Below are 72,089 nucleotides of genomic sequence, written 5' to 3' on the forward strand. Positions count from 1 at the left end.
GTTGAGGACCAAGTTTGCACACATTTTAGAAGCAATTTTGGTCCACTCCTCTTTGCAGATCATTTCTAAATCACTAAGGATACGAGGCTGTCTCTGTCCATTTTTCCGTTGATGCAGTGAAGTTGTCCTGTGCCCTTAGCAGAAAAACACTTTGGGGATCATAGGCAGAAATTTTTCTTCCTCCAATCACGGCGAGTTGAGTTAATGCCAAAGAGCTCAATTTTGGTCTCATCTGACCACAGCACCTTCTCCCAGTCACTCTCTGAATCATTCACGTGTTCATTGGCAAACTTCAGACGGGCCTGCACATGTGCCTTGTTGAGCAGGGGGACCTTGCGAGCACTGCAGGATTTTAATCCATTGCGTTGTAATGTGTTTCCAATGGTTTTCTTGGTGACTGTGGTCCCAGCTACTTTGAGGTCATTAACTAACTCCTCCCATGTAGTTCTAGGATGATTTCTCACCTTTCTCTGAATCATTGAGGCCCCACGAGGTGAAATCTTGCATGGAGCCCCAGACTGAGGTCGATTGATGGTCATTTTGTGCTCCTTCCATTTGCGAACAATTGCAGCAACAGTTGTCACCTTCTCTCCCAGCTTATTGCTAATGGTTTTGTATCCCATTCCAGCCTTGTGCAGGTCTACAGTTTTGTCTCTGACATCCTTGGACAGCTCTTTGATCTTCCCATGTTGGAGAGTTTGGAGTCTGCCTGATTGATTGATACTGTGAACAGGTGTCTTTTATACAGGTGACTAGTTAAGACAGGTGTCATTGATGAGGGGGACTAATTGAGTAGGCGTGTCTAACCACTCTGTGGGAGCCAGAACTCTTAATGGTTGGTAGGGGTTCAAATACTTATTTTACTCAATGAAATGCAAATCAGTTTCTATCTTTTATTTAAAGTTCTTTTTTCAATTTTCCTTTTGATGTGCTATCTGTCACTGTTAAAATAAACCTACCATTAAAATGATACTGTTCTGAGACTTTTCATTTCTTCGTCATTGGACAAACTTAAAAAAACCAGCGAGGGGTCAAATAATTATTTTCTTCCACTGTAATTGTTTTGGGTGATTATTATATCATATAACAGCTTGAATCATGTAATATAAGCAATATATACAGCAAAGACTGTAAATACAATCATCTAAATCTTTTTTGACCTGTTAATGCAACACACGTAAAATACACACTTCGCCGACACTCTAGAATCTGCGCATTTCACACAGTGAAATGACAAAAATATGCCATGATACAGACAGATTTTTGAAAACTAACTGATAATCTGTTTGTTTGTTTGGTTTGGTGGAGCTGGGTATTTGTACAACTCTACTCCAATTGCATCACATTGTGCATGATAATATATTTGATCATAAAAGTTAGCGTTTTTGTATGATAATTTTACCCTCTGTACAGTCAATAATTAAAAAAAATCCCACAATGTACAATCTTACCCCGTCATTCTATGTTATTTCATTAGCACAACAGGGTACAGATCTCTGTTTTCACCTGGCTGTGTAGACATATTTGGATTTTGATAATTTTTATTTCATGGGGAATGATATCCCTCCTCATCCCAATTCATCTTGAGTACTGGTGGGTGCCTAAATCAGGGAGTGAGGAGCCAGTGCTTGTGATGCCTCAGGGACATGGGGTCAGCTGACACCAATTAGGTTTAATGGATCAAGGCTTCATAAAACCCGAAACGCAGCACGCAGTCATTGCTGCTGCATTAACGTGGACATTGCGTTACCTGTCTTTGTTTATGTTTTTGGCCTCGTGCCTCACTGTCATTCAGGTGCTATCACTTAAGTTAAAAGGAACGGACCATTTGAAAAAGACAGGACTAAGCAAATCCCTGATAACAATTACACTGATAAGCACATATAGCAGAAGTTCAGGCTTCCCTCAGTTATGGAGCAGAATCACAGACCTTGATGCAGGTTAGTTCTGCCTTAATTGATCGCATTATTTGATTGAAACCCCACGTGTGACTTTTCTTTTATTTGCACCCTGCTCCCTGAGAGAGTTTGGCAGGACATCAGATCCTGGGATGACTCTGTGCTGCTCCAGGCTTTCTCCTTTTAGCCAGCATGTCTCCAACTGTGTTGTGCTGTGTAACCCTATCCTGTTTGATGTGCATTAGCATTTTCTGTTGTCACAGGAATGGTTGATATGCTCTTTCTGTTTCATTTTTCTGTGTACCTTCATGAACCCTGCACAACGAGACTTTTATATTAGGTAGCACTGCGATTAACTATACAAGCCTCATCATACCTGCTACTTCTGTAAAATATTAATTCAGGACTGGTGAAATAAACAAACAGCACACTAAACATGGGGTGTAATGCAAGGATTCGACTTGCTCCATTCACATGTAAGAAGAATGTGTTTAATTTAGATTCAATTTAGATCAATTTGATAAAATCATTTGTTACTTAAAAAAATCAAGCTGAACTAACATAATACATATGGCTTGAGATAATGCAAAGGACAGACTAAATCAAATGAATCATGTTGAACCAATGTTCACTATTCAATAAATCCAATGATTTATTTTTTCCTGTGTAGATGTCTACATGTAAAAGGGAAGTATATTTTCTTCAAGATACAGATAACTACACAGTGACTCTTTCTTGTCAGAACACAATAATTAATGATGCTTTTTATAAAAGAATTGGAGAAGTTCAATGATTGGCAGCTATCACACATGTTACTTCCTCATTCTGCATGATTAAACCTAAACCTGTCAATAAGTCACATGAGCAAAAACCACTAAATACTAGGTTACTTCCTTGTTTGGTCTATTTATTTATATAAATCCTGAGGAAGCCTTTGTGAACCAGCTAGTAGTGAACCGGCCCCACTCTTAGTGTGTAGCGCCAGTTTCAAAATGAACCCATTTATTGGACAAGCAGAGCACAGGGTGCCTTTGCCAGCATGCGAGCAAGTGCTTGGGCAGAAGCAGCAGGTGCAGCGTGTCACAGCCCTGTCATTGTCGAATGACATTGGCAGAGGCTTCTAGGCTTCTGGCGGGTGTCTGTTTATGTGTTTATTTAGGAGGAGGAGGAGGGTGCGCTTTCTTGGCTGTTTTGCTCCGAGGATTGCTGTACACTGGAACTCCCGAGAGAACTCTCTGCACTTTCTCTTGGCAAAGCACAGTGGGAAAGGATGAAAGCTTGTTCTCAAGAGGTTGCTGGCAAGAATTTCTCTCACTTGCCGAATGTGGTGGCGTCAGTAAGTGCTACATCATCATACTCAAAAAAGAATACAAGCTGGTGACCAATTTAAGGAAGAACACGAAAATGCATGGGAGGGTCTTGCTTGATGTGGTTTTGAAGAGCAAGATCTCTGCAAATCAGCATTATGAGTAAATTATATGCCATGGCCTCCAGTCTCCTTGGAGATTCTGATGCTTGACCTGAAATCTAGTACAGACTAGATTATTTTAAGGCGATGTGATAATGTGGTGAAAGACCACTCAGGACCATGGCCAGACAGAACCTAGGGCATCTTTTGAAAGAATAATGCCCTTCACTGACCTCATAACATCTGTCAATGGTGCACTGAAGCTAGGTTTTATATAATTGAAATCATTTTACAATCATATTTGACAAAATACTGTATTTCTGTGGTCCAAACTCCACATGCTATAAAACTGTCAGACTATATTATTTGTCAAACTGTATTATTTTTATGATTCATGAATAGTCCCCTAGAAGAACTTCTGCTTAGCTGCAGCAACCTTTTGGTAAAATGTCGGCTTCTGCTTTAAAGAGAAATACTGTTAAATTAATAATCATAAGGCTTGGTCTTGGTTTTGTACAGACATTAAAAGCTTTACTTTATAAGATCTGTTATCAAACAGTGAGCTCATGAATTGGATGATGATCACAAGCTGCTTTCCAGATTGCCTTGACGCCAAAGCTGGAGATAGAAACGATATGTATACACGATTTTGCTTAAGTGAAGATGTGCTGCGTGTCCCCGCTGGGATGTGCTGGGAGCGCATTTACATAAATCCTGCTCTCATTCCAGTTAAATAGCAAATCTAGAACCATGGAGAGCAGCCGCTCTTTAATCCCTTTGGAGTACGCGGAGAAATAAAGGCAGTGCCATTCATGTGCATACGCACGCACACTTGGTAACCATAAAAGCAACTTCATAGCACCGTAAAGAGTGGCGGTGAAAGGAAACGGGCCTCGGAACATGATTCAGCCTCCCGACTCCCCATCTGCGTGATTATGCTTCAAAACATTCCCATTTCGAATGGACGTGCTACAATGAGCCCAAGAGACGCTTTGTTGGCCCAAGAACCGGCCCTGAAATGGTCCTCTTCCCGTCGCCATGACAACCTGTAAGACCGCGAGGCAAACCAGAACCCACCCATTCCCAAAAATGCTTTCTTCTCGTGGCCAACAGACCTCATCTCCTCTATGGTGACTCAGTAACAACAGGCTGGTCGGCGAACAATAAACACACTTCATTCCCCTCGAGACCAGAGACTAGTTTTCCCATTAAATCCCCCCTTCTCTTTTCTTCTGATCCCACTCACTGCACCGTCGGATTCACAGAAGGACGGGAATTCCAGTAGCGTGCACTCTACTATCATTCTATCTGACTAATCGGAATTATCTGCAGCAATGCTGGCATTCAGAGGCATAAGTGGATAATGTCTGGGCTGTACTGATATCACACTATGGACATCTGGATGGGACCAACGTTTTCCACACGGGTACGTGACGTAACTGTAGCCCACACTTTTTGCCAAGATGGTTGCTTTGCAGGATTTACTCACTACAGTGGTCTACTACTGCGACACCCCCGAGGCGCATGTTCCCAGCATCTCCAGGACCTGTCATCCAGCCTTCCACGTTTCAGTCAAGCTGCATCTGACACACACATTTCAAAGCATCTTCTCTCTCCTCCTGGCTGCCTAAAATGCAAAAATACATTCAGCCGCGAGCCTGACGCGTCCCCTCTAGCCTCCACGGAGATGGACATGTTGTGGAACACGGTCTCCGTAATATCTTGCTTTTTTTCCTCTCCTGGTGTTCTTCCACACAGAGCTGTTGAGAAGGCCAAGAACAAAAGTCCAGAAAAAAAAAACGGGAGTCTGTCTGCTCACCGACGGTTAATGGCATCTTGAAGGAATGTACGCGTCTTGAAGGAGCGTGAGCAGCTGCAGCTGGTCTCTTTTTCTTTTAATTGACTGCTCCTCTGAACAGACATCTGCAGGAGGTTTTATTCAAACCCAAAGGAGCCCCAGTTGTTTCACATGCTCAACAGATTTTCATCACTCATGTGCTGCATCGCAGCTTTTTAACCGTCTGACCTATCATCTCAGGTCACCTGATGGTAGGCGGAACATGACTTGACCTTTTACTCGGAGTCCTCCGATGTCTGCAGTGCGCTCTACCACAGAGCAGTGGCAGAAAATCAATTTGAATCAATTTGATAAGTAATAACAAGCTAAGAAGCCGCACGGACAATATGGCTCACAGACATCTTTAATTTTTCATCCTTCGGCTGACACCAGAGACAGGAAGTGGGGCTGCTTTTTAAGCCTGTCCTTCCAGGTAAAACCAATTTGGGATTTGCAGACCTGAGGCCAAGAATTCGTCCTCTCCGTATTATACACACTGTACTATACTCTATACTATTTCTCAATACTATTCTATTGATTGAGCACCGACCATCAAGTCTTTAATCTCTCTAAAAATGTACAAATTGTGGCGGAATGCGGTGCACTTTCATGTCCTGTGCCAACATAAACTAAAAATTCCGGACTGTGGCTCCCCGGTAGTGGAAGTGCTGAGAAATGTACCTGCCTAAATTTTGAACACCCGGTCCGTGCATAAGAGCGGCACGATCTGACGAGTTTAGATTGTGATTGATCTTGAAGATGTGCACCATCTGCTTTTCAAGTGAATCGAAAAGGTCATGATCTTTCATATGCTTCTACCAATACTTTAATCTTCAAATACAACTTTGATGACCAGAAATAACGAGAATCCATGTTAAGTTCACAAAGGAACAGAATGATTTCCTGATGTAACTGGCCAATTTATTTCACAGGCTCTGGACATATTGCGCATTGGAACAATGGAACAATTTCCAAAGCTCCATTGCTCTGAATTTGATGTCATCTGTCCAACATGTTTTCTAAGGTTTGGCCCAATGTAAAATTATTGATGGTAGACATGGGCCAAGCATTGCAAACTGTGGATTACTTAAACAGGCAAATTTATATCAAATTAAACCACATCTATTGTGATATTATTATTTTTTTTTATTATTATTTCTAGATTCCTGTAGCCTGGTTTAAGGTCTTTCCAAACTGCCTTATTAACTATGGAAGAAATTGCTGTTTTTTTTACAACATCACAATGACTTCCTGACTTACATGCATATAAAACATGTTAAAATAAATAGCCATGCAAGCTCTATACTGCATATGTCAGCAATCTTATCAACATAGGAAGGCAATAGATATGTTTGTCATGGTGGACTAATTCCTTTCTTCCTTATTATTGCTTGACTTTTCTCGAATAAATTCAGCTGAATCTATCGTAAGTGGACTTGCCGGATCTGAATATGCTTAAACGAGAGGATTATCATAAATGTGTTAGTACACCGCTTTAATCTTTTTCCTCATTAGACTAGGCTATCACAAGCCTCAACAAGCCTGAAAACGTTCTCAGCCCGAGCCCAAACGCCCGGAGTTCTCTCACTCCCGGTGTTGACAGACAGCTTGTGATAAGAGCGTGCACACTCAGAGCAGCTGTTCAAATCTGCTACTTTCTGCTTTCTCTGTGGACACATCATTTCTTCCTTCCCGAGATAAGCCTGTGTCTTGTTGGGAAACCCTCGGGAGCTCATGTGGGGAGCGGAGCGTCATGTGACTTTCCCAGCTTGGGTTTACATGCAAGAGAAGCGGAGCATTTAAAAAAAAAAAAATTCATAGGTTGAAACTTCTCTTCGTCAACAACTGGCAAAAGAACTGCAGTGAGGACTCAGAAGGCTTAATGTCTGAAGGATCTGAACCGAATTCACTGACCGCTGGTCAAACTGACTGCCGTGTTTGTTTCTAGGCTTGGCTCATTCATTTTCTCATTTCACACTCCTTTGCGGCTCAGGTGAAACTGTTTGTTTTAGATGCCGTTTTTTTTGGTTCGGAGAACCTCTTTGCTTAGTCGCTTAATTAAAAATTAACTGATAACATTAAGGAATGTGGGAACTATATTCAAACACAAGAAGGGTAAAAGACAATCCAATAAATATTAGAAAGAATCACTGGCTAGTTATCTATGTCTTGAAGAACTTCCCTTTTTGTTGATGCATAATTATTTCTGTCACCCAGAACATGATCTTAATTTAATTTTAATTAACAGTTTTTATGCTGCAGTTCCCTTTGCTCTTAGTTATGATCCATGGACAATTTAGATAGATCGTTTGTTTAGAGATTCTCCCTCAGGTATCTATAGAAATTACATCCACATAAGAGTCATTGGTGGGAAATTTCTATTCCAAACAATGAGCCGTTCAGATATAAAACTTTAAATGATGAACAATTATGGGGTATCTGGGGTTTTAACAGCTATTGATTCTCTTTAGAGGAATGCCGTAATTGCGAAAAGCATGTAAAAGCTTTGTGAAAAATGAGTGAGAAGTTTCCATTTTGCTCCGCTTGCTTGGCCTACACCATGAGAGAGGGGTCAGTGCGTGGTCCTACTAACCTGTATTGTGATCAAGAAGCTGAGCGAGGACTGTCATGTCTACCAAGTTGCCTCTGAGCACAACAAATCAGATCACTTTCTCCTCATGTATAATTGAGTGCCAGAGGTAGGTGCCTCGAGGACAGCAGTGAATTAGCTTGAGGTATTTTTAGCTCCCTAAAAATAAATGCTTTCAGTCGATTTTGAAGCAGGGAGGAAATGACTCTAGCAGAAGAAGCTAAGGCAACCTTGTATATATTTGGAAAGTAAAGGGTACTGGCAAGGTGAATAAGACTGGGGGAGGTTCATTTTTATTCTGACATGCACATCACACTTTTTAAAAATATATTTAATGTCTGTAGCTATTCTTCTATGGCTAAATGCATGGTGGAAAAATTCTGTGATATTCTGTGGTTGTCTACTCGCACAGAAGACATTCGGTATGTAGAGAACAGAACCTGGTTCCATCTGGTTTGGTTTCATTTGCCCTAGCCATGACATTAACCTTTAGATTATGACATTTATTGTACGCTTTTCTCTGGCAGCATGAGAATTCACATTCCATTCGCAGACAGATGTGTACCAGAGTCTGCAATTGTTCGGTACTTACCACCAATTCACCCCGACCAGTAATGAAACGTGGTGAATCATCAGTAGTTGTAGGTGTACAGTGCGCGGCCGGATCAAAATTGTTCATGGTGTCCCTAAAGAAAATCTGGTTTCATTCCAGTGTCCATCTGACACAACAAGATTTGGCCTGCTCCTGTGAGATTGGTCCTCAGAAACCCATTCAGGACATGGGCTGTACCACACATCCATCTTCATCTCATGCGCTTTCCCATAAATAAAATTGTGTTTTTCGCAGAGTTCCTGCACAGGCACTGTACCCGTCTCGCCTCCCGCATTGAAAATTAGCGTAAGAGCAGTAATCCCGGTGACCCAGCCGCAAATGAGGGAGACACATTTCGGCGTTATCAGCTAAATGAATCCATCATCTGCCTTTCGCTGTCTGGCTGTCGACAGTCGACTCTGCTCGGGCCTAATTACACCTTTTATTAGCAATTAGAGGGAGGCCAGGCTGATCGACCACACGCTGTGGCTGCGGGTAAAGCGAGGAGCCAGGCGCTTATTCATCCGGCATGTTTACCACCCTTCAGGTGGAGTAGAATAAGGATGTACATTACCACCGGGGAGCAAGACGCGACGTTGGAAATATGACACATATTTCAGTTATTAAATCAAGTTTATGACCTGATAGCACGGGGTTAAAAGTGGTTTATAGATGCCTAGGCACTGGATGCATGCTAAGCATAAGGCTCGTCTGCTAGGATCCAATGGACTCCTCAGGATGATGTTTTTATGGACAGAAATGGGTGGATCCCATAGCAATGACTACTTCCTCGTTTTGGTCGATTACCAATCGTTAAAGATTGTGTCCTGAGTGACAGAAATAATCATCCACAGACAGATAACTACTACAGATAGCCGCTAAGATATATTTAAAACTTCAATAAAACTTTGACCTTACACAAGCAAACAAGACTGAGCGCCAATTTCAAAATAACGCCCTTAGAGCATCATTAAGTAATCTAAGGATTAGAATACATCCTGTTAGATTTAGAGATCTAACTGGCACACAGAATACTAACAGCGATTATTTTAGTCTTGCTAGTAATTCACATAACCGCTGGGTATACTGATGAAATGCGGACAACGCAGAGGTGATCACCAGACCCAGAGCTGATTTCCACTGTCTAATGGAAAGCTGGCACCATCGCTGCTCTTTCTGCCAGGCAGCATTTCATCCTGACGTGACTCATCTGTTTTACTTTTCTCATGCCTTCCAATTCCATCAGCGCAGTCGTTTTACATGCCGCTGACAGACACCTCATCCTGCATCATTTTATTATCAGCCCTCACACTTGACTAATGTGCCCCACACCCGTCTTTGTCCTAGATTTAAATGTGAAGCTGCTCACAGGGCATTTTTTACGCAGTTTGAGCTGGCAGAGGTCTGTTTGAATAATGAAAAAAATGAGGACAAAACAGCCAAGAGCCATCAGCTGTTCCGAGGGATGAAATATGACTTCATTTACTTGAAGGCCTTTCTCTAGAGAGTGATTTGCTAAAAATGACTGGTGACACTGATACAGTCCACTCAATGACATCCATTCAGTTCCTGGACTGATGAAAAATGCATCAGCCTACATTCACATGCATTGTACTGTGGTCTTGATCCTGTCACTAGCTCAGTCTTGTATCTCGTTCAATTAAAATAAAATGTAAATGTAAATGTAAAATTAATTTAATTCTGAACATCACTTCTGTGGCACATGACATGCAACAAAATGTTACCAGAACATAAACATTTCTCTCACTCACTCACTTTCGATAATCTGCTCAGGGTCGTGGCTGCTGGAGGCCATCCTGGGACACTGGGTCCAGGACGGACAGTCACACACCATTCGTTCTCACACTCAGAGTCACCAATCCACCAAGTGAATGATGGGAGGAAACTGGAGAACCCAGAGAAATACTTCGCTAATACGGGGAGAACATGACACGATTTTTTTTTCATAATAATTTCTTTCTGTTTCAGTACAAGATCCTCTCTTCACCTGTACCTGGAAGCCTAAAATGAAGGACTCTCCAGTCTGCTTGTTCAGAGATTTCTGCAAATCCCTTTGCTCTCCTTGGTATATACAATCCACCCTCCTGTTTGGACAGGTCGCCTTTTCTGTGTGCTTATGCTGCCGGGTTGTAAGTATGCTGTCTACCTTCCTGTTATTACACGTATAAAATGTGTGTAATGACTCTGTAGTACTGAAATGTGAATATTTACCAGCATACAGCTTTTCATCATGTTTGCATTTAGGATTTTTAAATCATAAAAGCACATTAGCGTCACTTCATTCTACATTAGTGACATTTGAGAAAGGGGTGGGGTTACAATCCTTACAGTGGACATTTTTGTAACTCATTCAGATCTGCCTGGACTGTTAATATGTATGTTACTGCTTTACCTTTACCTCAATACTGCCTTTATTGAGAAAGATTCAGATGAGGAATCCAGAAATTGTCTTGTCTATATTACACAATTTGGGAATTAATTTTTTTGTTCACATCATACAAGCACTAAATGACACACTTAAGTCCATTTGGAAGAATCCCCACATCAGATTTTACTGTGCATTCATCGCCGGTTACATCAAACAATCTCTCACCCTAGAGGGATGCAGAGACACCAATCTCTGTACTGTTGTGTCTAAGATCTGACTTAATGTGGGAAAGAGTGTCCCTTTTTATTTATTCATCTATTTACGCCGCCGTGTTTTCATTTATTTGCGCTCCGAGGCAGACAGGCGAATATTGATTTGGCGCGCTCCCCGGGGGTGCAGATCCATCACTGAGCAATGGCTTTCCTCAGAGCTCTCTGTGGCCTGGGGAGCCTCTCTGTGTGGCCTGTCTGGGCAAACTGCCTGGGCTTCATTTTTCCTTTTCTAGACCGCTTTTTTTTCTGCATTCTCTTCTGACCAGAGAAACCCATTTTTTTCATGTAAGGCCATGACAGCTCCCAGAATTTACACTCGCAGGACAAGTTATTATTAAAATGGACACAATATTACTTAGATCATCCAGAATGAGGCTGTAGCATGCGTGAGGGATGTCAATCGTTGGACTCCTTCCATATTAAACTGTTTATAAAAACATCATCTTCTGGATGACAGAATTAATTTCACATCAGCCATTTCAAATCTTTTGCAAGACACAGATAAATACCAAACAGTTCTTTCTTATTTCAAGACCAGTTTTGTGGTTGGTGAGGATCCCTGACCAAGCATGCTAAATCTCTCCTTGTGTCGAGTTACAGCCATTAAAAATGTGGGACGGGAATCTCACTGTGGAAGAGACTAGCTGGCTAAAGAATACAGAAACATGCAAAAAAAGAAGAAGAATAAGGCGTGTTGTTATCCATTTTCATTATTCTGGGGGTCCAACAAACCAGTTGTACAGCGGGGGTTCAGCACCCAAAAGCAACCATTGCACAGCAGAAAGCAACCTCTGATGCAAGGATAAAAATTACTGCTAACTCTGCAGGGTTGGTGTTCATTGGGCCATTGAGAGGAGGAGAAAATTGTGTTTGTGTGCATTAAAGCCCTGTAATGGCAACTGCAGACAAGGACAAAAATGACAACCTCTGATCCATTTCTCACAGTGATGTATGCTCAGAGGCTTAACTGAGATGTAAATAATTCACAGCACTTGGGCTGCCAATGCTCCGTAGCCAGCTCGCCAACCCAAAGAGGCGGCTTGATAGAGTGTACTGTACAGCCAGACTGATTGCTCGGCCCACATGCATAATTAAGGGGCTGAGGGAGGGATCGGGGGGGGAATGTGTTTTAATGACATATGTGATCAGATCAGGAAATTTTTGTTCTGCCTGATGAGTGCTTGTGCATTCATCAACATGAATATTTGTTACCAAGATGGTCGCGCAGCCAGTTGAACATGATTTATAAATCACTGTGACATTCTGGAGTTTAAATTATTTTAAATGTATTAACACTATTTCTTATAATGATGCTGCACACGTCATCAGCTTAAGCTTCAAAACCATGAAATGCTTCTGTTTGAGTAAATGAGTAATGAACTGCACAGAGTAATAAATCAAATAAATCAAATACAGTATTATAGCTGTGCACTACACTAATCTGCCAGGGAGGCTGAGGCTCTGCCAAGACTGTGCATTTCCCAGCAGCATTTCCATGCCCAAATAATTGTCATGGTTCCCAAAACATTATTTCTTGTACAGCAAATGACCCGCAGATGCCAATTGCACAGCAGTGGACTTTCTGAATGCCCAGCAGTGTTCTTAAAGCTGATCAAATATTATTAAATGCATTAATTCATAGGGGACATCAGATTTATATTGTCAAACATTAAGGACTTAAAATTAACATAAAAGTTCATTCCAATTTTTCTTATTTTGACAAAGATGTCACATTTGGATTTTTGTTGTATATATTGTTATATATTAACACGTTAACACATTTGTTGGCTGGTCAAACTGAACACAGGTTCAAAGTGCTCTGTTATTTTGCTATAACATAAAATACTAATTAGACATATTTCTGAGGCAGTTCTTTAAAAACTCTTCCTCCTAAAAAGGTTTCTGAACCTTATATGATATTATTAAAGTAGCATTGTAAAATGTGGCCAATTTATTAAGAATAAACAAGTGTTTAAAATGTATGTTTTGCTCTCCCTTGTGCCATGCAGGCACACTGACATTTTAACAACCATGTAATGGGAACATTTGTTCACTCAGTGTCACACGACTGCTTTAAAGCTGCATTCATAGAACACAATGTTTGTACCTCTGCCTGCACGAGTTTTCATCTGTTACAGAGAATAATTTTTAACAGTATCCCTGGTTTAATAATGTACACAGAGCCCAGGAAATCTGTACCATAGGCATAACCCCATTTCTAAACTGTAGTGTAATTTAGTGGCTTAGGAGCCACCATTTAAAAACACAGATTTGTTACAGTAATTCATACTTATAAGTATAGAGCTGCAGATGTCCGGAAGCTCTTAAATAAAGGATGTGGAGCAGAAGCTTGATTTGGCAGTAAGTAATGTGAGCTCGCCCTTAATGGAAACCTCCTGGTCTGTCTCATTCCCCACCATCTCATCCTCTTTTGCCCTTTTGCACTCCATTTACAAGCTCTGGTCCCTTGGTGGTTTGCCTCGGCAGTGAGGTGCACGACGGTCACATGGCGGCCGGGTCAACCTCCCCGCTGACGCCGATAGCCGCAAACATAACTGCTCCCCCTGACCGCTGCGTCTTTGTTGTGTGTCAGTCACCGAGCCTCAGGCCTTGGGACACAGATGGTGTGACTGTGACGATCTGAGGGAAGAAAAAGTGTCGGCGAGAGAGGGAGAGATGAAAAATAAACTGTGCCAGGAGATCACTGGAAAAACAGAGTCATCGTTCCAGATAAAACTACACACATTTGTGACAAACCCATGGCAAATCTGAAGCTTTTGTTAAATCAGACAGAACAGCATATTATTTACAGTACTTACTGTATTAAATATTCCACATGCAAATAGCACACTTGAAATGAACTCTAGACCTTTTATTTGCTCCTAAATTGAATAATGAGGGAATAACATCTACCTGGCCATGGAACAGCAAAGCAGCCAATTGTTCCATTACTTTTGGTCCCCTAAAAAGTGGCAGGCACATTTACAAACTTCTGTAATTCCTACACTTCTTCAACCGACTTGGATGTAATTTGAAGCTGAAAGTCTGCAGTTAAAGCACATTTCGTTTCATTTCAAATCCATTGCGGTGGTGTGGTGGCTGTAATTTAAATTTGCCGCTAAAATAAATGCATTTCAGAAGCACCGTGTCATTTGATACCAAATCAAGGCTAATGGCAATGTACGGCACTGAATGATGAACCATCTGATGAGGCGAAATGAAATCTTTGCAGTGTGCAGACAGGCTCCCCCGCCCCCTGCTGTTGCGTAACACTGCTTTACATAACTTTGTTTTCCTGAATGTGCGAATGGTGTAAGAGGAAATCATTCCAGGCTGTTAAATGATGGCCTGGCCTGGCATCAGTGATAAAAACAGGGCCTTGAGCTGCTCAATTATCCCGCTGCTGTCTAGCTGCTTTTAATTATATGCCCCCAGTAAAAATACTCCACGCGCACTCAATTGACAGAGTCAAGCTCATTGCATGGAAATCAAAGCTACACTTTGTAAACCATTCAGCAGGTATATACAGGGTGCTTCTTCACCTTCAACATGATGAGCTGCTGATTAGATGATCAGCTCAACCAAATCTCATCAAACAAGAAAAGTTTGAGGGCTGGGGAAGCAGTTCCCAACTTTTTTTCCCCGGAGCCCTCCCCGCCTTTGTCCAAGATGAGCTAGGTCCCCCCAACCCCCAATTCCTTCCCACATACACACATTAAAACAATAAAATGATTAATTACAAACTTCTGTAATTACAACTCTGTATTACACTGCAGGGTATATAGAGTCTATATTAGAGCTGTAATCATCCCTAATAAATTAGTCCCGACCCGGCCCAGGTCCGACTCGACCAGACTCGACTGTTATGCTGTCTGCTGCATTTAAATAAATGACAGGCACACAGTCGGTGTTTTCACTGCGCCATTACCATAAAGCCATGTCTCTCACAGTAATTAAAATGCCTTACCTGACGACGGTGGCCGAGGATTGCAAATGAAACTAACATTTAATTAAAAAAAGGGGTCGGTAAGGGAGAGACTCAAGACATGTCAGCAGGGACATGCACATACCCCAAAGGATCCACCATGAACTGTGTGTGCAGTTTGCCCGAGTGGCCGGAGCCACCACCATGCCTGATGATGTCTGGAGGTTGACCTCCCTGTGTCAGGTTGGACCATCAGGAGGGCAGGAGCCCTGTGGTTGCCACCTCCACCGGCGTTTCTGCCCGGGCTACTTGGACTGCAGCAGAACAACACTGCTGCACTGATTTGTAGTGCAAATGTGTGAGTGTATCAGTCCAGAGGGTGTCTGATGAGTATCTGATGGCCTGTGGGATGATGCTGTAGGCGAGCCTACAGTGGGGGCCCGAATGCTTTGGTACCTTTTTCCATGTGAGGGGTGTGTAGAGTCCTCCACAATGCTGGGGGCTTTCTGGATGCAGTGTGTTTGGTAAATGTTCATTATGCAGGGAAGTGAGATCTTCTCAGTTGTCCTCACTATCCGCTGTGGGGTCTTGCGGTCCGATGCAGTGCAGTTTTCAAACCAGACAGTGATGCAGCTGGTCAGAATGCTGTCAATAGTCCCTCTATAGAAGGTGGTGAGGATGGGCTTTCCTCAGCCTCCACAGGAAGTACATTACAGAATTTATCAGACACCCTTATAGAAATGCTGGCCTTTACTGCTGGTGTTACGGGTGTTAGAGGTTCTCCTCTAGATGAACACAGAAGAACTTTGTGTTCTTGACAATCTCCACACAAGAACCTTTGACGTTCAGTGGAGAGTGGTCCTTCCATTGTCTTCTGAAGTCAACAATCAGAAACAAATTGTTGCCCTTACACCAGTCTGGGTAGGGTGGTAGGAGCCTAGTGGGTAACACACTCGTCAATGAACTACCATTGTGTCCCTGAGCAAGACACTTAAGCCTAAGTTGCTCCAGGGGGACTGTCCCTGTAACAACTGATTGTAAGTCGCCCTGGATAAGGGCATCTGATCAATGCTGTATATATAAATGTAAGTCCGTCAGACGTTGCGCCTACATTTACATTTACATTTACGGCATTTATCAGACGCTCTTATCCAGAGCGACTTACAATCAGTAGTTACAGGAACAGTCCCCCTGGAGCAACTTAGGGTTAAGTGTCTTGCTCAGGGACACAATGGTAGTAAGTGGGATTTGAACCTGTGACTCTGTAGTCTTCTGGTTCATAGGCAAGTGTGTTACCCACTAGGCTACTACCATCCCGCCTCCTCTCTGTATGCTGATTCATCGTTGTTGCTCATGGGCCCACCAGAGTCGTGTCATCAGTGAACTTGTGGTTGTGGTTGGAGCTGTGCATCGCTGCACAGTCGTGGGTCAGCAGGATGGACTGAGCATACAGCCCTGAGGAGCTCCAAGGCTCAGTGTGGTGGTGCAGGAGATGCTGTTCCCGATCTGGACAGACTGAGGTCTCTCAGTCCGGAAGTTCAAGATCCAGTTGCAGAAGGAGGTGTTCAGGAGCAGCAGGCTCAACTTCTCGACCAGATGCTGAGGCATGATGGTGTTGAATGCAGAACCGAAGTGTATGAGCAGCATTCATCCTTATTGTCCAAGTGGGTGAGGGTCAGATTTGGACTCTACCCCTTTGTGTTTCAGTTTCTGACAAAATAGTCACACACCTTTGGCTTTGTTTGTGTTTCTTTTCTGTTCTGTTTTGGCCCTCGAGTTATCTAATTTTGAGTTCAGTAAATATTTGACCTTTTACAAGGTAAAAGGTGCACCACCTTCTCCAGCCGACCTCGGGACATGGGAGGAGATGTTTAATAAAGCATGAAAGAGTAAAGAATCGCTTTGGTAAGGGAGTAGCACCATAATATTAAGGGACAGTGAAGCAGGTACCACTGTTAATTTTGTCATTTTCTGTGTGCTTGTATTGATTCACCTCAGTTCACTACTGCTTAGTGTTGTGGTGTGCAAATAATGCAACACGTTTATAACTTAAGAAGGTCAATTCTTAAAAAAACATGGAAAAAAAAAGGTGAGTCTGGAAACGATTTGAAAACTGCTTTGCAGACTGGTCGCCACCGAAAAACTGAAGCCAGATTGCACACAATCTGGTGCCGATTTAACCAACTGGCTGGCGCACAGACATTTCAGTAGTGCATTTGGGGGGGGGGAAAACACACGACCATGCAGCATCAACAATCCAAGCCTCTGTAACAGATTGCGGCGTGGCGTTTAAATAAATAAGGTTAAAAATAACTGTCCCGACACATTTCATAGCCTCCCTGCAGACATCCCGGCGATAGACAAGACACAGCTGTGAGCCGTCTATCTGGTTCAGTGTCAAGCCCGGCCTGTGATTGACAGTGCCTGAGGGCCCGCTCCCCTCGGCTAACACATTATGATAATAATCATAATTGCAGTTAATAACAACCTTCAAGGGGAGGTTGTCGCTGTAAGATAAGTGGATGAATGTACCTTGACACCTCGGGAGAGGGTCTCTCGGCAGGATCGGCAGGATTCTGGAGAGCGGCGCCAGCTGCCCCTTCACGCCCAGTGGAAACACTGACAGCGTCCTCATGCAGGGTAATCGCTGGTTGGAAATTTCGGACCTCTGCTCATCTCCATTTCAGATGCTCATGGTGAGTGTGTTTGTGAATTTTATTTATTTATTTATTTATTTTCTTTTTACTTCCCACTGCTGATACAAGCACCACAAGGGAACAGACTCCCGACCCTCGTAAATATGTTCTATTCCATTTTCAGCTGCGAGCGTTGCCTCTATTATTCATAAAAGTGCCTATTTTCTGGAATAAATCCGAGTGGAAATTGAGGGGAGCCCCCTGGAAGAAGGCAATTGCTGCTAAGCAGTGGGGTCTTAAGCCTTTATCCAGTTCTTGCTAACTGCTTTTCTCTTCCTAACAAAATAAAATACTTCTCTTGTCTGCATTGTAACTCTGTCCGAGGCTGTGAAATATTGCTCTCTTCAGACCCACTGCCCTGAACTGAAAATAGGTCGTGTTTGTGTTATGACTGGTAAAATGGGCCCTTTTGGTCCTGAGGGTCTCCTCCTAATGTGGCCCCTCTTTATGCTGCCCACCTCAGGCGCAGTTAAAGCCCAGCAGGAGCTATTTGCACAGCAACAGCTGATGCGTCCATCCAGATATTTTTACCGCACCGTGAAGAAGTTTATTAATTGCACCCTCGGCACATCTCTTCTTTTCCATTTTCTGAAGCGCATACCTGGGCGAGGAATTCATGAAAGCATCAAAATCTGGAGTGTTGGAGTGCTGACAAATACATATGTCATTCCATTTACATTTACATTAACATTTACGGCATTTGACAGACGCCCTTATCCAGAGCGACTTACAACGTGCTTTCAAGTTACCATCAATGACGTGAAGTGGGGTCCGTAGTAGTCTAGTGGGCAACACACTTGCCTATGAACCAGAAGACTACAGGTTCAAACCCCACTTACTACCATTGTGTCCCTGAGCAAGACACTTAACCCTAAATTGCTCCTGGGGGGACACTGGTGAGCAGTGGGATTGAAGCCCTGATGAGAAAAACCAACAAGGGTCATTGTGCAAGCCTTAACTGAACAGGATTATGGAGAAAGATTCATAAATGGGCCTACCTAGCTGTCAGTTCACATGAATTAATATTAAATCACAGGCATTGTGATCTGTAGAGCCCACATTTCGTTTTATTGTGTGATTTTATTATTTTGATTGTACATTTTTATGAGTGATACGCTGAATGTTCTAGATATTACATCCAAGTGAACCCTTCTCTAGGCAAACATTTCCAGACGACCCTTTTTTGCGCCTGTTGACTTGTAATCCCTACCCGAGGCCTGTGATAAGAAACAAAGAACATTTTGGGAAGGATGTGGCACATATGGTGACACCAAAAATGAACATGCTGCACATATTTTTTGAGGCGCTATCCCGCCCTGCTCCAAAATTCTATCTTTTATTTAATTACAATGATTGTCTTTGACTTGCGTATTCTGTTATGATGTGTTTGCATATGTAAACATCATATCTTCATTTTAGAAACCTGAATGAGCCATTTTACTGTTTTTTTAAAAACATGGTTATTAGATTTTATAGTGACATTTTTAATGGTAACAATGTTGGTAATTACAACATTAAGTGAAGTGCATCCTGAACCGTTCGTTATAGAAGATAACTGGGTTACTGGTGGACAAGCACAAGCACAGTATCAACACAGTAAACAGACACTTACAGATCACAGCAGGTTCAGTCCCACTGGAGTGTGAGGCTTAATAGGTTGCTGGTATTAGATGTTTGTAAGTGTGAGATTCATCCTTCTGCCTATGCTAAGGTTTTGCATTCCCTCTGCAGATTGTCAGGTCAGTGGCAACACAATACATACAAGAATAAGATCTGAGACTCTGCACTGTAGAAGAGTGTACAGAATACAGGTCTATAAATATATGAACATACTCCAGCATGCATTTTGAATTGATTAAATGAGATTATAAATTACATTTTAAGTGTGTGGTGTGTCAGCTTTTCAGAAGTCTCATGGATGACAGACTGGACTGGGGTGATTGGTTCAGTAAAGGGTTGTGACAGGAATAGAGGGACTGCAACCCCATCCCAATCCGGCTTTAGAAGTGGCCACTTCACCCGGACCGCTCGGCAGCCACATATGACGAAAAATTGCCCCTCCATCACGATTTAATCCTCCAGGTCCTGTCAGGTAGTGACTGCCGTATAACCTTCTGATGCGTTTGCGTGTCACATGGTTCATCATCACGCTCACATTTGTAGCTACACATTGGGGTCAAGATCCTAATGCTTCTCTTTCAGATAGACCAACAGCACCACATCACCTTTTATCCAGCTTTCTGTCAATATCTATGTTCCAGCTCACCCACTCATATCATCAGGGAAAAAAAAGATAACCAAAGCCTTGCTCCATATCCCTGCATGGTTGAACACTCCACTTCAGACTCTCCACACCCGCAGCACATAGATAGTGGCACAACCTGTCATCTGCCATCAGATCCTCTCCAATCTCTCTCTACATTCTACAAAAAGCCCACCTCTTATCGCCTAGAAGCAATTTCATCTACTCTGAGTGGCCAGAACAGTAGCACTTGGCTGATGTCTAATTGTGCGCTTGTTATTTCCTGTGTAATTGATGAGTGCCACGGCTGCCACACCAGCTCCAGCCCACAGAGGGCAATCCCCGCACTCCACGCGACCAACCCAGAAGCAGACAGAGCCCAGGTCAACAAGGAACATAAAGACGTAGCGGCCATGTTGGACTCTGCGAACTCATTGTAGCCAGTCTCTTTGTTGTAAGCATTTATGTCTTGCCTGATTCTGCCCTGATGACCGATTGTTTCATGACTACCCTCTTTGGATTACCCTTCACTGAACCGGACCTGCACAATGCCTACCACCTTGTGCGCACCCAGGGTGGGGATGAGTGGAAGACGGGCTTTATCACACCGACAGGCCCCTACAAATACAGACCAGAAAACTCACATCACCCATGTCTGCACAGTGCTGCAGCGCCTGCTAGAGAACAGACTGTACATGAAGTTGGAGAATAAGCTGGAGCACATTCCATGTCACGCACACCAGCCTCAGTCCCCCGGGGGTCATGATGGACCCTGCACAAAACCATGGCTGTCACCGACTGGCCCATCCCCTCATCCAGTGCCAACTTCAGCAATTCCTGGGGTTTGCCAACTTCTACAGAAGATTCATCATGGGCTACAGCTAGGTGGCACAGCCCCTCACTTTGCTGATCTTGTGTAAACCGATACTGCTTGTCTAGAGTGCCCAAGCAAAACAGGTGTTTGACGAGCTCAAGCAGTGCTTCACCACAGCACCCATCCTCACACACCCAGATCCCCAACAGCCTTTATTAGTAGAGGTCGATGTCTTGGACTGGGAAGTGCCTTGGAGGAGTAGTGTAATTTGTTGGAGGGCCTCTTAAATCTGCACTTGATTCAATTACACCATATTCTAACAACCAGGCACCTGTAACACAAAGTCACGACAGCACAATCAGGAAGAATACAGTCCAACACTGGACCCCATCATCCATGAGTCCTACGTTCTGGCTCCCATCCAGTGGACCCTCCTGCAGGAATTAGTCTCCGGTCACACCCAGGAACCCCCTTCCCCAACATGCCACCCAACCACACCTGGCCACAGTCCTGCTGCCCCGCATCCTCCAATGGGGCCATTACGACTGTCTAGCCAGACACCCAAGACGACATCACACCCAGGTGCTGATCAAGCACATCTTCTATAGGCCAGACCTGCCTGCTGATGTCATAGATTTTATGGCAGCCTGCCCTGTCTGTGCTGCACACAAACCAGAGACACAGTGTCCACAAGGTCTTCTCCTGCCGCTCCTTCAGCGCCACAGTCCATGGTGCCACATCATGGATTTTGGAACCAGCCTGCCACCATTACCAAGGTCCTGGTGCACAGACCGTTTTTCAAAGGTCGCAGGTGTGTCGCCCTGCCAAGACTCACCACAGCAGTCAAAACCGCTTCCATTGTCATCCGCGAAGTGGTGCGCCACAATAAACTTTTTTCATGTTGCCATTATGAGGTGTTTTGTATAGAATGAATTTAATCCGTTTTGGAATAAGGCTGTAACATAACAAAATGTGGGAAAAGTGAGGCGCTGTGAATACTTTCTGGATGCACTTTAACCTAGTGGGTAACACACGCGCCAATGAACCCAAAGACCCAGGTTCAAATCCCACGTACTACCATTGTGTCCCTGAGCAAGACACTTAAGTTGCTCCAGGGGAGGACTGTCCCTTAACTACTGATTGTGAGTCGCTCTGGATAAGGGCATCTGATAAATGCTGCAAATGTAAGATAAATCTTTAACCAAAGCTCTGCTCTTTGAATGTTGGTTTGCAATGACACTGATCCTCCTTACTCATTTTCATGACTTAAAAAATCATCCAAAGGCTTGTGGTCTGTGCACAAGACAGCAATAACATCAACGATTTGTACAAAACACACTAATAAAATCTACATTTAAAAAGAAAAATAAATCACACTGTTGACTAGTGCTTTGCTTCCATTTGACACTTCAGACAGTAATCTTGCAGCTCTGTTGCCTGGGCGCTTAAGATACTCGAGTAACAATAAAGAAGCATTGTGAGAGAGTGGAGTGAGGCCGAGGCCTTCTGTCTGCTCAATATTTTCCGTTGAATAGCACAGTAAACATAAAGCATTTCGCTCTTCCTGCAAGCGCCGGTTATGAATGCGCTGGTTGCTCACGCAGCCTGGTTAAATTAGAGCCTGTCAGTTCAGCCCGGCGCAGTATTATAATTTTCATAAACCTGCAATAAAGCATGCCCATGTTGCTTATGCTCCCAGCCCGGGGGCCCAGATATGGCAAGCAGGTCAAATCAGCGTGAAAAAGCTCCGGTGGGAGTGGACTGTTGTGTGGCTGATCTCATGTCAGTGCGCAAATTACTGAAAACGTCCATGGCCGGTTTGCTTTAATCCCGGCCATCGCAATCTACCAAGAGCAGCACAAATTAGTCCAGGTTCGTGTACAAGCAGGACTGATGACACTTGCATCACTGAAGGGGGCACTCTTACAAGACATGGTTGAATGTATTCAGTTCAGTATTATATACTGTGCATTAGGTAGTCTGTTCTATTTTTGGCATTATAAAAAAGGCTGGTGTTGTTTTAATCAAGGAAAAACGAATGCTGTTTCCCTGCATAGCTTCCCCTGTGGAGCTGCCCTATGCACCCACAAATGCAAATCTTGAAGGTAAATAACACAGGTGGCTTTTTTTTTTTGGTTAAACAAGAGTCATATCTGTCTGTAAACACCAATATAAATGTTGCCTTCTCAGTATATTCCAGGCCATTTGCAGCCTCATTTAGAATTGTATTCGGCGCTTAAAAAAAGGCCCATGGCACATGTCCACAAGAGGGCTGTGTGAAATTCTTTCTGCCCCCCGTCACAAGTTCAGCCCCTGCTGGAGGGGCCATGTAAGGGGAGGCCAGCGCCACAATGGGGGCATTCAGGCCTGCCGGTGAGAATAGCCCGACACATGTTGCTAGCCCCCCCCCCCCTCCTCCTTCACAGAAGCACCACGATGGGTTATCGCTAAAAAAAAAAAAAGGTTCATCAGAGCAGGGACCTGCTTAACTGGGATCCTTAAACTCCGACTTCGAGAGGCCTCCCAGTATAGCAGTCATGCACAGTGGGCCCACTGTTCATGCCCAGACAGCCGTGACAGCGCGGAGCGGAGCGGTTGGGAAAGGGTTTCGACGAGACCTCAGTGTTTTCAACAAATTCCTAAATTACGGAGAAAAGCGCTTCAGGCCAAAAGTAAGTGGAACTGATTTAAGAGAAGTGCTACTTTCTCACATGTGACGCTGAGGCATGTGTTTCATCCAAGCCAGATAAATTGAACTTGTCAGAAAGTTTTGACACGTTCCCAAAAAGGCCTAATATCCACACAAACTCTAAAATAAGTGTAACTGGGCTCTCCACTGGCCAATATAAGAGCACATGTTATTGAGCAAATGGGCACACACCCCCGAAAAAGCCTAATTAGTCAAAATTAAAATATCGCCATAAAAGCACACCCCAGGCTATTTGATGGCCTTCTAAAAACACCAGGGGAAATTAAATTCAAACGCATCTTCAGTCATCTTCATTAGCAATGCCTCCGAACCCTATTTATTCTTGCACTATGCCATTATTACATCATTACTCTACAAGCCATTGTGTTTTATAATTGCCTGTAATATGCTTGTCACCACATAAATATTAAAGGCCGGCTCTGCAAAAGAGCAGCTTGAATGCCGATCGTGGCAAAAATGATATTCTGCGTTAATTCCGAATTAAATGCAGGCTAAAAAGGCTCTCCCAGAAGATCAACGGGGTGGGCCTATGTGGGTCAATCCGAAAGGGCGCTGTGGAACTTTTACATAACGCTGCACAGATCAAAAGGGCAGAGTGCGGGCAAGGCGCTCCCACAACCCACACCTCTCCAAGGGACTAAAGCTCACTGAACAGAACCGAGGGCCCAATTAGAACCTTTCCTGGCATGCTTTTTGGCAAATGCACACTGGGCACGGCCTTTGCACATTAATGCTAATTGCCAGCAATTCATGTTTTCATATTCATATCAGCTGAGCGGCGACCTGAATTTAGAAGCGATGCAATTGTTTTTGTTCTGGGGTGTCAGATAGATAAATTTGCTTATCTTTTTCTTTTTCTTTTTTCTTGTGTTAAAAATGATACGTACGGAGATTCAGATCAGCCACAGTTCAAGTAGGGAGCCGTAAATCTTCATCGGACGTCCGGGAGAACATGGCAGGCAGGAGCTGCTCCACTGGAGGGCCCGTGTGGAGAGCCAGAGCCCAGCTGTTTGCTGGTGGGAGGGAGGGAGTGACATGAGGGGATAGCTTCAACGAATAAACACATCAGCCGGGCCTGACAGTTTGATGAATGTGGAGAGTGGGCTGCCGTGGAGATGTCCGGGTGAAAAAAAAAACCCAATTGCCATTTCAAATCACTGCAGCTAGGCCTGTCAGGAATTATTTACTGTAGTACATAATGGGGAAAATGGGGCTGGTTTGGAGGCAGCAGCAAATGTCCCAAACCCCAGTGACATGAAGTGTTTGGGTTAATGAGTCTCTCTGAATGCAGCTAGAAATTAAAACTGGTTTAGGCCTTTTCTGGCTTTGATGTGAGGCATAAACAGCGGGATTTTGAGTCAGAGGGCGTGCAATGTTACAACATTAGGCAGATGAATGGCGCATCAATTCACAAATGGCTGAAGTAACTCACAAAGGAGGCTGGTTTGGATGATGGTGGAAAAGAAGGCACATATACCTATAAACACAGTGGTGTAAACAAGTGTAAAAATATATATAATAATCAGCCCATGTTTAAGCATTTGATATCTTCAATAAAAGTCACGACATACTGGTTGAAAGCTTGGAGTGTCAAGAATCGAACCATGGAAAATAATGTTCTATACAGCCTGTTCAGTCGTCTCATGTACTCTCTGCTTATAGACCACTGTGTGTACATTGTTCTGAATTTGGAATATGCTCACACAGGCTGAATCATCCAAAACAAATCGGGTTAAACTTAACAGGTTAGAACAAGGTTAATTAAGGTTAATCCATTAAATAGACTTTAGCTGCACAACCTGGTTGACTTCTGAAATTCTTGCACATTTTACATGATGTTTCAATTTCAGTATAGTACACCTTTATAGTAACCTGACAGCCAATAGACCTATCTTCCTGTAATGTAATTCCATTATAAATTCTACCAAGCTACTTTCACCTTTCAGAATGCTGATCCTCTGGTAAGAACTATTTAGAAAACCATGTTTTCTTAGTTTTTCTCCATTGGTTTGGCTCATTTCTTGACATTCTCAAAACAACATGGACAAATCTCCAAACCTCCCTGCAATTGTTCACAACAGAATGGCGTTTCTCCTTGATTTCATCAAATTGCAAATGTTATGTACAAGTAGGCTACAGTTAGCACTGTGAGCCCACATTTAGCACATTTCCAAATAAATTGATCCTGCTGATCTAAACTGATGAAATCATTATCAGTCTTGTTGTTCTCTCCAAAACATGTCAGCATGGTTTTATTGTGTAAGTCATCATACAAACATTTGATAAATTCATGACAATTCGTAAATTCATGATAAATATGTGATAAGTTGTCACATGTGACACACCACAGCACAACACCCAGTGCGCACAGTGAAATGTGTCCTTTGCATTTACTGTAAACCATCCCCTGAGGGAGCTGTGGACAGCCATGACAGGTGCCCGGGGAGCAGTCTGTGGGGACGTCGCTTTGCTCAGTGGCATTTTGGCAGTTTGGCATTTGAACCACAAAGCTTCTGATTATGGGTTCACTTCCTTAGCTGTCTGGCCACCATGGCCCTTTTTTCTTCAGTTTTATACATAATTGTAATACTTAAATGTATTAGCTGCATTTGGGGGCACTGACTGTTTACATGAGAAAAATTTGACATATGGGTAAACTGTAAATGAGTTTTTGCTGGTGATTCAGGTTCTTTTGTCAAAAGCACTAAGTGAATGCATATGAGCCAAATTAATTGAGAAATGTCTTAGAAATTTTGATGGTACTGATATGGTAAAGAAATGTAGTTTAGCAGGTGTGAACTGTTTTGGGAGAGAGTTTTTGCTAGTGAGCTCCAATGTTGCGCAGAACTGTAATACTGTTGGGCCAATTTATAGATAGATAGATAGATAGATAGATAGATAGATAGATAGATAGATAGATAGATAGATAGATAGATAGATAGATAGATAGATAGATAGATAGATAGATAGATAGATAGATAGATAGATAGATAGATGATAGAGTGCTGATGGAAACATGAGAACATGATATGAAAAAAACAGTTATTCAACCATCTGCTCATTCATACAGTCATCCCCTACAGGACCTGATACTGAGAACAGTCTTTGTTATAACAAAGCTGTTGCCATAGCTATAACTGCAGGAGTGGTGTTAAAGGCTTCAGAATAAAATAAGTGCTTATTATGCAGCACACTGAGATCTGCTGTAATATGCGAGTTTCTTTTTCATATACATATTTTCCCTTCTGTGCTGTCTCACAATGGACCTCTGAAGTAATTTTCTCCTGTAAGGTCTGCTTGGACCACCCACTCATTATCTACTATAGCTCTTTGATGAGCTTTTGCAGAAGAATTGTGCATCACGGTGAAGAAAGAGCCTTTTATCTCCTCGCTTTAGGAGATACTCCTGAGGCATTTGACGAATGGAGGAGATCCCCATTAGCAGAGCATGATGCTTACAGATGTTTGCATCGATTGGCCCGCCTGTAGTTCATTTGGGGTCCAAACAGCCTTCTCTGTCATTGCTTACGACTCAGGGCCAATAATGATTTAGTAAGTGCCTGTCAAAAAAAGAAAACACGCACTCAGGAGATGAGCGACAGCCTGCAAGTAGAAAGCATTTACATTTACGGCATTTGGCAGATGGCCTTTAGAGTTATGTCAGAGTGACTTAAGTTTTCATCAGTGAATATATTCTGCTACTGGTGAAAGTACTTAATAAAGATGCTTCAGTCTTTGACTTGATCTTTAGCCTGGACATCCAGGTGAGGTTCATTCCACCTAGATGAGTGTCTAGATGCATGTCTTCCTTGTATCTTGTCCAGGATCAGAACGAGTGCAGTACAAGGGGTGGTGTGATAAGAGCTCTAAGGCAGGAGGGTGCTAGAACATTTTTGGCTTTGGGGCAATCATCTGGGCCTGTGGAGTGGGAAAACATGGGAAGATGTTGGATGGTACCACCATTAGTGAATTACAGTAGTCTGGCCTTGAAATGATGATGGATTGAAGTACCTGGTTGGATTGTGTGGTAAAAAATTATCATGTCTTTCTGATGTGTATTCAAGGGTGTATTCATTATATTTCCTTCTATAAAAAAATCAGTCTGAGCAGAGCTCTGACATAAGTGCATCACAGGAGGCTGTTGTCAGATTCAGCTAATATCGAGAGAACAGATTCATCCAGATGGACGTTCCTAGATAAGCTCTCTCGTTTTGTGTACTTCTGTCTCTCCCCAACAACTTCCTCCTTTTCTCTTCCCTCTCATCTCATCTCTCACACTCTCCATGCTCATGTTTAATGAGCTCATTCCGAGCTGTGCTTAAGCTCATTAACCTTTCGCGGGTGGCGCGATACAGAGAAAAAGCCACCGGAGCGCAGTGTCAACGCGGCTCCACAATGCCGGCATCCAGGAGCACGGCCACCCCGTCTGGCTCTGGGAAGGGAAGACAGCGAACAGTCATTAGGTTGTTTGGATTGCACGCTGTCCACCACCCCGCCAATAAAGACGGTGGAAATTTTTTAATAGCTTTACTCTGTTAATGGAAGCGGTTGGGAAATTAATGACTGTTATTAAACTGCATGGCAGACTTTAGAAAGCAAGAACTGTAATTAAATGCTGCAAAACCTACATTGTCTTTGAGCAAGATGAAACAAAGCATTAAGATCCAGTGGAAAATGCCTTTGTAGGCTTATATTTTAATGACATTTAATGAGTTGCAAATTCATATTTCACACTTCATTGTTGTTTCTCCTGCTACAACCATCTCAAAAAGGCCACGACTTCCATTATAATAGAGCAGGTGTTCCTTTTATGTCCTGAGTAACCTGAACCACTCACATTACCTGCATTTGATCCATGCCAGGGTACTTGGCGTCCATTCTTGTTCGGCTTGTGCAAGTGTGTCCCATTTCTCAAATAAGACAAAGTGCACTACTCTGGGACTAGGCCACATTCAGTCACCTGGGACAATGCCACCACAGATTTTTCTTTTTTTCCCCTCGAATCCACATTTTAGCACAACTTTACCCATAGTATCAAACATCTTAGTTCCATCAACAGAGTTAGAGTAGGACACCAACCAAGGCAAGTAAATCAACAACAAACAGACCTTGTTGTTGAATCAGTAAATCAAATTGCTGATCATAAACGTCTTCTGTTACCCCAAATGTGTCTAATTATAATTATAGCATAAAAATTATTTATCTATTTAGTTGACTATAATTAACTACCAACATATATGCATGCTTATTTAATAGCGTGTTTATTTTTTGCACTGATTTGGAATAATTTTCATTTACCAAGTTCTCACTAACCAAGTTCTCTATGGTTTTAAGGGAACCTGATTATCAGTTAGAACAGAGATATTCAAAAAATTCATTTCTGCTATTTATGTATTAAAACTTTTTCTATAAATATTATTTATTTATTACAAATCAGAAAGTTTGCTACTACTGCAAACCATGCATCATTGCAGTCTATGTTTTTTTCTGAAATTATAAATAAACTCTATGGAAATCATGAAACAATGAAGTATGTTTTCATGGCTGATATATGGTTGGTCTTACATGATTCATATGAAAATATAGTCCTGTAAATGACGAAGAAAGATGAAGAAATTTTTTGTTTTTAAAGTTTAACAGGAAAACATAAATTGGAATTGTTATAGTCCTTTTGAGTCATAGATGGATACCTGTCTTCATTGTTAGCCAACATATGTCCAAAAGCACCTCAAATCAAATTATTAGTTTATTCATAATCTAATAATTTGATTATTCATAATCAAAATAGGTCAATTGATTAGTCGGCTATCGGTTGCATCCCAGCATGCTGCAGTCAAGTCTGCAGGCCACCACGTTCCCACAATCGGCACAACTTGCTGCTATAATTCTACAATCATCTCCTTTCCAGAGACATCTGCCTTAGCGGTTCTAGGTCAGATTCCATGGTCTGTAGTATGAATTCCTTCTTGATTTAGTGTGTTTAAACAAGTCTCCATAAACTGCTTCACTCTCTCTGTAATCTTTGCTCTGCTGCAGCAAATCTAAACTGACTGCTCAGTGCTTTTTGTTTGATTTTGTCAAGTCTGCATTGTCTACTTACACCATTTCCTTTGAAACGACCAGCTACACAGTTTCTGTCTTCAATTCTCTTTTCCCTAGTGCTCCTCCCCTGAGAGCAGCAGTCATATAGTTTCCAGCAGATGCTCTTCCTTCCTGACGCATATCTGCCGCGAGCCTAAATTAACTCACTTTTTTTAAAAGGTCTCAGCAACTACATTATGGAGCATTCACTGCCACAAAAGCTGAAACTAGATATTAATTTATTCTGAAGCAAAGGAGGAATGAAATGATAGCAAAGTCCAGCGTGGATGTATTGATGCCAGAGGAGGAGCATTTACAACAGGTCTAATCTAAAAGAGCCTGCAGTAAACCTGTTCACCCAAACAGAGATATGAAACAAGCGGTCGGCCTGATCAGCAGAAGCAAGGTTTATTGTTGGAACACACAACTGCTGGTAATAAAAAAGTAAAACACACTCAACAGAGGCAGAAGGGAAACCACAAATCACTATCAGTTTAATTCTATGACGAAGTTAAAAAAAATTCAATTGCAGAATTGTATATGTATATGTACATATGCATGTATACTCTGACTGACATGTATACTATGATCAACCAGTCGATTTCTACTCGAACTTGATTAATGGGGCCTAATTAATGGGGAGTTTTGACAGTTTATAAGACAAATATCTAAAAGTTCAATTCATTTTCCAAAAAAAAACCAATTAATTTATCTAAAAATATACCTAGAATAACACTGAATTATTAATTGTGCCTCTCAAGAAGAAATATCAAGGCCTTTGTGGCACCAGCTAAAACAATTGCAGATGAATCACTGCTTTTAAATGCTTATTAAAATGCACACACTGATTTACTGCCATATTCACAATGTGATGGATGTGACAGAGAGTGATTTAGTTTTGACCTTGCTTCTTGAAATCCTGGGAGTCTCAAGATGTCAGGAGCCTGACCGCATCTCCTAAAATATCATTCCACCTTGTTTTTTGCTGGTTTCTGCTTACTGAATTGTTGCTTGGCAACAATGGTAACAGCTGGATCCTGCTATTTCAGTGCAGATGAAGCACACTTATCCAGAGCAACTTATATAAATACTTTAAAATGTCCATCCTTGAAATCTGTCATTTGCCCAATCTGCAAATCCCATTAGCATAAGAGCAATATTTAATCCAAGCATTTCATAAAAAGGAAGGTGCCTCAGCTGTTCGAACATCTAGAGGAAGTTCATTCCACTACCTGATAATAAAGACAGAGAAGAGTCTAGATCAGTGTTTTCCAACCTTTTTTTCCTGAAGTCCCTTTGCCTGTGTACAAGATAAACCTATATTTGCGAATCAAGTGAACATTACATTCAAAAGTATTGTTTAATACAATAAAATTTACAACATGCAAAACACTTTCCATTCACCAAAACAAAATGACAAGCAGTGAATCATACTGAAAGGATAGGTACTATAGACTGGAAATTTGTGTTTGCTGACTGAGCTGAGCCCAACTAAAATAGCAATTGAGGATGAGCCCCACTCAAGATTTACATTTCTATTGTATATAGTACAGTCGTGGCTGAAAGTTTTGAGAATGACACAAAAACTTTTTTATTGTGGCAATTTGCATATACTCCAGAATGTTATGAAGAGAGATTATTAGATGAATTGCAAAATCACTCTTTGCCATGAAAAGGATCTTAATCACAATAAATCATTCTGCGTGAGTTCTGGTGTCAAGAAGGGCAGCAAAGAAGCCACTTCTCTCCAAGAAAAACACCAAGGACAGACTGATATTCGGCAAAAGTACAGGGATTGGACTGCTGAGTATTCGGGTAAAGTAATTTTCTTTAATTGGGGCATCTGGAAAATGTATTTATTCGGAGAAGAAAAGGTGACACTACCATCGTTCCTGTACCAACAGTAAACCATCCTGAGACCATACATGTGTGGGGCTGCTTCTCATCCAAGGGAGCGGGCTCACATTTCGTTGTGTCACCGTGTGCTGTGCTGCAGTGTTTCACAATGACTTTCACTGTTTGGGTGTGTCATTGGTCTAAATTATTGCTTTCCTAGTACCATGAGGGATGGTGCTACCAGTTAGGTTGTGCTGCAGGATCGAAGAGATTGAGGTGCAGAGCGAGGAGTGGTGAGAGATCTGAGAGACCTGTGGTAGGAGGGTGCTGCTGGCCCTTCCTTGGCTTTGTAGGCAAGAATCAGTATTTTGAATCTGATGCAGGGGCAGCTACAGGAAGCCAGTGGAGGAAACGTAGCAGTATAGTGGTGTGGGAGAATTTCACTTTGGTTTAACAAAAAGATAAATATATAAATGTTATCAATAAAATAAAGATGCAATGAACCTTTCATCTCTTAGTATTAAAAATACTGGTTGGCTACATCTTAGTCTAACATTACCTATGTAAAAGATTGTAGCTCATCTGATTATTTTGATTAGTTCTTAATTTGTTCATTGTAAAATAATCTACAATTTGACAAATTGACAAATGTACTTTTAATTTACAATGCTGTAAAAAAAATGCTTTAAAACTGCATTGCAATAACAAACCATTGAATGAGAATATTCTCTTTGATTTGCAGGAAAAGTGCTGATATTTAACTGTACCAAAGGTTACATCAGTACAAATGGTCCTGAATAATAAGATTAAAAGAATACAATCATGCTATAAATCCTAAAATGAAAGAACTTAGACAAAACAATTTATCACAGTCTTGTAATGGAGTCAAAACTATGATAGACAAAAAAGTAACCATTTTTATTATTTATTTATTCTAATTGCTAATTTAATTTAGTTCACAAAATTTACTGACCTTTCTTTTATTTATTGTACTTCTGATGTGTGTAGATGCACAGATTAATATGTATTAATAGTTGCCACCTGCGGCCTTTTCACATTTGGGATGACTCCATATAAATTTCTGGAATGGCTGGAGAACCCATTTCTGTATTAACAACACGAGAGATACATAAACAGACACAGACTGCATACATCTGAAAATTCCACATAGACCAACACACTGGTGACACCCTGGGGACAAAGATCATAGCAGGCTGTGGATTAAAAAACATTAAGCCCTTCCGTTCTTGTAGACCACCCCAATTGTTTGCTCATGAAGGCTTATCAGGGTGTGCTTTTAACAATTTCAACTACAGCCACAGGAGTTCCAAGGTACGATTTCATGCAGTAAATCGTGATATAAAGCACAGTCAAAACACTGTGGCCAAAGCCGCCCTTTGCTGAAGTCTGAGCAATATGTTCTCCAACAGACTCATACTGCCATCTGGTGGACAGAACCGACCTCCCCCTTTAAGTAAATACATTTTTTTTTTATCCCAGTGGAAAATATTAAAATTATGGAGCCAAGATGATTCTTAGCCCCTGTCAAAATGGGAAATAAAAGGCTATTCATGTTAAAAATTAATAAATTAGCTTGTTAATGGGGAGTAAGGTTCGAGCATAAAAAGAACGCAAAAGAGAGAAAAAAAAATTGAGTACGGGGTATGACAGCACCAGGCCTAATGCCTCCTCTGTTGGCCTGGTACCCATTTGGGATGACATTAGGCTGCTGCAGTGCATGTCTGACTGTGAATATAATGACACTGAAGGTTATGTTACCACCCTCCCCGCGACTGTCATTAGCCAAGGATTAAGCATCTTTTGAAGTCGGGCCACTTTGAAGAGCCTGCAATTCAAATCCATGCGGGAGTGATGAATTCTCGCCAGGAGAAGGAGGGGGGGATAAAAAATAAATAAATTAAAGCCATTCGCGCTTCCAAAGAGCTGATTTGTGTTTGTTTGTTTGCCTTGTCTAAATCTCAGAGGGTCCTCTTAATGGCGCTTACAAAGCTAATAGAAAAATTGCTTAAAAGCCTGCCTGCTCCCTGAGCGCAACTCATCAGGCCCAGGCAGCAGCATGCAGCTTACCATCCAGCAGGAGATTTATGCAGTCAGATATATACACATATTTCTTCTGCTAATGTTCACCTAATTCTCTTGGGCGTGCATATTCGCAGCGGTGAGCGGCGATGCTGAGCTGTGGGGGGATATAAATCACTCATGTATTTACTCTGGTATAATATGATCTTTTTTTTTTTTTTAACCCTGGACAAATAATTCAGAGAACTCTATGAGAGATATGCAGCTCAAGCCAGCCAGCAACTGTTGATTTATGTAAATGCTTCCATATCATATTGGGGAAAAAAACAGTCACAAAACATGTTCACTGGCCACTTTATTAGAGACACATTAGCCTTGCATGTGGGGAGCTTCAATGGAACTTCTCTAACTCCTCATCAGTACCCTGGCCGGTGGACAACTGCCAGCTTGTACATTCAGGTTGTGTAGCACCCTCAGCCTGTAAAAAATAAAAATACATCCACGCTCCGACGTCCAGCTACGGTGTCATCACTGTAATGACGCAGTTTTAATAAATGGGGTGATGGGTCAGCAGGCACGACTTTATGGCGCTGAAACACCTATAAAGTGCTGGTAAGACAGATGTTCCTAATAAAGTGGTGGTATTAGCATCATTGGGAGGTTGGCTGGCAATGTTTCATTACACTCTGCTACACCTCAATGCTGTTTATGGTCTCATTTTTGGCTGCTAATTCATTCCCCCTCTCGTTGTTTTCTTTGGCAGGGGAAAAATGGTACACATTAAAGTAACTTCTTACAAGAGCAACTACAGATAAATAATATATAAAACTTAAACCATAATATAAAACTAAATATAAATTTCACCCTCTGAATTCTTCCCTGTATTAATAAAGCCTTATTAATACAGCTGGCAGCCATGTTGTTTGGAGTTCTGCATATATAAAACATCGATGTGTTATTTTATGTATTGTGTTGTTTTTTGGTTCAGGAAAGTACCATTTTTTCTAATGCAGTTTCCTTTGTGACATCCTTGTCCATCACAATGTACTTTGCACTTCCTAACACTAAAATTATAACACAGCACTATGTATTACCATATTAGCAAAGTGCCACGGGGTGTCATAAATCTGATTATTCCTGCACAGACACTGTGGTCTAATTTTATACTGCGATGAAGCAGTGATAAAGATAAAGCACACAATATAAGTCTATTTGCCATTTTAAAAAAGCAGGCCGAGGGCAGGAACGATTTGATCAGCACTCCATTTCCCCCGATCTTAATGCCAGTGGATTGGCCTTATAAAAAAGGGCTTCGCTTGTAGCGGCGTCTCCGTGGCTACCTGTTAAAAGCCGCCTCTCCGGGGGCTGTGACATGTCACCAGTCCTGCAGCAGTTGGTAATACCGGCACGCAGGGCAACCTTTGGAAATGTCAGTGTGCCGGAGCCCAATGAATCCAAAGTGCCGGGCCCGTGGTGTCAAACACCATTAGTTTTAAAGGTCCCCTATTATGAAGATTTTACTTTGTGGGAGTATTTAACATTAATACAAGTTCCCCTAGCGTGTCTATGGACCTGCACTGTCTAGAAATGGCGAAAGGTGTAAAGAGTGCTTTGGTCGTTCAGAGAGCAGCAGCTCAGTCGGTCCGATCCGATTATGTCTAATTTCACCTAAAAAAGTAACTCCACCAACCATCATTGCTTGAAAACGTGCAAAGCATTGCAGTTGCTCGGTGATTAGATGTAAAAATGAGCACAAATGTGTTTTTAGTTCCGTCTCACGAGACGATGAAGAACCAGTGGGTTCATTTAATTTTTTTTCTGGAAAAATGCTGACAGTACTTCCTGGTTGTACCAAATATTGCGGTTGGTGAATGGTGTTGATGACATCATTTCTGCGAATGCCTTCTCGCTTCTATAGGCCGCTCTCCTCCTTACCAGCATTTAAAACGAGACACACAGAAACGGCGCGTACTGAGGAAATCTCGTTGTTGGACTGGCTTAAAGTGGCTGTAATTGTGCACCACGGCTGAATTTCGGAAAGAGACTTCAGATACAGTATTAGGTTAACACTAAGACCGATATAAAAGCAAAAAAAATATCATGTTGGAACCTTTAATCCCGTACGCTACAAAACCATACTTGAAAAAAACTGAAGAAATCCATATCTGTCTTGGTTCGCAGGCCGGCCGTGGAAAATCTTTAAGCACTCCGGCCTTTTGCCAGGGCCATGGGGCAACGGCAGGAGTGCGATGGCAGACGTGAGCGGAGATGACTTCTCCCTGCAGGCTCTGACATGTTAAGTGAAAGCATTTGAGCAAGGTGACGCCAATGGCCCGAAATGGAGAAATAGCAGCAACTCCACTCCAGCGACCCTCTCTCATAATAACCTTTCCTAGTGACCACACACTCGACGCGGATTCTTGCCGGCATGTAGCCACCCTCGCCCTTTCCCTGTGAGAAAGCAGCTTCGTCTTGATCTTCACTGACCTGAAAAATTCTCGGTCCAGGGGAAAAAAAAACAAAAATCGGCTTGTCGTGCTGTGATGTGATTAACTTGTTGTCCTATATGTGTTGACCAACGGTGAAATATTAAATATTGTGTGTGCTCCGTCACTCATTTTGATTCCTGGAGAGAAACCCCCACCTCTGCGGAGTGAGAGATGGAGACGTCGCTAGTTTCTATAGCAACCATATCCTCGCCTTTTTATTCGTATGTCAAATGAGAAAGCTCCCGTGCTCACAGTGAAGGATGAGAGGGACGTAGCTCAGGTGGAGAGTTTAATATGGCTGAAAGTGATTAAATTTGCCAAAGTAGAAAAAAATTAAATAAACCATTGACTGCATCCTCAGTCAATAGGTACAGAACCACAGTGATGGTATGAGCTTCCTAGAGATGCTCAAAATGTGATTTTATTCTGATGCTCAACAGCTTGATGCCAGCATATTACATGCACTCAGTTAAATGATGCTCTTATACGGTGACTTACATTCACTAATTGCAGCTTCCACGCTCCCCTGGAGCAGCAAGGAGGCTCAGTGGTAGCAGGATTTTTAATTGTGGGATTCAGACCCCAAGCCTATTTACCACACCACTGTCTTATTAGCAAGACCATTATAAGGCACTTGTGAAAGGGACCAGGAGGGACCTACATTAAACCCAAAAGTTGGCCTTGCTGTTTGAGGGATGTTAGTTTCTGTAATTGATAGTTGGTTTGACTCCATGCTTGAAGGGATGATTGGATTTATTTAAAAAATATGAGTTTGGATTAGTTTCCAAACAGGAGTTTGTAGACGGCCCCTTATTTGGTAGGGTGCTTGAAGAAACAATCGTTGGTGTGCAGGCCACTTTAATGTCGTGTCTGTATCATTGCCGTTTCCTGTGCTAGAGGGGCTCACACAGTTGCTATGGATTAAGTAGATCATTTATTTCAGGTCAGGGCTCAAAGCAGCAGCAGCGGCCCTCCTGGTTAGAACACCTACCTGAAGCACCTGGAAATTAGTTGTTGCCATCTGCTAGTTGGGCATTTTGGCCAGATTTGAGACATTAGCTAGATATGTCCAGGGATGGGCTTAAGAATTGTGGGATTCTAGGCAAATTATGTTTGTGTTATGTTTCTCTCGGTATGGGTCGGGTATTTGGTTAATCTAGATAATTAATTTAAACAAATATTACCGGGGCAGAGATGGCCTAGCGGTTAAGGAAGCGACCCCATAATCAGAAGGCTGCCAATGAGGAACCACTGAACAAAGCACTGTCCCCACACACTGCTCCCCGGGTGCCTGTCATGGCTGCCCACTGCTCACTAAGGGCGATGGGTTAAAAGCAGAGGACACATTTCATTGTGTCACCGTGTGCTGTGCTGCAGTGTCTCACAATGACATTCACTTCACTTTCACTTTCATTATTATTATTATGTGTGTCCATGAGCATTGATGGCTTCTTATGGAGTTTACTAATGTTAATACACAGCAGTGGGTAAAATACCCTGTGCGGTCATGGTTTTATACAGTCTTATCAACACATCACATTTCAACACTGCTGACATAATTCATAATCTGTCATTATTAGAAACAATCCATCTGAAACGAATTGTCTGCAGGTGTTCCAGAAGTGTGCTGAAGCTTTTGGTCATTTTCATGAGTTCCCTGTGTAGAAGTGAATGGTTTGTTCAACATCATTAGAAGGCCTCCAGTGTCTTCTCACTCTCTTACCATAACCGCTCAGTTCTGTTACTCAGGGTCATGGCTGCTGGAGTCCATCCCAGGATAGTGGGCACAGAGTGAGGACTCACCCAGGTCAAGGCTTTTTCTGACGCCTCTCAGCCCTACCAGAAGTAGGTCAAATGGCCCTTTGATTTGAACTCAATCACCGAGAGTTGGCTCCCATTCATTTGTAAATGGATGGCCCATTGCAATGTGTCACTCCCCATCCCCCCATAAAAAACATGTAAAAAAACATTTGGCCCCATGTAAAAACAACCGGGCCAAATGGCCCCTCTCTGGGAGTTCTAGTGTTAAACACACACACACAATAACACTCACACATATGGAAATTCAGACTTGCCATTTCTGCGGGGTGGAAACCGGAGAACTCGCAGGAAACCTGCACTAGCATGGGGAGAGTATGCAATCTCTGCACACAAGGTCCGAGCCAGGATTCAAACTCGCAACCGCCACTGAGCCTCCAGTTACACTCCATAATATTCCACTCAAGGAACTCCTGATCTGAAGACCTGTTACAGAGAGCTGATGCCAGTATGTCCTAGTGGCAGTAGGGCCAGCAGTGTAATGATCAGCAGTGTAAGAATAATGCGTAGCCCTGCAGCGACCTAGTGCCCCACCCATGGTCAGTCCTTGCCTATTAGCTCAACCCTAGTGGAATCATATCTAGACCCTGAATAAAAGATGACATCGCTTTCTTGAACCATTTTGTTAATTGCTTTATGTTGTGGGAAATGAAAATGCACCCTTCACTCCTTCATCTCTGGAATGAGTCCCGAGCTTTATGAAAATACAAAGCTTTATAGTTACACTAATGAAAAACATATTTATGAATTCAACATTCCATTACTGTTAGCAGATCTCCCTAAATCTCATGCACTGCTGCTTTGATAGCGAGGCCCGAAACACTTTCCTCTGAGCCAGAGGAGCAGGTTTAATTCGCATTTTTTTCCAGTCGGAACGCCGCTTCCACATGTGCACCTGATTACAAATGAGTTGTGAGTTTCATTTCCTTTTCCACCGGGGGAGTGCGACTTCCTCCTCTACTCAGCCCGCGTCTGGCTTTGTCGGTGTCACTGAGGCCCGGGGAGGTTAAGTGGCTGCTTGGAGTGGTGGGAGAGCCAGCTGGGCGCTGAGAAAATGGAAAAAGCAGTGGGTTGCGCTTTTAAAATCCGAACCTGGAGGCTTGAAAACACCTCCACATCGCAGCAGAGGCTGCCCCTTCTCACATTTTTATACAACATTATGCATATTCGGCTCGGCTTGGGTTGAACCGAGATGGCAGGGAATCTCATCAGCCTCGAATGCACACTCTAATAAAAAAAACGGCAACGGGAAAACTGCTTAGATGATGGGGGCTCTGTATGTTTCAACCCCTGCCTCTCCATAAAACAATTTTCGAAGCAGGTGCCCTTTTGTCAGTGATGAAACACAGTTGGTTGCAGATGCAATTGTGCTTTGTTTTTGTGCACAATGCAAGAATGACACAACCTGGACTAACTCCTTGCTCATTTCTCCGTGAATATAATTTTTTTTAATCTTGTGAACCGAAAAAGCTGTCTTCCTTTGTTCCAAACGTTGCCGATCTGAGTTTGTAAAGGCAAAACGCACATTAAGCCAGTGAGGCATCGAAGCTGATTGAATTTTTGAATTAATAAACCTGCTCTCCTCACTCATGAATGAAATCTATTATTCACAATGAGACAAATCTATTCCTAATGTCCTCCAAATGTAAAACGAAACATCCTTTCACCTTCTGGCATGATAAATCAAATGTGAAATAACACATTTTCCAGTTAAACAAACACTGATTCAAATTCAGCACTTGGGATTGTTATGCATCAGAAGGTAATGTAATTTAAAGGCACTTCTGTAAGATTGTGGTGTCAGAATCGTTCAGGTGATACATCTGATGTGTGGGCTGTGGGCCCGCAGCCAGTCTGGAAACTGCCGACCGCCTGTAAATAAAACAGACCTTTTGCAAAGTGGGAAGTTGGGGACACCGACTCAGAAAAGAAACCTCGAGGCTGGCTGCAGCCGAACCATCAACCAAAATGTTAATTCAGCATGTTAATTCTTACATGCTTTTACTGATGTTCAGATAAAATATGCAATTTTAATGATCAGAATCAAGCTCATATCCAGATACTTTTAGCACTAAAACTGGCAGATGAGAGTGAATCATGTTGTGTGGTCTTCATTCTGAACATTTAAATCTTGTCTTTTTTTTATTGTGCACATTGATAAAATGGAATGCTGTTTTGCCACTTATTGTCTGATTTGCCACTTATTGCTGTAAACTGATGTATATATGTTACTACTATTACACAAATACTACTAATAATAACAATAGTATTGTAATAATAGTAATTATCATTCCTTTTTGAAAGACAAAGGTGGTAAGCAAGGTTTCAGGAAAAGGAATAGGAAAAATTTAATATATTATTCAATTATTTTGTAGTGAGTGGCAGTCTTTTTAACACATTTATTTTTTTACACATTTATAATGTTTAAATTGGAGTTGCCTGTATTAGTGTGCACTGCATTTCCCCTAGAAACCGAGATATAGAGATCCCCACATGCTGGTCACATGTAATTCCATTTCCACTCATACTGTGACTTCCACTTGGGGAGCCCGCAGTCATTAGTTATTTCCCTGGTCTGACCCGAGAAAACAGAATTTCTGACACTAGCTTGTGACAAACTGCCCTCTCGTGGCTGCCGTCAAAAACCAGTGTGTCAGGCTGATTATTATTGTATTCATGACACCAGTTTATCACAATCCCATGATGAGATGTTTTTTTTTCTCTTCAGATGGTGGCCTATATTCAATCCTCACATCTCTGATATGTGTCAACAGTGAAAGAAAAAAACGTTTTTCAAATTTGCCTTGTGCTACTGTGTGTGTTTGACTACAACCTTAGGATCCTGTGTCCAGCATCAGCATATTGTTTTTACCACCCCAGAAACTTGATCCAGCTCATCATTATCAAGGCATTCACAATCTTGGCAAGGCAAACCAGATTGTAAATGATCATGGTCCAAAATCTATTTTTAAGCTTCGGAAGAGACACAGTCAGTGCAGATCCTCCATATGAGTAATTTCATACATTTTATTCACTGATGAAGATTGTTACAGATTGTTAAAGATTGTAGGTGCAGGATTAGGATTGACTTTTGCATTGACTTTTGCATTTAACCACTAGGCCACCACTGCCCCACTTGGCCACCACTTCTTGGATTCTTCAAAAGGGCTCCCTTTTAGTCTCCCTAACCACAGAGTAGGTGCATTCAAACAGTTTGCCTGGTAGTGTATGAAAGGATGGATACTCCAGAATCATCCAGAACGCTCAGTGCTCACTGTGGCCTAGCAGTTAAGGAAGCGGCCCCATAATCAGCAGGTTGACGGTTCGAATCCCAATCCACACTGCTCCCTGGGTGCCTGTCATGGCTGCCCACTGCTCACTCAAGGTGATGGGTTAAATGCAGAGGACAAATTTCATTTGTGCTGTGCTGCTGTGTATCACATGTGACAATCACTTCACTTTCTTCTTCTTTCTTCATAGATTCTCACGGTTGTTTTTCTCTACAGGTGGGATGGACACCATTCTTCCAAAAATGTTCCCTCATCTAATGTTCTGATGATGTGGTGGAGACAGAAAATCTACCACAGATGTTAAAATCAGGTGAACATATAACATGGTTTACATAATTTCAACAATCTTCATTCATTCAGTGATGTCCCTCTCATTACATCCTGGAATGAATCTGTGCTCAACAGGAAAAAAAAAAACATACATTGAAACTGTTCAGAATCTGGACTGTACTACTGTACATTTATTTTCCATTGTCAATTTCAATTTCAAAAATTTCCTTTTTTTTTGTATAGGGAGCATGGACATCAAATGCCCCCCTAACGTCACACGTTCACATATTTACAAAATACTGTGCGCAAATCGAACTTTATTCTGTATTCTTTATATAATAAAGATGATCCTCTTAAGGGACAAATGAGACTCAAACCAAAAAGGTTTCTACATATTTATTCTTTTAACTTGATTTTTTAAAATAAATGTATAAAATCCCTGGATACAACGTCTAAATTTGCACAGACTACACAGCAGAGGGCAGCAAATTCTCATCCATCAATTTACCTTTTGTATTGCATGGAATACAAATAAGAATATTTCAGACAAGACCTCACAAGCCTTTTTATTCAGTTCATTCTCTTATGTACTTGAATGCTCAGCAAACATTTTTGTTTAAGTCTTCATCTTTTGCTTAATAAGCAGACCTTTAAAGTCTATTTGATGCAGTGCAATTTAGCAGATGCTGTTAAAAGACTGATAATCCAACAATCCCTCTTAGAACGTTCACGTCTAAAATATTTATCCCATACAAAAGAGAGAAGCAGATAATTATTTTTTCCCCCCTCAAGTGGTCATGTGGGACATACCTTCAAATTTTCTTTTTAATTTGAATCATTGTTGGAATGAGGCTTGTTACCAAGTGATTATGGTACTCAGTTATGGTCTTCAGACAATAAAAACCAGTCTCACAGATCCTCATCAGGCTGCACTATAATGAACTGGCAATATGAATTTATATATTTGCAAATATGTGTCCTGCAAATTTCCTCCGATCTTATTGTATACTGTTGCGCTTCAATTACCTATGTTACATACAGTTCTGTTATGATTTGGAATTTTGAATGCATCTGCATCTTCCCTACTGTCTGACGGCCCAGCCTCCCCTGCTGCACATGACAGGGTCTTGTCTCGGACTCACTCATCACTCATAGGGTGCTCGCGCGCACACACACACACACACACACAGAACTAGGACTGTGCAGGGAAGAAAGTGATTGTCACTGTGAAGCACAGCAAGTGCATCATAATGGAGTATGTTATGAGAAGAGCTTTGTGATCACACACAGCCACACTGCACCGCTGCTGAGCTGAAGGATCACAGACCCACTGATCTGCAGGAAATGCCACAGAGCGATCTCCTGCTAGGGACCATGCTTTTAAGGCACAATAGAGATTCTTGGGGGTGGGGTTTCTTGGTGACCTGGTGAGCACAGGATGCATGACAAGTCCGTGGCCTGAGGCTTTTTCTTTCTGCATTTTGTTTTTCTTTTTTTTTTTCTGGACAGACTGTAACCCTGTAGCTTCCTTCTGGGTTCAGAGAAAGGTCAGGGTGATGGCAGGAGTGGGCTTACGGAGACCTCCGAAGCTCACGGGAAGCTCATTGAGATTCCGAGGGACAGAGGTTGGAACTGCGGCGGTAATGAAACCTGATCAGCGAGTGGAGGCTGCTGGGAGGACCATGTGGGAGTGACTCAGCGCTCTTTTTGATGATGGAGGGACAGAAGGAGAGAGGGGGAGAGAGAGAGGGGTGGGGGGTGGGGGTTGCTGTCTGTGCCCTTGCTGCGTTGCATGTCCTGCTTGGCAGAATGGTGCATTGCGGTTTGCATGCAACGAGTGGCAATGTGGCACTACAGGAGTGGGGGTGCAATAAAGTTGCATCCGCAGCGTCTGAAGGTGAACACTAATGAACAAGTTGTGCGGTGGGCGCAGTTAATCTCGGACCACCAGTTAATACGCCAGCCAGTGGGGCTTCTGTTAAGTTTTTTTATTGATCTTTAGAGACATTAGGAAGGCAAGCCATTCATTAACGACTGCACATGGGAATAAATTAAAAGGACACATTAGTGTTTTCATTATAGACTGTTCTTATCTGCTCATAGCTGTTCGATGAAAATCTATTTTTAGAAAACAGCTAGTTTAGTAGTACGTCTTAGGTTGTGTGGTGTACAAAAAAGCAACAATTTGTTAGGGACTGAGCAGTAAGGCAATCAGGATTATATTATTCATAAATCATACAGAAAAATTACAGTTCATCATAACAGACAACAGGTTGGTAAAAGAGACCAATGAAACGTTCCTTAGGTATCTATTTTACCAACATCCTGTCCATTACGATTTCTCAAAACTGAGAGGCTACCAAACTGGATTAAGAAATTGGGTGTGTCTCTGAATGCCTTAGAGACCGGATGTGACGTTAGCAGTCTGGTAAGGCCATTCCAATTCAAAGGGTCCTTCAGCAATGTGGCCACCTTCATTTCCCAGGCCAAACAGGAACAGTGGGAAACATAACATGGAAAAGCATGCAATTTCATCTGAAGAATGCTCTTTGGAATCACCTGTTCATTCAATAAGAGAACTCTCCTTTGAAATTGTTCATCATGGCAGAATTTTCAGGGGTGATGCCCAATGTTAAAAAATGTGGCGGCTGGAGACGCTATATAATTATCCGTAGGCTAATTAACAACCTGACGAGAGTGCAGCAGGATTCAGCCCCTGAATCAAGACAGCCCCAAATAGTGAAGTACAAGCATGAACGGAAGCACTAACGCCAATTCACTCCCTTCTCGCCCCCTTGCTCTGGCAGCCACGTGGATTCTCCCAATTAGTTGGGATTTCAGGAGCTCCTTGTGTTCTGCTGTCAGCCAGTCCTTTGTTTGCCACAGTACTGAACCTCCGCAGCCACCAGGTAACTCATCACAGAATAATTAGCAGAGCTGGAGTGTCCGCTGAGGAGTGCTGACAATATGAAGTTAACATACATCAATTCTCAACAAAAAATAAGTCGTGTGATTATTATTTGCACAAGCAGGTTGTGGGTGCATGTGAAACATAATAGTGCAAATATCAAACCTAATTGAATGAGAGAGAGAGTGAAACGTGGCAAGTTAATAAAAAAGAAAAATGCTCATTTCAGACACATTTACACACTGAGGTTGTGAGGCAGGGAACAAAGGACAAGGAGAATATATGTAGCAGGGGTCACCAAACCTGGTGCTGCACGTTTTTTGGGGGTTTAGCTTTGTTTACAACACCGAATTCAACTTCTCTACTCATTAGCAGCCAGTTTATAAGAAAACCAGGTGTGGTGGAACACGCAAAGGTCAACGCTGTGCAGAGCTGGATAGTGACCCCTGATGTATAGGGTGAGAGTAAGGGCAATGATGTGGGTAATTATTCAAACACATAATGATGGCGCCCTCCAGAGGCCAGAAAAGGGCATCACAATAGTGTTTAGAAAACCTCATTTAGGTTCTCAATGACATTTCAATACTGCTAAATCCACCCGTGAAAGAAAATTAATTTAGTGGGCTGCTGCATTTTGGCTCTGAGGTTATTTTTTAAGGCACCCCTCTTCTAGCACTCTCTGAAAAAAAAATCCAGCCAATGTTTTCTGATGCAAGAGGAAGACATTCAACCCCGTCTGGCTCACTGAGCGAAGGTGTGTGCACACTCGAGACCCGTGCCCATTTCCGGCCTGTCAGCGGTGTGAGAATCCCAGCACCCCACCCAGCCCGTCCAAGCAGCGCTGCGTGGGTGAACTCTGGTGCAACAACATGGGACACCTGCCCCTGGCAGCAGCATCTGAGTACACAGTCTCGGCACACACCTCCCAGATTGCCTTGCTCACTGATGCACAAATCTGTGAAGGGCAAAGGAGAGGATGAAGGGTCCATCCTTCCCCATTCCACCCACTAAACTCATCTTATTATATCAAACATGGGCAGAATCACAGCTTCCACAGCCAGAGCGTGTGTCCATAATTTTAATGAGCCACAGCTGGGAAGAGCGCTCCGAGGGACTTATCTTCTTTTTTTTTTTCCTCCCCCTATCTGACTTTTGTGGCAATTGAATTCTGAACTTACTCCTGGATTTACAATCCTAACCTGCACCGTTATGGGAGCCATCGCTCTGATCTGGTGCACTCTCCGTGTGCTGTGTAATGACATGCTGATGCACTCTGGGTAATGGAAGAAGGGGGGGGGGGGGCGTAGTCAGATGCCCTTGAGAATCAAAATCAAATGCCTTCTCGACCCTTTGCACAAACAGATTCGTCAACCTAATTCATTCATGGCATTGGTGGCTCAAAATAACACGGGAATTCAAATTCGTTATTTGACCTCGGCGAATCAATAGAGGTTAGGAGCGGCATAAAAATGTCCAATTTCACAAGCAGCACTGCATGGGACTTTTAACAGATTATTAAATGCAACGTATCGTCTGATTTATGATAAGCCGGTCCTGAGCATATTACAAGAAAAAAGATAAGAACATTTATAGATGCTAACACTGATATTAATTTAGAGTTGTGTGAGTGTAAAGGGTTTGTTCTCCCTTTGTAAGAGACTATTTTATTAGTGCAGCGGGACCCCCCCGCGGCTGTGGACAGGAAGAAATGCATTACCTGGCTAGTGACGAGGAACGTTCCTTTGCTTGTTTTCCCAGGCCGCCTGGCCTAGATTCAGCTCAGGATTGCAAGCAAATTAAAGCAACGCAGCAAATCACAACAACAATAACAGCAACGTTTCATAAAAAAAAGAATAAATAAATACGTTTTTGTAGGACAAAACATCTCATCACTGTGCAGATTATAATCTCTAACCTGACCTCTATTAAGGCAAAAGTGGATTAGGAAAATATCATCTGCCGGTTTCTGTGACCAGGGAGCAGGTTGGGATCAGAGTTTATGCTCTGCACCTTGCAGGCCCATTCATGTCTTTAGATGTAGCACAACCAAATCAGATTTTTTATTAAAAACGGAAATGGATAAAGCTTGTTCACTAGTTTAAGGTAAAGTGTCCTCAGGATTTACATAAATGAACAATAGAAGCATTTGTGAGTTCTTGCGTTTCAAAGAGGAGAAAAAAAGGACACTATGTGTCCGTGTGTAGAAAGCCGGTGGGAGGATCCAGACGATGATCTCACGCAATTTATCTTCTCATTCTGGATGATTTAAACACTAGCGAACTGGTACTGGGCCCAGAAACACAGCATGAGGTGGGATTTGAATCTGCAACTTTGTGGTCATCTGCTTCATAAACAAGTATGTTACCCACTAAACTGATCTTCAACGGAATATATAAGACAACAGTAAATAAACGATGGCGCTGTTTTATTTTATTTTTTAAAACAATTTCTTTATGCTGCTAATGTGAAATGACATAACTTCTTCAGATGTATGTTTATTTTATGGTCACGATATAATGCCGTATGACCTTGTCCTATTTGTCTAGCATCCAAATTTAACATTTTAAGCAATTTCAAATGTACAAATGTACATTCTAATGGGAAATATAGACTTTACACATTGCAGGTTTTTTTTCAAATGGGCCTCCTAGTTTAATCATACATATCTACATATCTATGTCTATCTAAAACATACTCAAACACAAGGCAATATTTAAACTAAAATAACAAGTGATGTGAAGCCATGGATACTGACGGCTGTCCCAGCATGACAGACCTGCTGGACTGAATTTGACGCCTCAGTCAGAAGTTGAAGAGTCCGTCAATCCCAGACCTGTTAGTAGAGTAGAGTAGAGTGAGGAAACACGTGTCTTCCATGTGTCACCACCCCATTAGTGGCCTGTTTGAGTCAATCACATCTCAGAAATGCTCTCCAGGGTGAGTGGTATTCACATGATGTGAAAATGAAGTGTATATAACAGCTTTAAAGTCGCTGTTTTGTCCTATGGCTTTGAAGTGGGAAATGTATAAATATAGCAGCAAATATAGTAGCTATTTGTGAATAATTTAGATGTAATCATCATGTCAGTACATTTTTGTTGGGGCAAGTGCACTACTCAATTTAAGTGTGTTACAAGGTCTTGGTACTTTTATTTATTTACAGAATGAAAGCAGGGTGGGCTATGAGGGTTTTCTTAGCCTGACTATCCAGGTCAGTGCAGCAGAATCTCATTCCAGAATTCTGGATGATATTAAACACTAGCAAACTGGTACTGTGCTTATCACCAGTTTAAAAATAGTGCCCAGAAACACAGCATGAAGTGGGATTTGAATCTGCAACTTTGTGGTCATCTGGCTCACAAAGAAATGTTACCCACTAAAATGTTCTTCAAGGGAATAAATAAGAAACTAGTAAATAAAAGATGGCTTTTTCAAATTGAACCTGTATAAATGATGGCAGTTTGGCAGTCTGGTGCTCAAAGAACAACCTGGCTTTGAATACCAATAAAACCAAGGAGAACATTGTTTCACTTCAGGAGCACAGTACCGACCTTTTCCCCAAAAGTCATTACCATTCGGAACGCTCATAACGCTTAGACAACTTCTTTGGAAATTCCTTCCATTCATCAGTTGTGGAACATTCAATAATACTTAAATTATTGTGCAACATTATTATTTTCATTGTCCACAATCAACTATTTATTGTATATGACCATCATTGCTATGGAATATTTAAATAATGTGTATTTAAGATCGCGCCACAGAGCCTATTGCACTAGTCTCTTTTTCTTGTGTTATGTCCTACATACATGTCTGCACTAGATGAGTTGCTTTTAATCTCATCGTTCATGTGTATATTGACAAAAAAAAGGCATTTATTCATTCATTTAATCATTAGGTGAATACAAACACGCACACAGCATCATCAATTGACCTGCATGAGAGGAAAACTAAAAAAATGCAGTTATTTCCCATTCCCTTCCTGTTTTGGGAATGAAGATGTGTGTGTGAGCGCAGTTCAGTGGTCTGCCCCTGGTTACTGAGGCATGGCCGACGCTGACTCCCGGTATCTGCTCCTCTCCTCCGCTGGGCCTAATCTGCGGTGACTCGCGGAGAATTGTGAGAAAAGAACGGATTCACACATTTATAAGGGGAGCTGGGTCTAACTGAAGCCGAGCGCATTCCATCCGACAGCAATTTCGCCCCGATGGTGATAGGCTAAACAAGTTATGGCAGTGATCTCTTTTTAGCGGAGGGCTGATGTGCGGCATGCTTTGAGGAAAAAACATTGGTGGATCCTCATTTTTTTTCAAGGAGGAACTTCTGACGGAATGCGGGGCGAACAATCTCTATGGCAACATCTGTAGCACGAGAGGTGTGCGGAAATGTAGCATATACAATATACATTCTTTCAGCCGGTCATAAATCTTTTACAGCTACTATAAATTACCGCAGTAAAGCTGCAGTTACTGTCTTGTAAAATGGAACCATAAACTTGCTGTTTTAGGAAAGCCTGTGGCCTTCAGTTTGAGAGAACAAATAAAAGGTCTTTAGAGTGTCCAGAGCAGAGATATGTTTCTTGTTACCATTTCCATATTCATTATAAGGTGGTGTTTGCACTATCCCCGCACAGGCGCGAGGCTAAAACGCCGGCGGGGCCAGAAAGAGAATGGTATGTTTGCTTTTGTTGTTGGCAGGGTTGAAAATCAATGCCAAGCAATTCCTAGGACATTGTTTTCTCTGAGTGGGTTGCCATTGCTGATTCATTTCTACAGCCAAAAAAAATCTCTCACTCACCCCCCTACGGAGGCACGTGGACTCTGCACCATGCTTTTCCCTGAGGAGTGTTCAGGGCCTTCAGGCGAACCCGTGAAGTTATATGCTTTTAGACTCCAAATAGCCCAATAAACCCCCATACTCATCCCACACCCAATCAAAAGAGCTACTCCGGCTCGCAAGCTTCGAGAAATCCAATGTCTTTTGTAAGATATTGATCAAGGATTGCAGTTGGTCCAGGATCCATCCATCGTCCACGGGCCATTACTAAGAAGTGGGGAGTTGTCCAGGAACCACAAACAAAAGCCATCGATTTGAATAGCTCAGTCCTTAAGTGGTTTAAATTACAAACTGATTAGGGCGACTATGTGCCGATATCCAGGCCAAGTCTTCTAAACCTGGTAGGGGGGCATGGACTTTTGAAGGTGAAACCCATAAGTGGGCTGGAGAAGCCTGGCCCTTTATGGTTATCTCACCAGTAGGAGGGACAAGACAACAGAACCTGAGGGATGTGTGAGGGCACCAGACGAACCCCCACACCAATGTTTGTTTGCGATAAGAGCAAAATGAAATAGCAGGGGACCATGTTGGCGCCACTGCAAGCATCCATTTGCATGAAATTAATATGTGCATAGGGAGGACAATGTCTGAGCTCTGAAGTTAAACTCATTAGCAGGCTCAGCAGGAGTGTATTCTCCTCTTCTACCTAAGATTCCTGAGCTGTTTTGCATTACTTATTCCAAGCTCCTATTCTCTGTTTGGAGCTGCAGTGGATGGACAAGAGCCACACAGAACACCCAGTGGTTCTAATAAGAACATTTCACTCATTTGCATGCATTAGAATTAAACATGCATTGAATTGTAATATTTTTGCCCTTTATTGAACCATTTTGTGCATTGACATTACCTCATTTCTACCACTGTGTCCATGAGAAAAGATTTTTAGGATTTAAAGCAATAGTGATTTTGTTTAAAATTTCAACCGACATTATTTTCACTTAAGCCCTCCACACAGCCTCTGCAATACCAGAAGTCTTAAATAAATCTAATTCTACCAAATGTCTATGCCCGGTTGGTGTGGTCTTTCTTTCTGTGAATTTCCAGTTTTCAAGTGGTTTTTATACTGGTGTTGTTTAAATGGGGTTGTGGCTGGGTGCACTGTTGGCATGTTACTGTTTGTTGGTGTGACTATCGGCATGTCAGCATTTTCTCAACAAAAATGACATCAAATTGCATTTTGACTTCAAGCCTTGTCCCTAAATCTGCCATTGTTTTCAATTGGTATGGCTCTTATGATACAGAGATGCAGCACATTTTACAAATGTTTCAACAAACTTCAGGCTGTATTTTACTTTGGGCAGTTTTTAAGGTCATTTAAGTATAGGCCTGACACCCATATAAATTGGGCCCTTGAAGTACATTGACTTTTTGTCTGGCTTGCTAGCGCATTGATATTTTTTTCCTCTTTAAACCATTCCAATATTGCTTTTGCTGTATGTTTTGGTCCACTGTACCAACAAAAGATTAATTTTCCGCAAAGGTGCAGGTCCTCTTGCAGACTGCAGCATTTTGTCTTCCAAGATTTCTCTTTACCTTGGGCCATCCATTTTGCCCTCTGTTTTTATGAGCTTTCAAGTCCCTCAGGCGGAGATACATACCATAACATTACTCTGCAGCCATCACGCTTTGCACTCTAGATAGCGGTTCTCAGGGTGGGGGGTGTGCAGTTTTAGGTTCACATCAGTGATAGCGCCCAGTGTTCAGGACAAAAAAGCTTAGGCTGATCACAGAATCCTCCAGAATCTCCCATAAGCCCTCGGCAAACTCCTACTGAGATTAGACTTGGGTATATGGTTTCTTATCCTCTAAAACCCAAATGTGTGATGTTTCCCTGGTTCCTGCTGCACATTGTTGACTCACCTCAGCCACAGAGTTACAAGATGACAAATGCTTCTATGAGCTATAATTTCCTTACAGGTAGGACTGTCAGTTCAAGACGTTTAATTTTGGATCTTTCGGAACTACCAGAGAACAGTTAAAAGTCAAATTGATTTTAATATTTTCTTGATGGTCAACAAAGGACCACGATGTGTCCCAGATTGACCCTGTAACTATGATAGCATATGCAGCAAATAGCCAGACTCGACTAACTCTACTTTTGAAATTAGATTAATTAGAGGCAAGTAGAAAAAAAGAAAATTGTCCATTAAAGCAGTAAAATGCAGAAAAGCCTTTTACAGCCACACTGTTGGAATTAAATATTGCACAGTGCCCATATTGCCTTACTTGTTTTTGCCTAAAGCATAAATGCATATCAGCCCACAAATGGCCAGAAAATGAATGTTCACAAAGACAAAGTGTGACATTTAAACATCATTAAATAGGCTCATTTGCATTTACTGTGGTATAAAAGCAAAATCACGTTTGGAAGATTAATATGTACCTTGTACGGTAGAAGATCTGGCCACTTATGGAAGGGATTAGAGGTTGCTTGTATTCCCAACTGTTCTGTTGGATCAGCTTGGGGGAAAAAAATGAAATGGGCTGAAAGAATGATATTCCTTTTAAATTAAATCACATGGAGGTGGAGGAGAAGGCAAGTGGAATATTAATACAGCAGTAGAGGAAAAAAGATGTGTGGGTGCATACACATGATTCATGATACAGGGGATTATTACACAAAGCACACAACAGTGTGAACATCAACAACAACAACCTGATGGAGTACAAACACAAACAGGGCAGATTTATACATGCAGGCACAGGGAAAACAATCAAAAATCATGGAAACACAGGCCGAACATGAAACTCCGGTCTGAACCCGGAGTGTCCCCTTCCGGACCAGATCCTGGCAACAGCAGACAAGACTTCTTGTTATTAATAAAAGAAAGTGAGGGTTCTGTTCTGTCCCTGTTTCGTTTCTGTTTCATCCCTGGCAATGGGATTTATAATTAAATCAGTGGAGGTCACTGTAAATGCAAAACAGGCTGATCCTTTTCTCAATCCAAATCTAGCAGAGGTGAACACAAAAGCTAATGTTAATTTTTACAATACAAGACTATCGTGTATCATTCCTTATAGTGATTTGCCCATGAGAGAAGACATGCAAAGGAAAGGTCATTTAAGTAATACACTCATTTGGTTCCTTGCTTTTCATATTCTGAGCATCTGATATCATATTAAATGAGATCAGATGATCTGTCACACCCTTGCCAGATGGTAAAGAGAAATGATCATGAAAATGTGGAATTAATCCGTCCAGCGGAGAGGGCGTCACCAAGGTTGTTACGGATAAAGACCTGAAAATTTCAATTGAGCAAAATGAGCTAAGACAGGAGCTGGCCAGTCTGTGAAATGGACTCATTCTAATAAGCTTTAGCCAATCAGCTTCAGAGTGCATCCAGCGGCTGTTTCTATTGTAACATGGCTGATGCCTTATGGGAATGTCAGAGTGGAAGTTCCCTGCGAATTCAAAAGGGGCTCATAGATTTTGCTGCAGCCAACTGACCCAGTATTTGTTTCCTATTAACAATATTTACAGCCTTACTGACTATAACATTCACCAGACAATGGACTCCTTCGGATACATTTAAGTATCCATTTTTTTAATTCACAAAATGATTAGATACATTTATATGCGTTCATTTGGTCTGCTGCAAGCAGTTTTTGTTGGTGTTGTTTTTACTGTTCGTCGCCAATAGAAGATGAATGTATTGTGAGAACCAATGACTTATAAATCATAATCTCAGGTCAGCACTCCTACTCTCTCTTCCTTTTTTGTATGGTTCCCCAATAGCCCTTATGTGTGATTTGGATGTGTTTAAAATGTCCAAAAAATAATAAATGAAATATAGTTCTTTTGACAACTATGGTTCATATTTCATTATTCAGAAAAATAATGAAATACTTCTTATAATTATTAAAATATTTCAAATAATTGTTTCAAAGAATTATTCCTCAAAGTAAGATGATAACAGAGCTGTATTCTTATTTTATGAAGAAGCATGTTTCATACCGAGCCCATTTTCTTCCACAAGGACAGCTGACAAAGCGGATGCGTTGCACATCAAAGAATATATAATTCAGCAGCATGCTTTTAAAGTGCTGTATTTTTTCAGTGTAATGATTTCAAAAATGCTGGTAGACATAAAGCACTTTTTAGACAGTCTGCAATTTCATTTTGGGGGAAGGGCAGAGCTCTGCTCTTATTATTTATTTTTTCAATGATTTGTGCTTGCCTTGAGTGAAGCTGTATTAAAAATGCATTATCAGAAGTGCGAGGTCTCAGATCCTTAACATAGACCCTGGGCCAACTTGAAATATGTCATTTTAATTTGTTTATTTTTCATTTGTTTATTTATCTTTTTATATTAACCTATTAATATTTCTTCATAATAACTGAAATGGAACAAATGTGTCTGGTGACTGGCAACAAACATGACTGACATACAACTAACACACACTCATGATGCAAAAGATGCAAAATGTGAATAATCAGACCAGCTCCCTGCTTCGTGAGCCAATTCGGATTCTCAGGTTCTCAGGTGCCCGTTTTGTAGGTGCTATTACTGATGGACACAGGTCAGCATGAACACCCAGAACCCTGTCTCCAGCAACAAACTGCAAGTGGATTCTGTCACATTTCTATCAGCAATTTTAGCTACCGTAGCTCTTCTATTGGCTCAGACAATGCAGGTCAATGTTTTTCACTTCACCGGCCATATTCACTTACATGCCATAATCATGCCGTCATTTGTTTAAATTCAACATCTAGAACCAGCATTCAAAAACTGACCTATGGTACATGTGTCTATGAAGGTCTTCCAGGGTTACAAAATGAATATGTTGCAGAGGAAATTTACACCTATTCTCTGAATACACCCATTTATTAAAAAAAGGTTTGAAATAAAAAAACTGTTAATTTCTCGGAGAATAACACGCAAATTGAATCAGTTTTTTTGAAGACCATATAAATACTTTGGTGATAATGGGTTTTATGCAAAACACCCATATCTGGAGATTTTGAAAAAGCAGATGTTTTTCTACCTCATAAAGAAAGGAGAACAACAACGAAAAAGTATTTTCTCTGTAAAAGCTCTCAAAATAATAAGCTGCATTTGACTTCAGACGACAAAAAGATTTTAAAAAATGCAGAATGAAGAATTGGCACCCATAAATCACACATTCTGGATTTAATGCCCAGTTGACTTTTTACACGGCTCATAAAATGGATGCCTTTCTGCAAAAGAAAAAAAAAAATCTGATTATGTAAGCATTGCAATATTCAACAGTTTTCCGCTAGGGTTGTTCCAAATATGAGCCAACCTTACTTTCCATTTATTGTTGGAGAGAACATGCAGAATTCTGGTAGTGCTTCTCTCCCACCCTCCTCATAGACATGGTGGCGTGGCTTTCTTCATGCACCTGCTCAGCATTTTAAATTATAGACACAAAACCTAAAAAAAAAAAAAAGAACGATTTTTCTTTCTTCCATGCCTTATAATCCCTCGTTTGAACACGCATGTCACGCAAAGCCTCTCTCTTTCGCTGTCTAATCGCTTATAAGGACCCTTGGGGGCGGCTGTGGAGACCTGGGTACATCTCCACCACCAGTCTGGCCCTGTGTGGTCCCTGTGGCAAGCCAGACTCCCCACCTCACTGCGGAATTATTTTCTCGAGGAAACCGGCGCACGTCCCTATCTTTAATTACAATCATGCGAGGAGAGGGTTTAGCAGGAGGGGAACAGGACATTGTAAGTCACTTACACTTTACAAAATGCAAAGAGAGATTTGCACCAGCAAACGAGCTATGTTGTGTTGTAAGCTTCTGTCGATAAACACATGGTCTTGTGCAGACACCTGATGGGAGACTTCTGTGCTGTGACTTGGCCAAACACAGGATGCCGGTGCTGTGTTCCAGTCGTGGATTTTTGTCGGCCATCTGTGCGTCCTGATCCCTGGTGGTTTAACAGAATTGCTCTTTCAGCTCGGAGGATGTGTGATGTTTGTGGTTTGTGTGTGTGTCCATTGCCCTCCTAATGCATGTTGTCTGCCTTTGATGACAATGGCAGCTGGTTGGCGAAGGCATGCAGATGGGCAGAGAGCGGCACAGCGATGAACCACAGCCCGGTCTCTGGAGAGACGCCCAGCAGGTGGGGTCTTCTTTTAGCACAAGCTGCAATATTAGGAAAGGGCTTTAGCTCTGATTACCTGCCAAGGTCCCCCACTCGTCCTTCTAATCAAATGCCAGGACGAATCATGCGCTCTCACTCTGCAGCCTTTATTCAACACACTCAAAAGATCCAAGCGGGTGGACTATGTCAAATGTATAGGAAAAATAACACAAATAACTGTATAGTTAACAGCCAGATCAATTATTTAAATGTATTCATCTATCATTCTACAATCAAATTCCCAATATTAAGAAATGAATTGTGTTTTGCCAGAATGTGTCTCTATTCTTTTAGACTACCGATTGCCCCAGTTTGTCACAATAATTGTTGATCCCAAAGGGAAAAGTTATCTAAACTTTTATCATTGCACTGCATGTGAAACAGGAAATGAGACAGTTATTCATTTTTTTACATCTTTGATTGTAGATTAAAATAGCTATGTCATGAAAAATTACAAGTAATGATGTTAGTTTGGTAATATGTCAGGAAAATTATCATTCAGTCATTATCCTACTGGCTCTGGGCTATCAGACCCAGTTGTGTCTGCTTCTGCTTTCATTACACCGCCACTGTATATAGCAGCGGTCCAAAAATTCATTTCCAAAAGATATAAGAGCATGATCTGGAAGACCGAAGAACTTACAGAAACCAATGGAAAGAATAAGATATAAAATGTGAAAAGACTGACATATGCAATGCGTCAAACATACTAGTACAGTGTGAGATGGGAAGTTGAAACATTATTTCCATCACATTTTATTGCATGTAAAAAAACAACATTTAGCAACAGGCATGAAGTTAATTACAATGTTAACATTAGTGAGTAATGCAAGATTCTTTAAATCATTAATCCTTTTACAGGTTTTTCTTATTTACTAAAACACTCAATTTCTGAAATCTCTAAACACAAATCCTTAACTGTTCGCTCGACTACTTCCACTATTCAGGTCAAAAACCATATAGTCATACATCTACAGTAAATTACACCACAGGCATCAAATACAAGTACGCAAAAAAATTAGAAGTACACACTATTGAGATCACTTCTAAATAATGCCTCAAACCTGTTTCTGCAATGAATCTATTGGATTCAGGAAGGGAGAATATGCTGGCAAAAAAAGATGTTGAATCTTGTGTTGTTTGTGAACCAGTAATATTAAATCGTGCTTCATGAACAAAGGTAAATTGCCATAATGCACAATAAGGCTTGATCTACCGTAAATACTTTGCTGTGATGTGTAAGTGTATAAAATTCAACTAAAAAAGTACACTTGCACTCCACATACTCTGTTTTTGAAATGGCAGATCTTGTACTTCAGAAATATATTTTACATATTACAGAATCCCAAAGTCCCAAAGTTGGGGTCCAGATCCTGTACCATTCGGTGGTGACTATAATTTTTAATTGAGTGCAGAAAGGTGTCTTAAAGTTAAATAAAGCTCCTGAGCAAGCTTCATTTCAAGGTCAATATTCCTGAAGAACCTTTTCCAATTTTGTTTGTGGTTATTGAATCATCTTTAACACATGAGGTATTACAGTTTATTTAAGAGTATAATAGTTATTATTAAACACCTTAACACTATGTTATATAGACAGATCTATTATAGGGAATGAAGAAATTTCTCAGCTCAAAAAAGTTCTAATTACAAATAAGAAACACAAAATAACATGCAGTTAACGTTTTTTCCCCCATACAGCTCTCACATATACACTTAGAAGAACTGTCCCTTCTGTTAACATAATTTTCTGTTCACATGTTTCTGTTCACAGATTACTGATGTAAATAAACGCTTAGCACTTCCAGTGTCACCCAAACAGAGCATTTATTTAATCGTGCAAAACTCCTGAGACTTACTGGATGTTTCTTGATTTATGGCTAAAGCAATTATGCCTCCCTGGCACTGTGAGGTTTGGAGGGAGAATTGGTGCAGGTAATTAGAAAGAATAATGAAACAGGCAGCCAGGGGAATGAATCACTGCATCAAAAAGTCTAATCAAAGACAAATGGACTGTCTATGTTATCCACTCATTATGCCTGATAGATAGTTGCTTGAAATCCCTGTGTGAGCTGTCTGAGAATGGGTTTTTGCTCCTCTTTTGATAATTTATGGTAGAGTTTGATTTGTACTCAATAGTCACTGAGAAGAACACCCACCGTTTAGGTACACTGTGTACCTTAAAGACACATATGCACCCATGTACACTATAAAGGCTGTTAGCCAACCTCTCATTTATCAGACTAGGACCACAGGTTGGGTGCTGGTGGGATAGTCCATTTGGATGTCCCAGTACAACTGCAAAATTGATATATAATGCAAATGCATTTCAGAAAATAGTAATAATTCACTATCTCAATATCCATAACCACTTAATCCATCCTGTGGCATTAAGCACAAAGCAGAGACTCACTCAGGGCAGGGTGTCAGTCCAACACAGCCATTATAATCATATCATTATAATCAATAACATTAATAGTACTGCGTTTACAACTACTACTAATAATATCAATTTCTGAAAGTAGGGACCAATTTTTGGTAGGATTTGTCAAGGTATGTTATGTGTGACAGGATAAATGAGGCAATGATGCATTTCTCCTGGGTGCTTGACTTAGATAGGATAAGGAAACTAATTACTTGTCTGACCTGCCGTGTCTTCCCGACTCTGTTAATAAACCAAACTCTGTCCTGAGAGTGCAGTTACTCACTTATTTATGTGATTGTTCCATGTGTGCAATTCTTCTGAAAAGCTGATTATTTGCTGCATCAACATGTTTCATGGTATGGTCAGTTTTGACACCTCAGTTCAATGCATCTGGGAGTGACTGTATCACAGCTTGTTTTTTTTGGCATGAGATTCGTTTGGGTGGCATGAGACCTTGAGACGGGAAGCTGAAAGTGTGATATTGAATCCAAAAGATAGAGTGCTGGCAACTCTGCCTAAGTTTAAACAGCCTCTGGATCAGTGCAAAAGTTTCTAATACAGGCTCTTGGGCAAAGGTTTTGATGGCTGTGTACAAAAATCAGCTAAATGTAAACCTAGCATCACTCATATGCAGAAGTCCCATTCACGTTGACATCATTTCTGGATGTAGATTCTTACTAAGACCAAAAACTGTGCTGTATTGGTAATTACTGGCCCCCTGAAGTTTCAGCCATCAGTAGATTATTTATTTGCATATTTTCACAGAATTGTAAATTTGCCTCTGACCTAAAAATTACATTTACATTAAAGCATTTATCAGTGACTTACAATCAGTAGTTACAGGGACAGTCACCCTGGAGAAATTTAGGGTTAAGTGTCTTGCTCAGGGACACAATGGTAGTAAGTGGGATTTGAACCTGGGACTTCTGGTTCATAGGCGACTGTGTTACCCACTAGGCTACTACCACCATTATTATGTCTTATTAAAATTACATAAACATCCTTACACGCACACACCGCTCCCACCTAAAATTTGAATTTGAATCTTATGCTTGGTGAACTGTTTTGTGCAACAAGGACCACTGATAATTATTTTATCATAATTATTTTTTTTTACTTACATAATGGGCACTAAGGAACCAGTTTATTTCAGTATGTTACAAGTTGCAGGTAAAGTTTCTTGGGTGGTTTGACATGGACAATTTTGGGCTGAATTTGTCACACTATATCCTAAATAGTAGGGTCCTTAGGGAAAAATGTATCCTCCCGTTGAAGGACATAATTAAGTGTGACCAACTATACAATACAATACATATATAATTAATTTTCTTATGTGTTTATTGCCTTTTGTCACACCACTGCTGCGTGAGAAGCTTTGCACACGGGAACTCCATCTAATTTCATAATTGAACTGCTTCTACCAGGATTGCTACTGTGTGATGTAATCATAACATTTCAGAAAATCCCAAGTGAAGCATTCAGGCTTCAATTATCAAGAAAATTAAGATTACTGCTATAAAATGGCACTTGTTTGTTTACACTGATAAATGCGAGGGGACAAGTGCAGTAAACTGTAATTGAGTGGTACGGCCTCAACCGTTTTTTTTGTGTTTGGTAATTCTGTGCCCGGGCTCATAACCTCAACCAAACTGCACTGATGAGTTTCACATTGAAGACGTGAGATGCACTTTGACTGTGTTGGGGGGCGGTATGGCGGAGAGATGTGGAGCACTGTCTTGTCAAATGATAGAGTGTTTTAATAAATATTTCATTAATTACCTGCCACGTTGAATCGGCAAAGTAGAACTGAAGAGGGCGGTTATGCAAAAAGCACATTTCCCCTTCTCTCCCTTTTCCGTTCTCACATCTGGTAAGCCGTGCTGACGTGCTGCGAACTGTGTGACTGAGGTGTTGCTGGAAGCATCCCAGGCTAATTGTGCTAAGAGGCATGAAAGGTAACATCTTGGCTCAGCCTTTTCGGTGGGTGTGTGGTGAATATACAAACAGGACCATGATCAAGGAGCGAGGCTGGCAAAAAAAATGGTGCTTCTATATGCTGTGCAATAGAGACATGCAGTCAGGCTCATAAAAATGTGTTTTTCTTCTTAGGTCAGAATAAGATTGCTAAATTTCCACCAAAGAGCCGATTGCACAAATGGGATGATATTTCTGGTGATGTCCGCATTGCTGCACCGTGCACTAGAAGAGTACAGAACTGGATAGTGCATAAGTATGCTTATTCATCTGAATCTTAATGTTTGAGGCAGGAACAAATTTGAGGTGAATTTTTAACATGTTTTTGTTTTGACAAAATATATATATTAAATTGTGTCGGTGTTAGAGGATAATGGCATGTGAACTATCTATTGTGCTATAAATGATGAAACTGACATTTAAAGAAACATTTCACAAATTGCATTACTGATTGCGAGTCGCTGTGGCTGAGGGTGTCTGTAAATGTACCTGCACTACAGCAGACACCTCAGCACCATTTTACAACCGAAGTGAAATGTGAAACTGTCACAATCCTGATCCCGTGCCTGACTGTGTTCACCTGTTGTGTCTTTTAAAAATGTATCTTGTTTGCTGCCCGGTCATTGAGCATCCACCATGTACTTTTGTGAGTCTCTATGTACTTTTTGTTGTCTAGTAAATCCCCTTATTCAAAGTTATTCGTATTCAGATGGAAATCAAATTAAATCCTGCAGATAAAGACAATTATTTGAAATATGTGTCCTATAAAGCAAACAGTAAACATGTGAATATTAAGACAAAAAGAAGCGATTGTCATTGTGAAGCACAGCATATCGTGACATAACGAAACGTGTCCTCTGTATTTAACCCACCACCCACCGCCCGGGGAGCAGTGTGTGGGGACGGTGCCTTGCTCAGTGGCACCTCGGGATTCAAACCTTCTGATTACGGGTCCGTTTCCTTAGCCACTATGCCATCATTGCCCCAACCTCATTAATAGTTTGCATGCTCGGTTGTTAAAAGTTGTTAAAATAATAACTATTTTAAAGATATTGGAAATGAAAAAAGGGAGTGTTCACAAATTCTCCAGCATGAGCAGGGGGCATCAGATCCACTGGTGCAAGTGAAACTGAACAGACATGTAGGATGCCCAAGACAGGTTGCTACATGCACTAGATCACATAACGCTGTATTGTGTTCTTTACATTGGCTTCCAGTTAAGGTCTGCGTTCACTTCAAGATTCTGCCTATCACCTGTAAAGCTTTGCATGGTCTTTTCTTAGTTTATCTTACTGACATACTAGTTCCTCAGGACCCACCACACGCATTTCGTTCTCTGGGACAAGGCTTACTGGCTGTCCCCCGTGTGTACGCAAAGTCACTGCTGGAAATAGAGGCCCACATCTTTGCTTATAGAGTCCCACATCTTTGGAACAACCTTACAAGGAAAGTACAGTATCAGCATTTAAATCCAAGCTAAAAACCTACTTATACAGTCAAGCCTTTAACAACACCATTAGAAACACTGCACTAGTTAGTGCCACCGGAAATGTCTCATTCTCTTTTCAATTACTGTTATTTGTAGCTATCTCATACCTAACTAACTCACTGTTCCTTTTTCTATCCTTCACCATCCACTCCACTGTGGATGGTATATATTGCCTGGGAGGGTTCCTGGTTCTGAATGATTACGTGACATGGCCGACCTCAATGGACTACTTGGTCCTGCTGACCACATCTGACCGTCACCTGCTGGGAATCTAACACACTACCTGGATGCTAATTCATTATACACAAGTGGACTGCAGTAACCTTTATATGCCATCCTTTTCTGGATGTATTTCATCGTAATCCAGTGCTGACCAGAGGTGGATGGGTTCCCATTGTCGAGTCTAGGTTCCTCTCAAGGTTTTCTCCCTGTTAGAGGGAGTTGCCTCTGGCTTGATCACATGGAACTTTGACATAATATCAAAGAGATCTACACATTGTGTTTAGGAAGGTTACCATATTAACCAACTAGCAGCACATTGTGTTTAGGAAGGTTACCATATTAACTAACAGTACATTGTGTTTAGGAAGGTTTCCATATTAAATAATTAACAGCACATTGTGTTTAGGAAGGTTACCATATTAACTAACAGTACATTGTGTTTAGGAAGGTTTCCATATTAAATAATTAACAGCACATTGTGTTTAGGAAGGTTACCATATTAACTAACTAACAGTACATTGTGTTTAAGAAAGTTACCATATTAACCACCTAGCAGCACATTGTGTTTAGGAAGGTTACCATATTAACTAAATAACAGTACATTGTGTTTAGGAATGTTACCATATTAACTAACTAACAGTACATTGTGTTTAGGAAGGTTACCATATTAACCAACTAACAGCACATTGTGTTTAGGAAGGTTACCATATTAACCACCTAACAGCACATTGTGTTTAGGAAGGTTACCATGTTAATTAGCTAGCAGTACATTGTGTTTAAGAAGGTTACCATATTAACTAAATAACGATACATTGTGTTTATGAAGGTTACCATATTAACTAACTAACAGTACATTGTGTTTAGGAAGGTTACCATTTTAACTAACTTACAGTACATTGTGTTTAGGAAGGTTACCATATTAACCACCTAGCAGCACATTGTGTTTAGGAATGTTACCATATTAACTAACTAACAGTACATTGTGTTTAGAAAGGTTACCATATTAACTAACTTACAGTACATTGTGTTTAGGAAGGTTACCATATTAACCACCTAACAGCACATTGTGTTTAGGAATGTTACCATATTAACTAACTAACAGCACAGTGTGTTTAGGAAGGTTACCATGTTAATTAGCTAACAGTACATTGTGTTTAGGAAGGTTACCATATTAACCACCTAACAGCACATTGTGTTTAGGAAGGTTACCATGTTAATTAGCTAGCAGTACATTGTGTTTAAGAAGGTTACCATATTAACTAAATAACGATACATTGTGTTTATGAAGGTTACCATATTAACTAACTAACAGTACATTGTGTTTAGGAAGGTTACCATATTAACCACCTAGCAGCACATTGTGTTTGGGAATGTTACCATATTAACTAACTAACAGTACATTGTGTTTAGGAAGGTTACCATATTAACCACCTAACAGCACATTGTGTTTAGGAAGGTTACCATGTTAATTAGCTAGCAGTACATTGTGTTTAAGAAGGTTTCCATATTAACTAAATAACGATACATTGCGTTTAGGAAGGTTACCATATTAACTACCTAACAGTACATTGTGTTTAGAAAGGTTACCATATTAACCACCTAGCAGCACATTGCGTTTAGGAAGGTTACCATATTAACTACCTAACAGTACATTGTGTTTAGAAAGGTTACCATATTAACCACCTAACAGCACATTGTGTTTAGGAAGGTTACCATGTTAATTAGCTAGCAGTACATTGTGTTTAAGAAGGTTACCATTGTGTTGCCATGAGGCTGTCACAGCAGGTGGCCATGCACCTGATTATGGAGTCCCGATCCATTGCACCTGGCACCAATTGGGCTTAATGGATCGGGACTCCATAAAACCGGAATGCAGAAGACAATCCAAGGCGCGACATTGATGTGGAATCCGTTACATACTTTGTGTCTGTGTTCAGCTCCTGACAATCACCACACACCTGCGGGTTCCTTTTCGTTGGTTTCCTTTGTTTTGGCCCTCGTGCCATTTTCTTTTGTGTTTGTAATAATAAATCATTGTTCCCAGCATGTCCCGTTTCTGCGCTCCCTTCCCCCATCAGCCCACGGACGTGACAACCATATTAACTACCTAGGAGCACATTGTGTTTAGGAAGGTTACAATGTTAACTAACTAGCAGCACACTGTGCCAGAGAACGATACCATGTATCAGCTGCACATTGTGCTTAGGAATGTTACCATGCTAACCAGCTATGAGCCACAAAATGTTTAGGAAGTTACCATGGTAACCAGCTTTTTTCACATGTGCAGACTGAATAGAGAGGTTGCACAGACAAACGCAACAATGGCTCTCCCTATTCCCTTGTTTCTTGTCGGCTATTCCTGCCACCATTCTTAACTCTGAATTGGTCTCACTCAGAACAAATACACGTGCAAGAGAACACAATTTTTATATCAGGTATATTACAAAAGTAAAGGATATAACCCCAACAAAAGCAGATCATCAGAATCCTTCTGAATTTAAATAATGATGAAATCAGAATGTTACGGTCATGAAAGCTATCAGTCCATCTTTGTACTGGTTGCCTGCCTTTTCCAAAACCAAAAAATGTATCGGTTTCTTTTGCAAGACAACCCACTCTATATTGAGATATAGAGATATTGCAATCAGCGACAAAACACGAAGACAAAAATCATCCCCACATCTGCATTTGAATTGTATTCTAGAAGTGTTCTATTAAGTCAAATGTTATGTGGACCAAATTCACATATATTCTCAATACATTTCAAGCTTTTCATCCCTGCAGCAGTGAAAAGTGAGGTGATTGTCATTGCGAAACACTGCAGCACAGCACACGGTGACACAATGAAATGTGTCCTCTGCTTTTTAACCATCACCCTTGGTGAGCAGTGGGCAGCCATGACAGGCTAAAGACAAATTCTTTATCTGTGCATTTCCTTCATTCTTACAGCAGAGGTGCACAGCTCTCTGGTTAAATACTGCCCCCTTTTTGATGGCGTTCAAATTCTCCTGGTGCCAAGAGCTGCACCTTTAACAGCTGCGATTGCTCTTAATATATTTTGCAGACTCGGCAATCTGTTCAGCCACAGATAGCTGTATCGCATGGTTAAATAAAAAAGGAACGGAGAAACTGGCCGGAATTGAATATGTATGAATGTACCTCCGCACGTCACCGCGCTGTCCCGCCTCTCGGAGGCGGGATGGGGAGCGCATGCAGGAGACGAAGCAGCGACCGACCTCCACGCTCCTTCCAGCGCCTGAATCTCGCCCAGGACGGAGCGTTCTGGAGGGGAGGGAATGTCACCAGAGCCGCGCGACGGATGACACCGGCGCGTCGTGCACGAGGAACCGCGCGGACCGGAAAAATGAAATAAATCGATTGACGTAAGGGCTTCGCCTCCTCGATCGCAGCGTCGCCGGCCGACAGGCAGCTGAACCGAACCCCAGGAGGAGATCATGAGTCCCCGAGGCGGTCCGGCGCAACCTTGAACAACCTCGAGGCGACTCCGCTCGGTCCGGCCAGCTCGATGGCGCGACGCGGCGGCGGCGGCGGCGGCGGCGGGTGCTGAAAGGACAGCTCCGGTGGCGCGGCCACGCCAGGCGCTCTAAATGGGTTATTGTTCGCCGTGACTGCGCAGCGCGCCTCCACCCTCCCTCCGCGGTGCTCCATGGCTGTGGCACGCAAGATCAAAACTTTGCTGACCGTCAACATCCTGGTGTTCGTGGGCATCATACTGTTCTCGGTGTACTGCAGGATCCAGGATCGCTCCGAGGAGCTCGTCCAGGTCGGCAAGCTGTCGGACCAGCGGCTGCGGAGTCGGAATGGGAAAGTTACCAACTTGGCGGACAGGCAGTCCATCATCCAGAGGCTGGAGCGGCTCGAGGACGTGGTCTACAACCAACTAAACGGTACCCATCGCGCTCCAGAGGTCCACTCCACATCTCAGGGTCCTTAAAAGACGAAGGCGTCGTTACAGGGTGTAGAGAGGGCTCTTCTAAGATGGTATTTACCTCGTGTCGACCAGTCTATTTGAAGTTGTGACAAAACCCATTGTCCCCGTTGAGATTTTTCCTGTAAGAATATCAGAGTCACCGAGCAATGACCACTCTATAATGCCCGGCGTCTGTAATCTTGCACGTCCTGTTCATATTGCTTTACAGTTTGTATTAGAGTTAGTTCTATGCTCCTGTACTACCCAAGCCCAGGATAATGCTCCCACCTGAAAGCCGAGGAGATGTCGCTGTATTTGTATTTCTTTTAACGCTCACACCCTGGCTCCATACAATCTAACAAAGTGAAATTACTCAGCGATCTGAATTCTCTCTCATCTCGAGGAGTGGTGAAGGGCAGTGTGCTTGAGGGCTGCGGAACGTGTGCTCTTTGAGTGTTTTCATTTGATCTCATTATTACTCAGTGGGACCGGCCATATTTATATATGATGGAGGTCACTCTGTCGGTTTGAATTATACTGTGCATTTGGGAAAAAGCCAGAAGGCAATGCTTGATGAAAATAAACGCATCTCACACTAAAGGAGCTTTTCTCCTCTAGAAATAAAACCCCATAATTCCCTTGAAGTTTTGTGGTCTGGGGACTTCATATTGCACCCATCATATTTGTGTGTATGTATTAATATTTTTCCCAAGCATACTTTGGGTACACACATTTGCACATATTTATTTATTGCTCAGTGGTGCACGGCTCATTAACTGCATTATCGTGAGTTCGAAAGCGGATGCTGAGGGAGCGGCAAGTGTACTGCCGTTCGCCCCAAAGGTTTATATAAAGCTGTGGCACGGCCCTACACTAAACCTGTTCCTGTTTATCCTAGTCTCGGACTAAACCGCTCTGCTAACGTGACGGCTGAACTATTCATAAGGAGCTGCGTGTTTAATACGGAAACGAGCTTTGCAGGTTCATTCTGCTCTGCTGGCTAGAGATGAATAGATTCATCTTGTTAATGGCCGTGGAGACCCGGGTTGGTCTCATATCACCCTTTGCCAGGCTAGTCTTAATCTGTGTCTGAGAAAGGCCCCTAGGTGTAAGGTGCACATCAAAACATGCAAGACAAAAATGCAATAAAGGACAACCCAGGAAAAAGATAGAAATACCACATATGAAGTTATGTTGTACCTTAAAATCACGCAAACGGTGTCCTCCTTGAAATAAATGACCGGAAATGTGGGCTGCTGGTGCAGAGGTTTTTCTCAGTGGATTATTGTAAAATATGTCATGGTAATTCGAACTATTCACACTGGTTGCCATCAATACTGTCACCTCCTGCAACAGGATGCTGAAGGTGCACCGTCAATGCAATTTAGGCTTTAACAAATAAGTATCTTAGTTGGCCGTGCATGTTTTCTGGTTTGAAACACATTTTGCAATGTAATATTACATTGCTTACATTGTACTGAATTCATTAAACCTTCCGAACAGGAAGATCTGACTGACATTTGCATCATGCCGCTAAATGTCAGACGGCAACGTCTGTGCAATACTAGATGAGTGATGAAAAAATTACAAAAAGAGATTTTTGAAAACAAAGCTATAGGACACAGTGTGCATCAATGGTAACATACATATTAAGTACTTGTGTTCCATAAAAATGTAGAACCCAAAGACATTTGGTAAAAATGAATGGCAGTCTTGCATATAGATTCACATGCTTCAAAATGGGGGTTGCTGCTGCTGCTGTTCCGAGAAGTGTTTCGTAATCATATGCTTATCAAATCACTTACAAGGATAATTTATTTTCACCTGACACCAGCTGAAGTCTTTCTATCTAGGCCTGAAGAAAGTAAACGGAATATCATTGTCATGCAAGATTCAAGCTAGTTTTTTTGGCACGATTTGAAAGCCCCACCCACCCCAGTAAAGAAAGTTGTGGATTCCAAATGTGGTGAAAGACACATGCTGGTGAATTGCGTAGCTGGAGACAAGTAACAACATTGAGAGCTCACCAATTGTTTATTTATTCATTATTTTCAGAATTTCCTACATCCCCTAACCTATTGATCGTGGCATGGGCTCAGTTACGACCAATAGCAATTTATAAAGCTGTTTAGTGTGATCTGTGCAGTAATATGTCAATGGAAGCTGACTTGTCTGGCTTTGTTAACTAGTCACATTTTAGCTGTGGATCCAACATGGCACCATGAATAGTATAAAGCTGAAGAGGCCTGGCTTCAGAATGCATGAGAACTGTCATTTAATTGGGAGTGAAGAGGCCAAAGCCTCTCCCACGCTGTCTCCCATAACCCCAGAGGGGGAGAAATGTCTTAATAGACTTAATTCCAAATGACACATTCTTTCTGAAGCCAACGCATCTCACAACCGAAAGCAGATGCTGGGAGCGTGGTGCAGGCAGCATGTCCATAGGAAGAGCCATGTCCCGTCTGACCCTCTAGCTCAGTACTTTTGTGGAGCCGTGGAATGATGGATTGACCCGAAGAGGTCTGTGCACAGGACATCCACTTGCAATTTAACTGCGGAGCACAAGCTCTTTTGCGGAGATGGGAGGCCATGAGGCCGGGAAAATCTTAGCCTTGATAGAAACCGATACAAGACCCACTGTTGCAATCAAAGCAATAATTAACAAGATGAGGGTGCTGATTTTCAATTAACATTAGCATTTATTCCAAACGATTTTTTTCCACAGAATTAGCCATTGTTTCTGAGCTGTCTGAGCTGTCCTTTTCTTCAAGAGCGTATTAAAAAGGTGCCATGATTTGTCTTGATTTCAGTTAACAAAGTTTTTATGTAATTAGGGTGTCCATATAACCTTGTAGGGGGAATCATCATGCCTCTTTTTGAGAAAAAACACAGTAGCAGTCAGATTATTTGTTCATGCAACACCCTACTGTCTCACTTGGCCATACTTTGTCACATGATTGACAGGTTATTACAGTGCAATACATAAGCACTGGGACCCACAAAGCTCAGGGTAGATTCGTGCTGTGCCGTGGTCCTTTAGCACTTTCTGACAGATCCAGATGTGTGGATTGAAGCATAATGGAAATAACAGGTCATTTTGGTCCAATTCAGAGGCATTTTGACCTCCAGACTGCAGACCTCTACTCCGTCGTGTATTGCATGTCATTTCTGTATTGCGTCAATGCATTGCGGAGAGGGGGAGCAGAGGTAATTTTTAAGATTAGATCATGTACTAATCCAAGGACAATGTGTAAAACCAAGCTACTGTTATGCAATGCATTTGGTTATATGTATATTGCATTGCATAATCAGCATACAGGTATCCATAAAAACGGTTTCATAAAAAAAGAAGTCGGAGGGCTACATAATGTGATTTTTTTTCTGCAGATGTGTTTCTTTTCACAGCCCTGGCAAATGTGGGCTCTTTGACAGCCTCCCACACTAAACGTCTCACAATCTGTTGGTCCCCAGCATTAAATCTGTTCCCAGCAGTTGTCCATAATATTGGATATGAAAAAAGCATTGCTTGCTCCATGAAAACGGAAGACACCCCTCATCACGTTGGCTTTATGTGTTTGAAGAAACATGGGATATTTGCCCGATGCAGCACAACATACTGGCCATGCGCTTTCTCATGGCTTTGTGCGGGTAGGGGCGTAATAAAGCTGCCTTGCAAGATGACGATCAATTAAGTACGGTGTCGTGTGATCATGTGAAATGACAGTTTAATTTGTGGACGCAAGGTATCGTTTAAGGAATGACATAAATACTGTTTTTCACAAAGTTTGCTTCTAATGTTATGAAGAATGATCAGATGAATTGCAAAGTCCCTCTTGGCCACAAATATGAACTTAAACCAGGCAACTAAGACTGCACCTAAATCAACCATTTATCAGATCATCAAAAACTTCAAGAAGAGAGGTTCAAGTGTTGTGAAAAAGGCTTCAGGGTGTCCAAGAAAGTCCAGAAAGGGCCAGGACCATCTCCTAAAGATGAATCAGCGGCAGGATTGGGGAGCCACCAGTGCAGAGCATGCTCAGGAATGGCAGCAGGTGGGTGTGAGAGCATCTGCACGCACAGTGAGCTGAAGACTTTTTCAGGATGGCCTGGTGTCATGAAGGGCAGCAAAGAAGTCACTTCTCTCCAAGAAAAACACCAAGGACAGACTGACATTCTGCAAAAAGTACAAGGATTGGACTGCTGTGGACTGGGGTAAAGTCTCTGATGATTTTCTCTGATGAAGCCTGATGTGAGCACCACCATCAGTCCTGTCTCGTGCCAACAGTAAAGCATCCTGAGACCATTCATGTGTGGGTCTGCTTCTCATCCCAATTTCCCACAATTTTGAATAAAGAATGGTACCAAAACATCCTCCGATTGCAACTTCTCCCAGTCATCCAAGAAAAGTTTTGTGAAGATGCATTTTCCAGCATGATGGAGCACCGTGCCAAAAGGCCAAAGTGATAACTAAGTGACTTGGGGAACAAAACATTTTGGGTCCATGGCCAGGAAGGGTATGTGGTGGCCTAGCAGTTAAGGAAACCGACCCATAATCAGAAGGTTGCGCCAAGGTGCCACTGAGGTGCCACTGAGCAAAGTACCATCCCTACACACTGCTCCCTGGGCGCCTGTCATGGCTGCCCACAGCTCAATTCTCAAGAGTTGGGTGGACAAACAAAAACCTGCAAATTCCAACAAACTCCAAGCACTCCAAGCACATTATGAAGGATGTCAGGATTTGGCCCAGAAGTTGATTGACAGTAAGTCAGGGAAAATTGCAGAACTCTTGACAAAAAAGGGGGCAACACTGCAAATATTGACTCTTTGCATAAACATTATGTAATTGCTAATAAATCCTTTGAAAGTTATAAGTTATATACTTGTAATTATAGTTCAATATACTAGAGAAACAACTGACAAAAGATCTAAAATCAGTATTTGTGTAATTTTCAGGGCCAGGGCCACCTTTTACAGAGCTGTTCCCATAAAAACATGGAGTTAGTGAGTTCACATGAATGTGATGAGGCTCACTTGGGCAACTAATAAAATATTAATGCTGAGTATACTGAGTATACACAAACCCAGATTAAGTTCTGACACACAAAAAAGAAGCAAACATGAAAGCAAATGACCTCAGAACTAAGTGGCTATGGAAAGTTATTGAGTGAGTGAATGAGAACTACTCTGTAGAACTAATATAAACGTTTTATTAACTAAAAATAAGTAGTTATAAAAGCTTGATTTATGGCTAATGTTAGAAAATGTAATGTTACATTTTTGTGCTGATGGTTTCCATGGACAACCTCAAAACTTTGTATATGCGACTGGGGCAGTGGTGGCCTAGCGGTTAAGGAAGCGGCCACGTAATCAGAAGGTTGCCGGTTTGAATCCTGATCCGCCAAGGTGCCACTGAGCAAAGCACACACTGCTCCCCGGACGCCTGTCATGGCTGCCCACTGCTCACTCAGGGTGATGGTTAAATGCAGAGGACAAATTTCACTGTGTGAACCGTGTACTGTACTGCTGTGTATCACATGTGACAATCACTTCACTTTTTTTTTTTTTGACATGCAACTGTCAGTCATAGCCCAAGGAGCCAAAGTCGTCCAGAGGCTGCAGCGCAACCATTGTGTCAGATCCTTGTTTGTCAGTGCCAGTGTCGAGGACAAGGACAAAATCTGACATCCAGTGTGGGGCAGTGTGAGCCGTCTGTGTCTGAGAAAGAAACACACCCATCACATTTAGACTGAAACATGTCTCTTCACACTAGGCTGAAAGTGCAATTTGCAAAATTCCATAAGACTAAGCAGTTCTGCAGAGGGATTGGTGAAGGTTGCTGAATCCAGACAGGAGTTATATTTTGTAATCCTAATACCTCCTCATTTCATGGTGTCTTTGCCCTGCTACCCACCTTACTTAGAAATGTACAAAAGGAAACTGAGGTCTATGTCGACTCTGTCTTTGTAAAGTCTTCAGCACACAAAAGATATACTGAATATCAGGTTCAGCTGAAATATTTTGTCGGTTATCGCCAGTCTTCATAAAATAAATAACCAGATCTGTTGTTGCAAACTGAATGTCAAATTGAATGGAAACACAGAAAGTAACATGTAATTCTGTGAAAGGATAAAAAGTATATTATACTTTTATCTGGCAGCATGTTATGTATGTTAATGTGTTAACATTGATGCCCATGGGTAAGCATAACTTAATAAAATATGAAGTCATATTAAATATTTTCATTTTATTCCACAAGGATGGGTGAGCCAGGCTGCTGAGCCTTATTTTCCTGGCACCTGGGAACCTTTTGCTTACATGGATTAAAGTGTTGCCTTGGTAGGGGCCATGGTCCTATGTTTGGCCGTATTGTCTGTATCTTCAATTTTACACTTGAAGATTCTGTGTCATAGAACCCACCATGCTGAATACTCATTTCTCAGAGTAGATTAACGCCAGCAGTTAGTGTCACAATTCCCTACACACTGTCATCTGTGAGTCACCATGCCAGTAATCAGCTGATGCTCTTAGCAAAAGTCTTAAATCCTTGATGGGAGTTTCACAGACATAGAATAAACCTAATCTTTGATTAAATAACCCTATTAAAGGCATAGTCGCATGTGACGAAATAGACGCTTTAACTGCAATAGCAATAAGTCTGGCAGCTTGGTGTTGCAGTGAAGTTGCAGGTTAGATCCAGTTTTAAGACTGGATGGGTTAGAAGAATTTGATAAAAGTCTCGTCTTCAAATATCTGAAAAGTATTTTCTAAGCTTTCCCTTCAGGATGAGGTTTTATCATTTAAATGCCGTCTGTGGTTTCTGAGTGGGTATTGAGGCGCTGTCTGTGGTACTGAGCCCTGTTTTTCAAGTGGATAGATGTCTTTTCAAGACAGACTAAATAAAACACCCCAAGGCCATCCATTTAGCATGTATTTCCCTATGTTCTCACTACAGCAACTTAAATACACATCCATGATTAGTTTAATTAAAAACTAATGT

The 72,089-nt window shown here is 41.7% G+C and overlaps 1 protein-coding gene and 1 long non-coding RNA gene across 2 annotated transcripts in view; both read left to right on the top strand.

The window, feature by feature from the left end:
* The first annotated feature begins 10,431 nt into the window (after nucleotides 1-10,431).
* Nucleotides 10,432-54,964, top strand: LOC114799999 (uncharacterized). Its single transcript, XR_003751309.1, has 3 exons — nucleotides 10,432-10,475; nucleotides 41,144-41,237; nucleotides 54,953-54,964. It is a non-coding gene; the product is annotated as an uncharacterized LOC114799999 (long non-coding RNA).
* A 9,309-nt stretch (nucleotides 54,965-64,273) lies between these two features.
* galnt9 (polypeptide N-acetylgalactosaminyltransferase 9) overlaps nucleotides 64,274-72,089 on the top strand; it is a 51,425-nt gene continuing 43,609 nt past the window's right edge. The window contains exon 1 of the mRNA XM_028996148.1: nucleotides 64,274-65,069. Within this exon, the coding sequence (XP_028851981.1) occupies nucleotides 64,829-65,069 (241 nt within the window). The 5' untranslated portion in view covers nucleotides 64,274-64,828. The remainder of the gene's footprint in view (nucleotides 65,070-72,089) is intronic.

The sequence above is a fragment of the Denticeps clupeoides genome, chromosome 11, assembly GCF_900700375.1.
Source record: "Denticeps clupeoides chromosome 11, fDenClu1.1, whole genome shotgun sequence".
NCBI lineage: Eukaryota > Metazoa > Chordata > Actinopteri > Clupeiformes > Denticipitidae > Denticeps > Denticeps clupeoides.